This window comes from Lathyrus oleraceus, chromosome 6 (genome assembly GCF_024323335.1).
Source record: "Lathyrus oleraceus cultivar Zhongwan6 chromosome 6, CAAS_Psat_ZW6_1.0, whole genome shotgun sequence".
Taxonomy (NCBI): Eukaryota; Viridiplantae; Streptophyta; class Magnoliopsida; order Fabales; family Fabaceae; genus Lathyrus; species Lathyrus oleraceus.
Window position 1 is genome coordinate 307,462,641 of NC_066584.1, and position 72,089 is coordinate 307,534,729.

At 35.1% G+C, this 72,089-nt stretch overlaps 1 protein-coding gene and 1 long non-coding RNA gene across 2 annotated transcripts; one reads left to right on the plus strand and one right to left on the minus strand.

Moving 5' to 3' along the window:
- Window positions 1-4,300: 4,300 nt before the first annotated feature.
- Window positions 4,301-7,281, minus strand: LOC127092959 (uncharacterized). Its single transcript, XM_051031854.1, has 8 exons — window positions 7,020-7,281; window positions 6,145-6,581; window positions 5,972-6,044; window positions 5,713-5,793; window positions 5,549-5,612; window positions 5,340-5,427; window positions 5,147-5,231; window positions 4,301-4,762 (listed from the first exon to the last, which is right to left on the minus strand). Exons 1-8 carry the CDS (start codon window positions 7,098-7,100, stop codon window positions 4,730-4,732), a joined length of 942 nt encoding a protein of 313 aa, XP_050887811.1. The 5' UTR covers window positions 7,101-7,281; the 3' UTR covers window positions 4,301-4,729.
- A 24,616-nt stretch (window positions 7,282-31,897) lies between these two features.
- On the plus strand, window positions 31,898-32,542 carry LOC127092960 (uncharacterized). The gene is made up of 2 exons (XR_007792354.1): window positions 31,898-32,007; window positions 32,124-32,542. It is a non-coding gene; the product is annotated as an uncharacterized LOC127092960 (long non-coding RNA).
- Window positions 32,543-72,089: the final 39,547 nt, after the last annotated feature.

Below are 72,089 nucleotides of genomic sequence, written 5' to 3' on the forward strand. Positions count from 1 at the left end.
CCACGAGGAATCTTGAATCTCATGAGCAAAGAATGGTGAAGATGTCTATAAGCAAGATAAAAACTAATATTTATTACATGCACAATTAAGAAAATATACGAAGGGAAAAGGAAAATGGAATGACAACAATGGTAGAGATGGCTACAATAACTCAAATAGTAGAAATTACTAGCAAGTAAAGGGTTCATTGAATCGGAAACAAGTTTCAAATAAAGATGGTCATAGATGAGGTATTATCAATATAGGAAGAGGAGGAAGAAATAAGTTTGACAAAAGTAACATCCAATATTACAATTGTCAAAAATATGGCCATTTTGTTGATGAGTGTTTTGCAAGCAAGGAGAATTAAGAAGATGATGCAAAGCTTGCAAAGAAAAATGATGAAGATGTGTTGTTGATAGTGACAACAAAGGAGGAAGATAAGTATATATACCAATGATATTTGGACTCGGGATTTTCATCAGACGTGATTAATAGGAAAGACTGGTTTCTTAGCATCAGTCATTCATGAAGAATAAAATGAAGTTTGAAAATGATAGTACTTTGGCTTGTGAAGGCATTGGTGATATCTTGATCATGAGGAAATATGGTAAGAAGTCATTGATATCAAATATGATATACATTCCATGCATGAAGAACAAATTACTAAGTATTGGCAAACTGACTGGAAAGAACTATAAAGTAATGATATAGGACAATATGATGAGAGTACATGACTCACGTGGAATATTAATCTTGAAGGCACCTACGTCTCAAAATAAGACCATCAAGATTGAACTTAATTTGTTAAAGCATAAGTTCCTAGCAACTACAACTACCATGGATGAGTGGTTAGGGCATTATAGGTTTGGCCATCTCAACTTTAGATACATCAATCATCTAAAGAAGGAGAACATGGTTTCTAGTTTACCTAAAATTCAAATTCCTAGTGAAGTATATGAAGAATGTGAGCAGGCAAAGCAACATAAAAATAGTTTCAGCAATGATGCAGGAAGCAACTCTAGAGGATCTCTTGAAGTCATATACTCTGATGTGTGCAGTCTTATCCAAGTGGACTCAATTGGAAGTAATTGGTACTTTGTTACATTTATATATGATTTTAGCAAAAAAATTATGGACATATTTGATTAATAAGAAAAGTGATATGATTGATGTGTTCACTAAATTCAAATCCATGATGGAAAGGCAAAGTGGTCACAAGATCAAGATATCGAGGACCGATGGTGGAGGAGAATATGTGTCAAGTAATTTTGATGCATTGTGTGAAAAAGAAGGTATTCTTAATGAGATGGTTTCACCATAAACACCTCAACAAAGAGGGAATGCATAGAAAAATAACAAGACCATCATGAACACGGTAAAAAGTATGTTGAAGGGAAATCATCTACCTAGTGAACTATGAGGTGGGGGCGTGTCCACTGCAACATAAATCATGAAGAGATGTCCAACTAAGAGGTTCAAAGGGAACACACCAGAAAAATATTAGTCTGGTGTCAAGCCAAGCTTGAGTCACTTGAAGGTATTTGGGCCTATTGCACATAGACATGTGCATGACAAATTAAGGATAAGCTTGATGATAAATCAAGCCAAATGTTCTTGATTGGTTATCATTCAAAGGTTAAAAGTTGTTTGATCCTATGAATAGGTAAATAGTGATCAACAGAGATGTGGTCATAGATGAGCTAAAGGAATGGGATTGGAGCAATAGTTCCAAGAAGGACTATGTGAGAATCATGTATGAAGAACTAAGTGATGAAGCTAGATGCAGACCCAAGAAGGTACCAATAAGCATCAAAGAACTAGAAACATACAATCTAGAATGCAGGGTTTTATAGTCACGTCAAATGATATGGTCAATGATGAATGTGAGCTGATACACTATGCATTTTATGCAGACATTGAGTCAGTGAATGTGACTGAGGCATTAAAGGATCCTAAATGGATGAATTTTATGATAGAGGAGTTAGATTCTATAGAAGTTAACAAGACTTGGTCACTTGTTGATCTATCACATGGAAATAAGGCAATTTATGTGAAGTCTGTGTTTAAGGTGAAGTTAAGTTCTAAGGGTGAAATGATTAGACACAAACAAGACTTGTGGCCATAAGGTTTCTTCAAAGGGAAGGTATTGATTTTGATGAAGTATTTGCACTAGTTGTCAGGATTAAGACAATTGGATTAGTTATTTAGCCAATATCAATAATTGGTCCATGTGTCAGATGGATTTAAAGTGTGAATTTCTGAGTGTCTCTTAGACGAAGAAGCTTATGTGTCACAACCAGTTTGTTTTTAGAAAGAAGTCCAAGAGAAGAAGGTGCATAAACTGCATAAGACATTTTATGGACTCAAACAAGCTCCAAGAGCTTGGAATAAGAATACTGATGATTTTCTAAGAGAGGTAGGATTCATGAAGTGTGAAACTAAGAATTGTGTGTAATATACAAAAATGAGTTGATCATATTATGCCTCCATGTATATGACTTATTGATCACAGATAGTTGTAAGAACGAAATTTAAGACTTTGAGTAAGATCCGGTGAAGGGATTTGAGATGACTGATCTTGGCAACATCTCATATTCCCTTGAAATTGAGTTCTACAAATGGGGTAGAGGATTGATGATTCATCAAAGAAGATATGTTAGTGATGTAGTCAAGAGATTTGTGATGGAGCATTACAATTCTGCATCAACACCAGTTGAACAAAGGTTGCAATTGACAAAGGACTCGGATGAGGGTGACATTGATCTAACTCAATATAGAAGGTTCATTGGATCATTGAGGTGCCTTTGTCACACAAGACCTGATCTTGCATATAATGTAGGTATGGTGAGTAAGTTCATGCAAAAACCAAAATTGTCACATCTTCCCGCCACAAAGAGGATACTAAGGCATCTTAGAGGTTTATTGGATGTAATCTTATTTCCAGTAGAAATGAAGGAAGGGAATGCAAGCTTGTTGGATACATTGATTCTAGTTGGTGTGGTGACGTTGATGATAGAAAATCTACAGTAGACTATGTGTTTATGTTAGGTGGTGCATCAGTTGCTTGGAACTTAAGAAAGGAATATGTGGTGGCTTTATCATCATCTGAAGTAGAGTACATTGTATTTTCACTTTGTGCTTGTCAGGCTATATGGTTTATGAACTTCATTGATGAAATTGAAGACAAGGTTCATGGTTCTATGACTATGAAGATTGACAACATATTTGTCATTAATTTGGCCAAGAATCTTGTTGCATATGGAAAGAGTGAGCACATAGAGATGAGACGGCCTTAGGGAGCAAGTAAGCAATGGAAGTATATGATTGGAATATTGTAGAAATGAAGATCAAGTAGTTGACATCATGACTAAAGTTACGTAAGTGGAATTGTGCTTTAGAACAATGAATTAGGTGGTATGTTAATGATGTAATTCATATTGTTAGGAGGTTACTTGATGATTAAGTAACAAGTTGTTTTGTGAGGAAATTTTGTTATAACAAAATTTGTTATGTTAATTAGTGAACATAACGTTAGTTAGAGTATTTTGAAAGTTAGTTAGAGATGATGGTTAACTTGCTTAGAGTGCAAGAATGCAAGCAAGCTCATTTTAATACTCTAGCATTGTAAACACTTAAGAGTAGTGCAATCTATTTTTCTCCTTCTTTCGATCTTTAATCTCTTCTCTCAATTCTCAATAATGCAAAATATGTGAGTGAAAGAACAAAACTTGAGCAATCCATGTGTATGCTTCACTCGAGTAAAGAATGACTTTGTTCTTGTTTTGTGTTTGTTCCAACAAAATTATTTATGTTTCGATAACTTTTTTTGCAAAAATGGGTTTAACAATAATTCTAATATAAAAATCACATTTAAGTGCAACCTAGAAAAAATCACATTTAAATGCAACCTAAATATAGTAGCTTCAAATAGAAATCAAACATCTCAAAATCAATTATAAATGCTCCAAATGTGGAACCAAATATATAATGAAATTTCATTTTAAAACTTAAGTTTTTTTTCCGATACATGTCACACATTGTTAAAACCTAAGTTTTTTATTCCTGATAGATCTCACACATTGTACTTTTGAGTTACACTTTGAGATATCATATTAAGTTTTAATATAGAGATTGACTCTTACAAAACCAATTTCATAAAAAATGAGTTAAAATCTATATAGAAATTTATTAATAGAGTCACACAGGTTATATATGTGTGGAAAATATAAATTTGGTAAATTTCAGCTATAAATTAAGTAGAAACGAACTTTGCAAGAGAGAAATTTTCAGTAACAATGCAAAAAGAACAAGAGCCAACTAAATAATTATACTCTCTCAATAACTGCACTTTGGTACCAACTATACTTCAATCTCAACATTTGCATCAATGTTAATACTTCACTTCATACATGTGGCTGTGGCTATAACATTGTTCCCACTCAACTATAAACATTCATTTTGATTATTGCTAGTGAGTGGTGACACTGCTTTACCTCACCTTACATATTCTCTACCACACAACAATGTGTTCCAACCATATATCTAACTTCCACAAATCCAAATTTGGGAACAACCGAATTTTAAACATACAATCTACCGACAAAAACATGGGACATTGTTTGAAACTATATCGAATGAATCGATTGTGTAGGTGTAAACAGTCACCCTCTCGAAGCTAAACTAAATTTTAATAGTGAAATAAAAAACAGGAGAGAGCTTCTATTAGACACTGAAATAAAGATATCTCTTATCCTTGCATAGCATGTGTAAATCCCCACAACTGCACATCGAAGAAATACGCCGCCGAGTTAGTCATAAATCATTGCATTATATCATAATTAGAAATAAGCAATGGATGATATCAATGCATGGCATATTATGAACTATGGACAAACAGCTTAAAATAAGTGCTTATAGCATTAGCTATTTCTATAACAATGATAAGATAAAGTTATACTATTTTCACATAAACTAAAAGATATTCTTATAGCTATCTTAAGAGCTTATGGAGATAAGTTGAAAACAACTTAAATACATATCATATGTTGTTTTTATAAGCTCTCTCAAACTGTCACAAAAATGCTAATATTCTTAATTGGGGATGAAAGCTACTTACAAACTTATTGTATAATCTACAAAACAAAAGTTACGGTAAGAAAATTACCTCAATATTCTTCGGCTCAAACTCTGGACTATGAGCTAGACATTGGTTTCCAAATGTATCACAAGGTCCACTAGTTCCATTTAACCTATTCAACAAGGAAGACAGAATCAAGAAAAGATCCTAGAAGTGATCTTTCTGCTATGAGTTGAATGTATCGAAAGAAACTAATCAATTAGATTAGAGAAGTACTTACAGATCTCCATCTAAGCATAAAGCAAAATTACCCCCACCGCCAAGTCCAAGTAAGTCGTTCATACACATGAAGTAGTATCGGTTCGCACCTGCGCATAAATTTACAAAACCAAAACAACACAAGTTCAATGAAATTCAAAATCCAAATGATCCTTAGGTCAAACATCTTCCTACAAAAAAATATGCATTAACGCCACAAGAACCACTTACCAGTAGGTCGAAACAGCCTTGGTTCACCGTATAGAGTTGTAAAGACAAAAGTTTGGTTTGTCCCCTACAATCAAATCAAAGTAGAGAAAATGAAATCATACTTCAAGATTAAGAAGTGGCTTCTTAAGGAATCATTATTCATGATAAAAAGGAAGTTAGCATACTTGATATTTCCTCTTTGCTGAAGGTTTCAAAGGGCAATCTAGCAGCCCGCCAAACATAGCACCTTGCTTATCTCCAACAATCTATAAGTTTTATAAAAAAAAAGATAATAAATCCATTCTCAACAAAAGAATGATACATTGATATACAATCCGAAAATATCATTTGTAATCCGGAGTTCGGCCGGGAGATAAGTAAAGTTTTCGCAAAAAATTGTTCCAGCCAGGAGACATGCATTTTAGATCATTAAGACGGACATACCAGCAAACCAGGGCCAGGAAGTTCAGCGCTTTTGCGAATAAGTGTACGAAGCGATATTCCATGTTTCAACGTACTGCCCTTAATTTAAAGAAAAGAATGTTGAATCAATATTTAAATACAACAATGTAATACTCTTCCGGGCACCGACTAAAATATCTAGAGAGCAAAGTTACCTATAAAGTAAGACCCATTGACGTCCTTTTACAATATTAGGGAGGCATGATTCGAAAAATTCATGCAACTCTGGAGATATAAAAGTAGAGTCGTCTGAAAGATTGATCGGAGACCTCTTTAAATTATTTGGAGTGTGCCCATTTGCTTCTTCATAAACCTCGGAACTACAACTACTACTATTCCTTGTAGAGGTTCTGTCTTCATTGATAATTTCATCTTTCGTTAAATCTGTGCTGTTACATGCGGCGGGATCACAATCGACATATGGAACATCTTGATACTCAAAATTCTGATAATTATATCCAGAAGAAGATGAATGAGTTGCTTTATGATCATGCTGATTCTTGCTTGAGTTTGATCCATCAAAGTAGATTGATGGGATAATGTAAGATAAATAGGAAGACACAGGTTTACCCTCTTTAGGATAGGAACTAGCCTGCACACATAAAAAGAAAAATAAAGTAATTATTATTCACTACGGAAATATAATCACATTGTTTTGGCCGGTGTCGTGTTTTCGGTATCCGTGTGAACTTGTAGGCAGAGAACTATAGGCAGCTAGGTCTGATAAATCCCACCATTTATCAATGAAATGAAATAACAATTATTTTTATCATTTACAAGTGTCAAATTGTTTTCTGTGTATTTGATTAAACAACTCAAACCTCGTTTGAAAACTAATGAAAACAATGAACCCTCAGATTCAGATTTTATTTTTGCACGAATCAGATCTAACATGAACAGTGCCTAACAAGCTTTTTTTTAATATCAATCATTGGAAAAAAACAAAAAGAGCTAAAAAATCATATGAAGATTATATAAACAAGAGAGAAAAAATAAAGATTTAATTTGAAATTGAAATAGAAAAAATTACCTGAGGGGAAGAGGAGGCAGGTGAATTATTGGCAAAGAGATGCGAAAGCTTCTGTGTGACTTTATCTTTGAAAGCGTGCATTTTGAAGAGGTGATGGATGAGCTACGACGTCATCGAAGAGAAGGGTTTGATCGGAATGAGAATTGGGAAATTGAAAATATCGGTGGAGGAAGGAAGACAAGAAAAAAGCGTGAGAGGGAGGGACAACAAAACGAAGGGAGAAAGACACCAACGTAAATCATGGACAAAGATTTCATTGCGTGTCATTTTTTTTTTATATATATTTACTTATTATTCTTATGCATATTTATTTATTATGTGTCATCCTCTAACAACATCTCTAATGTGCATAGTTTAAATTCACAACTTTAAATTAAGTTTTATTTAGTTCCTCAATAGTATATTGGACAATTATGTGAGAAAGTCTAGCTCTCACAACTTTGGGTCCATAGCAAACTTTAGCCTCCTAAGCAACTTGAGAAAATTGTGATATATTTGATGTACTCAAAATATTTAAAAAATTTATAATTTTTTAACACAGTATGAAGGTATATAGAAAATAACTATGATTTATGCATACTGTTTTATAATTTTTGTAAACTTCAATCTTTTGCTTAATAAAAATAATATTATTATTGTCTATTATCGTCACAAATGACAAATCGGAGAAAATAGCAACATATAACTCTGAACGGCCTATAATTTGTGGTTAGAGAAATTGTGAGAAGAAACTATCATGGAAAAAAGAACTTGCCGCTTTCTCGTCTAATCTAGGAAATAATCAAATTCAGTCTCTTTCCGCAGTCGAGACATTTTCTAGCCCTCACGACGAATTCCAGGCACCAACGGATGCAAACGTAAATCCACTCCAAGAAAGAGACAACACAACGCCTCACGGCCTCCTTCCAAGAGCTAGACAACAAACGATGTAATAAAGAACTTGCCAAGGAACTTGCTTGTGGTGGTTAATAGACAATTTCCATCTTTGAAGTTTTGAAACCAATAACATTGAGAAGTAAAGATTGTTAGACGGTGTGGCTAGTGATCGAGAGGGGGGGTGAATAGATCACCTCTTTGAAATTTAACGGATTTGAAATTTTATCAGAGTTTTCAAAGTTGGCGGAAAAATCAGTCCCGAATCGACTTCCGTCTATTCTGAACCGCTACTAGAAAGCCGGACACACAAGTTTAATTGCTGGATTTTAATGAGAATGACAGAAACAATTCACACCAGAATTTTAACTAATTGAATGCACTTATCATTAAAGTCTATTTCCAATGAATAAAATCTAGCTAACCGTTTTGTCAAACAGTTGGTGTGTATGTGATCGATGATAAACAGCAATGGAGTTTGATTAAAAGTTTTCTTGCCACTGCTGTCTTACAACAGGAACAATCACCACACACTAACTGAAATTGCGAAAACAGTTTTAAAACGTAAAGAGGAGTAAGGTAAGAATACGATACGCAGAGATTTGGTAAGGAAGTTCCCCACGTCGTCCTCGCGTGTGGGTACGTCTCCCTCTCAATTTCAAATGAAATTGAGAACTTTGATTATCAATATTTGCCGAATCCGTTGATACAAGGTTATGATACAAAGACAGAATTCTAAACTCTAAGAACCTCTTCTTGTATGAACCTTCACTTGATCTGAGCACGATCAAGATTTTCCTGCACGAAATTGCAAACAATTCACCGGTTCCACGACCTGCTTGCGAAATCCCCCGATCTCCAAACGCAACGCTGCGGCTGAATATATTCTGCAAACGTGACTCCCAAACCCTCAAGAACACTCCAGTTCTTGAAGGACAAACCAGTAGGTTTTTCCTAGAAACCCCCTTCAATCTTCAACTCAGCTAGATCCTCGATCGTTCCACTGCAAACCACAGCTAGATCCTTGATCGTACCACTGAACGTTATCTCGATGCTTCTTTAATCTAAAGAACAAGAATGGTTATGTGTAAATGTTCTTGAAGAAAAGTGATTGAGAAGATGAAGAAGATGAAGTCTCTTTCAGGTTTCTAATTGCTCTCAAACAATTGCTCCAACACTGCTTTTGATCTTGTGTTCAATTGTTTTCCCTCAATGAATTTGTTCCTTTTGCTGCTGTCATAACCTGTCTTATATATGCAACCACAGGAACTGTTATAAAACAAAAACAGCTTTATGCATTGATACATGAGAGTATGCATCGATGCATACTGTAATATAAGTGAGTATTTGGTGAAATGAATTAATCATGTATCGATGCACAATTCGTATGTATTGATGCATGCTCCTTTTTCACTAGCATGTATCGATGCCTAATGCGTATGTATTGATACACATGCTGTTTCAATTTGTCATGTATCGATGCCTAATGCGTATGCATTGATACACAGTCTGTTTCAATTGATCATGTATCGATGCAGGGATCGTATGGATCGATACATGGAGCCTTTTGCCTTTCATGTATTGATGCATGACTCGTATGCATCGATGCATACTGAACAAAAGAAGTTTTGTGATATACCACATGCAGTATGTATCGATGCAGAGGCTTATGTGTTGATGCATACTGACATAAAATGGATTTTATGTGTTATTTTAAGAGATGTGTCAATGTAGGTCTTTTATGTAAAGTTATGCAACAATAGAATAGGATAGAAACACAATAAAAACACAAGTGTATCAAGTGATGTAATGCACAACCAACATTTGTATGATGATCACACAATTTGCTATCATTCAAAATTAATTCAAGTAAAGAATTCTCTCACAAACTCCCCCTTTTTGATGATGGGAAATTCTTGGCAGGATGTGTGATACTCCCCCTGAGTTTGTGCATATCTGCATTTTCTCCCCCTTTGTCAACATCAAAAAGAGAGAGAAACAGGTTTATCATGGTAGCATGGTGAAGCAGGTCATGGCAAAAAATTGATAAAAAGCTATCATTCACAAAGAAGGAAGCTTCAAGGTAAAGAATCATTCACAAAGAATGACGAATAAGGGTAAAAACAGTAGAGATAAACAGCAATAGAAAAGCATTTTAAAGATACGAACGAGTTTAAGAATTACATAAGCTAAACCATATTGTCGCATCCGCGAAAAACAACCGGCGGGCTAAAACAAAAAACAACACAGAGCCGCCACTGCGCGTTATTTATCCCAAAATAGGGAAAGGAAACGCTCAGAGAAACCTGGAAAGGAAATGGTCTCGCGACCAAAGAGAAAGGGTAAGGGAGTCGGTTACGCAAGGGGAAGGTATTAGCACCCCTCACGTCCGTCGTACTCGACGGGATCCACGCTCTAAAATAAAGAATAGGTTGCTAAAACATCACACACACACAAGAAACGCAGGTGGGGTTAAGAGAAAGGGGCTCGATAGGACATCGCGTCCTATGCCTACATATCTCGTCGGGAACGAGAATCAGAGCCACTGTAGTTCGGCTTACGCACGGCAAACAACACAAAACGCACAAACAGATGGCAAACATGGAGCCTGACAACCACTCGATGGAATTACGTCAGCATCCGAACCAAAACGCACACAAAAGGGCAAACGTGGAGCCCGACCGCCAATCACTTGATGGAATTACGTCGACATCCGAACCCAACACACAATCAGATAACAAGTAAACACACACAAAAAAGAAAAAGGTTGCCCGGAGTGGTCTCGCACGACCACCTGCCTACATACCTCGTCTGGAACAAGGATCAGGGCGATGTAGTTTCCCCTAAAGGGAAAGAAAATCTAGCCAGAAACCAAGGGAAGACACACTACCAGGGAGCTGTACTCGAGCCTAGTGTTGTCATGCATCATTGCCCTAAGTTCAGGTTTCTACCTACTTGCACAACTGCAAGCTACTCCTATCCAGGAAAGAAAGCAAGCATACAAGCATACAATCATACAAGCACTTCAAACAAATATTCACATAGCACACACTATAACCAATCAAGTGAGGCTCAAACAATGGGTTTGACTGCCGAAGCAAGTCATCTGTACATGGGTATTATTCGCTCTTAACCTTGCCATTACGAGGCTAAGGTGAAGCAGATGAAAAGGTGAAGTGAGGATGAGACCTCACAGCTCTTATCCCTGACCAGGGAGAGCTTCAGACAAAAGAGCGTGGGTCCAGAATGGAGGGACCCTTCTACGCTCAAAGACTCTGACTCGACTGTGCAACAGCACAAGATCTTGGGTTTGTGTCCCAATGCATCAACACACAGCCGTGTGAGCAGAGGGACGACTCACAGAATAGTGGGGGATAGATTGCATATCCCTTGGCTTCCACCAATTGCCTTGATTAAGGACTTTACCTGCTTAGGCACAATATTAAACAATCACAAACATCGCCTCTTAAGGAGGACTTCAGACAGTTTGCCCGGCCAAATAACAGACCGAGTCTCCAGACTACATGAAGAATAGAAGTCCTACCTCAAGTGGTTCAAAAACCAAGCAACAGCAAGCAAGTTCTTAAAGAACTGTAAGCAACTAAATGTACCTGAAATCAATCAAGCATCATCAGTACTCAGACAGACAATAATAAACAGCAAATGTTAATCAGTCAGACTATACAGATTAATGCACACAAAGGCAAGCTATAAGCTCAAGCTCAAGCTTCACAACCTACAAAACAAATTCATGTTAATTCAAAACATCCAACAATCTCAATTTAATTGACTTGGTTCAATCTCCTTAAGCATTATGCATTTCATCCTGAAAAATCAAGCAAATGTGAGAAACAAGACCACTAGGCCAAGCCTAGGGTCCAAAAGTGAGAAAAAATTTTAAACAGCAAGCAATCTTCAACCAAAATCAAGTTAATGCAATTCAAAAGCAAGAGCAATTGGTCCCATGCTTATATCATTCATCATATTCATTTCATGACCAAAATAAGTCAAACTAGGTCAAACACAACATCAAATGTCCAAACAGAATAACTTCAATCAAAAGCATATCAAAACAATTCCAAAAATCCTCAAATAATTCACACCTAAATAGGACATATTCAAGGTATAGCATGTCAATTTTCAGCTCAATTGGACAAAAGGAACTATGTCAATGAAAATCAAGAAAAACAGACACAATTATGTAAGCCAATTCAAGGTATCAACACATGCATTCACTTCAAAAATTCATAAGTCAATGAAAACAATTAAGAAATGAATGGGACCAAAACAGGGATGTCCTACAATGTATCTACAACCAGCATACCAAATTTCATGTTCATCTAAAACCATATGAGCATTTCACATTAAATTTACAAACATGTGTCACATGAACTTGCATAATTGACCAACAGAGATGAAAAATATCAATCAAATTGAAAATGCCATAGAAAAATCCATAAAAATTCACATAGCATCTCAACATATCCATGAACATCCATGCAAAATTTCAATTCATTTCAACAAGCATAGGCTAGGCAAATAATGTCATGAAGTTGCCCTAGTTAGGTGTGACACAAATTGTCACACCTAAGTTCAAAAAATCATATCTCACTCCACAGGTATCCAAAATTCACAAACTTTACATGTAAATCACCAGCAACATGTCTAGAATCACCACAAAAAATTTCAAGAATTTATTTTAAGGCATGAGTATTTTACAATGGAAATGGCAAAATGCACACAAAAATGACATAGGTCAAACATCCCTAAGCAAAGTCAACTTTTCATCAAGCACAATTTGCAAAATCATGTCCATAAAAAACTAGAGACAAAATGGGATCTATCAAAAAAAACCTCATATTTTTCTGATCATTAAAATATTTTTTATGAATTTTTTAAGATTTTGGTGATTTTTAAATAATTATTTAAGTGTTATATTAAATTAAATGAGTTCAGTGGCATTGTTGTAAATATGCGCGCAGGAGCCAAAACGCGCAGTTTAAATAATTGAGGTGGCAAGCGCTGGTTGGCTGGTTTTGGCGCAAAACACAAATTCGAATTGCCAGGCCAGAACAATGGATCAAACACTGTAAATTTCCAGATTTCTCATCATCTTCATCAACATTTTCCAGAAATTCGTATGAACACATGAACACTAAAACTCAACCAAAATTCACAAACGAATATGCGTTGGAACGGTCTCAATGAGAGGATCACAAATATGTCCTTGATTTCCACTAATTCTTCCTAAATCTCACGAATCGAACACTTTAGGTTTTCACATCAAAGCTTCTAATCACAATATCTTATCCTACGTTCATCCATTTCTAAAACCAATTGCATCATTGGATTCTACATCAAACAGTCTACAAAACGCATATAACCATTGATTAAATCATGAAGTTCGAAATTCAAGTACCTGGAAATGGCAGTGATGGATTTGATGTTCTTCGCGCTTGTATTACCAAAACAGATCAAGAATGATGATATGTGAGGTGCCTGGAGGTGTTAGGTTCAGCTGCAATTGCTTCTAGTGCACGAATTCTTCAATTCACCATTGATGCATCACATATGGACAGTCACAATTGGAGATGGTTTTGATGTTGAATCCACAAAACAGTTTAAGCATAAGTGGATTGGAAGAAGCAGCAACACGAAATCCTCAAATTGATGGAGAATTGAGAGAGATTTTTGGATTTTTTGCTTTTGTGTTCTTGAGGTTTTTTTGTGAATTTGGAGGGAAAAGAGAATGTGATTTTGGGAATTGTGAATTCTGTTAGAAGTTGGTTATGATTAGGAATATATACACATGATTAACCAAGCCTTAATCACCTTAATTAGCAAAATGGAATGTGATTAGCATAAGTGTCACTTTCAAAGTAAGGGCAAAATAGTACTTTCACACACAAGCCAATGACAGCTCATTGACAGCTCATACACTCTCAAAATATCTGTCATGAGCTGTTGCAACTTGTCTCATCTTCATTGGATGTGTATTTCTCATTTTCCACATGTCATGGCACTTTTATACATTTTCAAGTCCATTTCAAAAGTGAGTTCTCAAACCATGAGACCTTGACATGTTATGATGATCCAAACCATTTCCAAATAGCATTTGTGAGGTGTTGCAAAAATCCCCCTTCAAAAATTCCCATTATTTCACAAGTTGGACCATTTTGCCCCTGGATCTTTAACTATACACTTGAAATTTGACTTTTTGCATTGACCATTTTTGATGAAATCCAATTATGCACCATGAAAGTACATGTCAAATGGAGTTTGTGCATAAAAAGATCACCCAATTTGGACACTCCATGTGGAAGTTATGCCCCTCTGATTATGGGTCATTTTTGAAATTGAATGGACCATAACTTGCCAACCATACATGGGATTTTCAAGTTCTTGGACTTTTTGGAAAGGTTAGACCAATATATACAACTTTCATGTTGAACAAATTTTCATTTGAAGCTTCCTTGGACATGTAATTTTGAGGTCAAAAACTTTCCATTTTTGGAAACTTCCATTACAAGTCACTTTCTATTTTTGGCAATTTTTGTCCTGACTTGATTTTCTCCATTCTTAAGCTTTGAAATGTCAAATAACACTTGTTTCAACATGAATGAAGTGTATCCAACTCATCTCCACCTCCAAATCCATCAAATCATGTACAGTTGACCACAGTTGACCTTTTCAGCTGACAGATGAATTTGTCAATGCATTGATCAATCTGAACCCCAATCCTCTGATGAAATGGCTCAAGGGTGAAACCCTAGCCTTAATAATCTCCATAAAACCAAATAATGATCCCCATATCCATCATAGACCCCATCCCCTTGCCATGCCCTGATTGGCCCAATGCAACTGATTAGGGTTGACCAGTGGTCAAAACCCTAATCCCAAGGCATCTGATCCAACACTTGATGATGTCAAACCATGATGATGATGATGAATCATTTCAATCAATGATGAAGACCAATCTCCTTGAGAACCACAAAACCCTAATTTGAACCTCCACATCCTCAGATGATTAATGACCAGTCCAATGAACCCCTATCTTGCACACAACCTCTTATCTTCTGACCAAGACTTGTGAGGATGATTTGCACAATGTAACCACATGATATGCAATATGCAATGCCTAATGACCTAAAAATGCAATGCAATATGCTAAGCTAGTCCCAAGAGAGGAGGGCAAATTTTGAGGTGTTACACATATATTGTGCAAAAAAACTTAAGCAACAAGAAAAAATTGCATTTAATCCAAATAGCAGTCAGTATGTGTCGATGCATATGGCCATGAATCGATCCATAGCATGCAATTTTGTTTTTAAAGGGTCTATGTATCGATACAAACGACGGATGGATTGATACATCCTGAACCAGTTTTGAGAAATTTGAAATGCATAAGATATGAATCGATGCATACATGTTTGGATCGATACATACTGATGCCAAACCAGATTTTAATGAATTTTTGTGCAGTATGGATTTGCATTATGCCCAGAAGTATGTCATGATAATTATGCCCAAGTATGATTCACAAATCAGAATTTTTAATGTTAAAAAAAACTTTTGTTCTAACATACACACTCATATAATTCTAAACGAGATATAGATAGGAGTGATATTACCTCTGTTGGTGTAACCTTGTGAGGAATAAGTGTAATCTAAAACAAATCTCATCAACCAAGGTGAGGCATAATAAAAATAAGAGGAAACATGCTTATCCTTATCCAGATTTCCGTTGGTAGGCATAGGGGTGTCAATTGATTTTGAGTCATTCATTCCAAAGCGCTTGAGTAGTTCTCTGCAGTATTTTGTTTGACATACTGTTGCACCCTCATCAAGTTGCTTTATCTGCATTCCTAGGAAGTAATTCAGCTCCCCCATGAGACTCATCTCAAATTCACCCTGCATAACCCTTAGAACGAGTCATTACTCCCTTTGAAATATCTCCCAAGATGTTGTCGATAGGATGGTCTTTTGAAGATTTCCAAGCTGGTGGAAGGTTATTCACTTCAGCTGTCCTTTCTTCCTCATCTTCTTCATGACTAGTATCTTCCTCCTTCTCATGGGCAGCTGTTCTGGACTGATCAGTTTCCGAAACAGCTTCCTTGAGTATGTCTTCTGTAGATACACCTGCGTCATCAAAAGAAATACCTTTTCCGACACTTTTCGGATAAGACTCATCAACAGATACATGGACAGATTCTTCAACAGTAAGTAAACGCTTATTATATTATTTACTCTTACTCCCTTAAACACAATGTTCTGTTCAGCATGTTCAATTATGCAGCAAGTTTTTGTGAAAGAAACTTTATAACCCTTGTCACACAATTGACTTATGCTTAACAAGTTGTGTTTAAGCCCCTCTACTAAATGGACATCAGACATAGTAGTGGTAGAGGGATTACCTACACTACCTTTACCGAGTATAGCTCCTTTGTTATTGTCTCCATAAGTAACATATCCCTTCTTCTTTGCTTTGAAGTCTATGAAAAGCGATATGTCACCGGTCATGTGCCTTGAGCAGCCGCTGTCAAGAAACCATCTTCTATCTACGGAAGCAAGGCACTCATCCTACAATATCAAAAGAGAGAAGTTGGTACCCAATTTTCATTGGGTCCGAGTGGGTAAGTGCTAACATGGTTGCCTTTTGGCTTCCATTGATAAATACCTTTAGGAACAAGAAATCTCCTAAACTTGCATTTCTCAATGGTATGGCCAGCACGACAACAATAATGACATAAACCATGATGATGCGTTTGTTTATTCTTGTTCATTAAATCCTTTGGAATAAAAGAGTATTTTGCATATGGAGGATTTAATGACTTCTTAAACAACCTAGAGTCAACGGCATAAGTAACCTTAGGTTGTAAAGCTTTTTCTAATTTGACCTTGAGAGTGTTTACCTCTTTTTGCCAAATATGACAAGCGTCACAATACCTAACTTTACTACATCCATCAATGTCAATATATTTTGAATTTTCTGCAATACTAGCTTTTAATGATTCTAAGGCATTTTCAGCTTTGTATACTTTACCTTCCAGAAAGGAAAAAATTTGTTTATCGGAAGATAATCTTTTAAAAGCATCTACAGCTTCGTTATGCAGTTTTTCAAAAGCTATTTTCAGTTCAGCAAAAGTCATAGAAGAGAAATTATTATAATAGGCTTGTTTTACCTTTTTATCATTGATTTTCTTCTTGTGGTAGGACAGATTTTTGGTGTGAGCTGTAAGGCACAGATTTGCGGTTTCATCACTATCACTTGAACTTTGTGTGCTTGATGAATCACTATCACTTTCCCATGCAATGTAAGCTCTTCTTTGTTTGTTGTACCCTTTTGGTGGAGCTTTGCCTTGATCCTTATACTTCATAGGACAATCTGTTTTATAATGTCCAGATTTACCACAATTAAAACAAGATCCTCTTCCTCTACTCTTCTTATTCTCTTCCTGTTTTGAATCTGTAGATTGTCTTCGAAACTTCATGAGATTTTTATCGGAATGCTTGACTCCGTTCTTTCGAATGAATCTATTATATCTCCTTACAAAATGTCTCATTTCCTCATCATCTGAATCTTTGTCACTACTAGAATCATTGTCACTTTGCTCTTTTCGTGAGGACTTAGAGCTAGAGGCCACAAGAGCTATTGGCTTCTTCTCTCCCTCTTTGTCTCTTTTCTTCTCCTTTTCCTTCTTACTTTTGTTCTCATATTTTTCAAGACTTTCCAATGCTTGCTGATGTTCTTCCAGCTTTCCAAACAGAGTTGTAATCGTAAGTGTCGTTAGATCGTTGGCTTCCTTAATAGTTGTTACTTTAGGTAGCCATTCCATGCTAAGACACCTCAGAATTTTATTAGTAGCAATTTCATTGGAAACAGGTTTTCCAAATGCATTCAACCTATTAGTGAGATGAGTGAATCTCTTTTGCATGTCGGAGATAGATTCTCCTTGTTTCATGCGAAAGAGCTCAAACTCTTGATTAAGTGTGTTAATGCGGGACTGTTTTACTTCGGTCGTACCCTCATGGGCAACTTCTAAAGCATCCCACATTTCTTTAGCTGTCGTGCAATGGGATACTCGATAATACTCATCAACACCAAGTGCTGAAATTAGTATATTTCGAGCTTTCCAATCACACGACCACTTTTTCTCATCTTTCTCATTCCAATCAGCTTCTGGTTTAGGAACTATGACGCCAGCCGCATTTGTCATTGTAATTTGAAAAGGACCATTTTCAATGGCAGCCCATACTAGCCTATTCACAGAATTTATATGAACTCGCATGCAGTCTTTCCAGTAGCCGTAATTTTCACCGTTGAAAATAGGCGCTCTATTATACGCCCCCTTTGGTTCAGAATCCATACTGTTACAGGCAGCCACAAAGCACCAGCGAACCGGCGCTCTGATACCACTTGTTAGACGGTGTGGCTAGTGATCGAGAGGGGGGGGGGGGTGAATAGATCACCTCTTTGAAATTTAACGGATTTGAAATTTTATCAGAGTTTTCAAAGTTGGCGGAAAAATCAGTCCCGAATCGACTTCCGTCTATTCTGAACCGCTATTAGAAAGCCGGACACACAAGTTTAATTGCTGGATTTTAATGAGAATGACAGAAACAATTCACACCAGAATTTTAACTAATTGAATGCACTTATCATTAAAGTCTATTTCCAATGAATAAAATCTAGCTAACCGTTTTGTCAAACAGTTGGTGTGTATGTGATCGATGATAAACAACAATGGAGTTTGATTAAAAGTTTTCTTGCCACTGCTGTCTTACAACAGGAACAATCACCACACACTAACTGAAATTGCGAAAACAGTTTTAAAACGTAAAGAGGAGTAAGGTAAGAATACGATACGCAGAGATTTGGTAAGGAAGTTCCCCACGTCGTCCTCGCGTGTGGGTACGTCTCCCTCTCAATTTCAAATGAAATTGAGAACTTTGATTATCAATATTTGCCGAATCCGTTGATACAAGGTTATAATACAAAGACAGAATTCTAAACTCTAAGAACCTCTTCTTGTATGAACCTTCACTTGATCTGAGCACGATCAAGATTTTCCTGCACGAAATTGCAAACAATTCACCGGTTCCACGACCTGCTTGCGAAATCCCCCGATCTCCAAACGCAACGCTGCGGCTGAATATGTTCTGCAAACGTGACTCCCAAACCCTCAAGAACACTCCAGTTCTTGAAGGACAAACCAGTAGGTTTTTCCTAGAAACCCCCTTCAATCTTCAACTCAGCTAGATCCTCGATCGTTCCACTGCAAACCACAGCTAGATCCTTGATCGTACCACTGAACGTTATCTCGATGCTTCTTTAATCCAAAGAACAAGAATGGTTATGTGTAAATGTTCTTGAAGAAAAGTGATTGAGAAGATGAAAAAGATGAAGTCTCTTTCAGGTTTCTAATTGCTCTCAAACAATTGCTCCAACACTGCTTTTGATCTTGTGTTCAATTGTTTTCCCTCAATGAATTCGTTCCTTTTGCTGCTGTCATAACCTGTCTTATATATGCAACCACAGGAACTGTTATAAAACAAAAACAGCTTTATGCATTGATACATGAGAGTATGCATCGATGCATACTGTAATATAAGTGAGTATTTGGTGAAATGAATTAATCATGTATCGATGCACAATTCGTATGTATTGATGCATGCTCCTTTTTCACTAGCATGTATCGATGCCTAATGCGTATGTATTGATACACAGGCTGTTTCAATTTGTCATGTATCGATGCCTAATGCGTATGCATTGATACACAGTCTGTTTCAATTGATCATGTATCGATGCAGGGATCGTATGGATCGATACATGGAGCCTTTTGCCTTTCATGTATTGATGCATGACTCGTATGCATCGATGCATACTGAACAAAAGAAGTTTTGTGATATACCACATGCAGTATGTATCGATGCAGAGGCTTATGTGTTGATGCATACTGACATAAAATGGATTTTATGTGTTATTTTAAGAGATGTGTCAATGTAGGTCTTTTATGTAAAGTTATGCAACAATAGAATAGGATAGAAACACAATAAAAACACAAGTGTATCAAGTGATGTAATGCACAACCAACATTTGTATGATGATCACACAATTTGCTATCATTCAAAATTAATTCAAGTAAAGAATTCTCTCACAAAGATTACAACCATTTCCAAACTCTCATGCTCCAAGTTGTAGTCATAAACCATAGTGAAAATTACTCCATGCACTAAAGGACACATGGTTACCGAAGGCGCAAAATCCGATCACCATTGTCTAGCAAGCGTTCTCCATCTGAGTTAAAACGAGAAGATGATCGACCATGGCACTATGGTCGTCGTCGTCAGAGAACTTCTCTATATTCATCCTTTACTGGTTCAGAAGGGGATTAAGACATCTCCTTCTAAAACTCCTTCAATAAAAGAATCAATGAATACCCCATCAAGTGAGAACCTCAAAAATCAAAATAGGAATGAGGATGTATAACAAAACAACAGATTCTAACGAACATGTGGAATTGGTCGACGTTCTTTTGAATTTCAAAGGAGCAAGAGGCCTTGAAAAAATGCAAGTTTTTTGTTCTCACTCTAAAAGCATAGACTATTTCTAGGTTTAGAAGGTTGAGGAATGAGATAGTTGATTCCTAGGTCGAACTTCATAAACATTTTTTCAATTCATGAAAACTTCCAAAGGTAGATTCATGTGGAAAGATTGAGATCCATCATACATGAAAAAGACGAGCCACTTTTATCTTATATTAAGAGGTTCAATGGAAAAGAGATACTATCCAAGAGCACCAATGATGAAATGAAGAAATACTTGCTAAGTCTTGGACTCTATAGTGTTATATTTGCAAAATATCTAGCAAGGGTTGGAATTGTGCTTCCCCCAAGAAAGGCGACAACCATATCTCGCCTTCAAGAAGGTATCACCTCACCCCCAATAATATCCCCTCTTCCAGACATAAGAAATATGGGGAAAACGTTTCTTGGGCAAAGAGAAGTCAAGGTCAATAGTTGGTTCACGTCTCCCTAGAAAATATGGATTAAACGGTATTGTCATTGACTAAATGGGCAGTGACCCTTCCGAAGAAAAACCTAGGCCTAAAAGTCCTTTATAAATACTTATCCCTTAATGAGAGAAAGGACAAATCATAACATACGCGTAACACCCAAAGCATAACACTAATATACAAAACCTTTCACCTCACGTTAGCAGATCCTCTACAACAATCGTAGCATCATCCTACAAGGCTTCTTTCCGTCGTGACAAATCTTAATCATCATAAATTGTTGTAAACCTATTAAGGCCTTTCAGTATCCCCTACCTTTGTAGGTATATCATGCACACTTGTACTTTTTGACCACTATAGTGGCACCCACTGTGGGGCTCTAGTAAAACTAACCTGGATCACACCTCTTTCATTATCATTCTTTCCATCTTTCCTCTGATTATGGTCGATAAAACTCTATGCTCTAATACAAACACCATAATCGTGGGTTTTGTTGGTGGAGGTAGTTTCAGCTCCTCTCGAATATCTTCTAACAAGTCAAGCATAAGTGATTAAGCGGATAAATATGCAAACCTAAGTTTATGAATGAAGGAGAATACCTTGAGCAACTGGATCATTCGTTTCGTACCCAAGGATACTCTAGACAAGTTAAGGAATGTTCCACTTTCATCATTCTTTGTTACTTAAGGCTCATGGCGTGTAACTCTTATCATGATTGACAAGTACTGAAGGAGATTTTGATTGATGACCTTGTAGTGCAAAGTTGATTGTGAAGAGAGACTTGATAATCATTTGTTTCAAATTATGCTAAAGTCTTGAATACATGTGAATACGATGAGCAACTGGGTCATTCATCCCGTGCCTAAAGATATTCAGAATTAGTTAAGGAATTCTCCAATCTCACTCCTTCTCTATTGCTTAAGGCTCATGACACACAACTCGAATCATGATTGACATGTGTTGACATTTGTTGTGCTTGATAAATAGTCCACTTTGTCTGCAATGTGAAGACCTTATACTGATTTGAAGTCTTGAACTCTTGATCTTGCATCTTGAGGTCTTGAGCTCTTGTGGTCTAGTACAACTTGAACATACGGGACTTGCCATATCAAGTGATCAAGGGTCTTTTGATCACTTGAACAGGTTTGGGGAATTGAGCACAGTGCAAAGGATTTGGTTTATCAAAGTAAACTTTGATCAACACATAATCAGTGGAAAAAAGTTGATTGAATTATATACAACCTAAAGGGTTAATTAGTCAAACTAAACTAACTCATTATATACAGCCCTAAACTAGGGGAACATACAAGAGATTATAATTAGTTCAAAAGATCATACCCTCAATGGTGTTTAAAGTAAAAAGAAATAAAATCAATCATGAACAATTAAATGGGAATGACTCTAATCACATGATCATGGCAAAAGAGATGGCATACAAGACATACATCAAATTGAAATGACATTTTCAATTTACAAGACAACCACAAAACAATGGACCATTAAAATGGAATTAAACGTAGGTCAAAAGTTAATTTAACATGGATTATGGATTAATTTGACAAGTATAAATCAACATGTATTCACTCAAATCATATGAACATGAAAGTTAGATCAATCATGTAAAAATGAACCAAATCACCAATTAGATTAATCATACAAAAATGAGAAAATGTCTTATTTAATATGAATTAAAATTCAACAAAAATTCTAAGTGGAATTAACACCTAATGTCAAATTATATCATGTTACTTCATGGTAAAAACAATCACAATCATAGTAAAACATGGTACAAAAATGGTGCAAAGTTAATATGAAATTAATAAAATAAAATTAAAAAAAGAACTAAAAAGGGGGTCAGAAATGCCACCAGGGTGCCATTATCATATTTGGCGCATAGGCCCAGAAGTGAGGCCCAATTCAGTTACACATAGAGGCAGGGTGTGCATGAGAATCAATGTTATGCTAAGTAATTCTGACCATAGCCCAACACAGACATGGCCCAACGCACAAATCAGCATATGCACAAATAGATAAGGACAAATTGACATGGCCATGTGAGTGACAATGATGTGGACCAACATGTGAATCAACAATTAATAGACATGTGAGTTAAAGCAATTTAAATGCATTTCAGTGACCATTAAAACACACATGGTAAAAACGAAATAAAAATGAAAAAATCTCAGGACGAACATTTAAACACGCGTATCTCTTTCATCTCTTAGTCCGTTCTACTATTACTCCCTCTGTCGTGCCGGAGGCTGTCCTCGGCGGCAAAGGCGCTTAAAAAAAAAAGTAACATCTCACTCGAAATTCGACGTTGATCACGAAAACAGCGGTGGATTATCTCAATTCTTCAAGAATGAAGCGAATTGAAGAAGAAATTATATGAGCCCTAACTCGAAATTGTTAAATTAAATGACGTGCAATCGTGGATTCAAGCTCAAATCATGGGGTAATGATGTCAAGGGAGTCTACTATGTAATGGTAACGAAATTCACGATAAACAGAGAAAAAATGTCCTACCTCCGAAATAGAGATTTGTTCTGGCAAGTTGATCAAAGAAGATGAATACACAGCTGGAAATCACTTGAAATGCGGGTAATTTCAAGATCTTGATTGCTTCTTCAATATACACTTCTTCTTCTACACCTTTCTATGAATTGGGAATGAATATGTGAGTGATGAAAAGAGTGGTTTAACTCACTCTTATTGAAGCTTCGATGTGAAGCTTCAGAGGATTGATTCATATAACACTAAAAATAACACTAAAGAGATTAAAAATGGTGGTAAAAGGAAACTCGGCTTATTAAGTTGGGTAAGCATCACCTGGTTATTCAGACTAACGGTGATTGAGCCCCAACATCGATAAAAAAAGTGCAATAATAAATAAACACACATTTCTGTGTACTTTCATATGCAATAAAAAAGGTAACTAGTTTGCATATGTGTTGTAAATATCTAAATAAAAGTCCTCGATCGATCTTGCATGCAAGTGATGATGATTATTTTTCTAAATGCCTTACACGGGAAGCGTCCCCCCCCATGTGTCAGTTAACGTTACTCGTGTTGGGCCCAGTTCCAACTGTGAATTTCTGGAATTTTGTAACAGCTCTCTGACTTTTGGTGTTCCAAACCGGTCCATTGAAGTCCTTAAAGCTTCCTACAATTACTAGCTTGAATTGAATTCTCTTGATTGTGAATTTGTCTATAAATAAGATTGAAAATAATTGGATTGGAGAACTTACCTTACTACAATTTCTCTTATTTCTAGTTTTAAGTTCTAAGTTTTGTTGTAATTTTTCAGAACACTTTTCTCTGTCTCAAGTAATATTGCTTTCTTTTAGGTTTACCCTTTCCATATTTATTTCCTTCACTTTATTTGTTCGATTTTGCATGTCATGTCTATTTCTTATTTATTTGCAATCAACCTCTCCATGTGTGCGCAGTCCATTAGGGAAAATGGGTTGTGAGACCCATCTCATGACTAACCTCAGTTGAATTATTTGTGCATGAAAAATGCAAAAATAAGAGTAAAATATTATTTTAGAATCCAAACGCTTAAATATATTTGTGTCAATCGCGAAAGCAAAGGTAACTCAAATACCAATCATGTACTAAGAGGTAATGATTCAGTAATCGATAGAGGATTGCTAAATAACCGAGTTCAAGGTGTCACTGACAACGCGTCTCAATTTCAATTGAGAAATCTGAATATATGTGCCAAAAAAGTGTCTAGTGCGCACGCTACGAAAGTGGGTGTAGTATAATTTTATCTACTTTTCTATAAATAGCTTTGTTTTCTCATATTAAATTTTTGAGAATCAAATAGGTATGTCATAATAGATAATCATGTACCTTATATCCTGCTTTTTATTCTGTTAAATTTATTCACTTGCACTGAATCTCGAATTATTTCGATCGCCTTAGCCACACATCATTAGACTAAAAATCGATAGTCAAACGTATCTCCCTTTGGTTCAATGTATATTGTACTACTTCCGTTGTCGTGAACTTGTGTCTTTCATCATAATGCATCTTATTATCCCATACCCTTGTAGAGATGCCATGCACACCTGTATTTTTTGACTAGTACAAACTTCAACGGGGGTCAGAATTTGCTAAGAGTATTGTAATCATGACCCATAAAACCTTCAACATCTTACTAGCAAGGGCCAATAATTATATACAATATAAGGAAAATATGGCTTTCAATAAGGAAATTTATAGTGGTGTGTTTAAGAAACTAAAAATAAGCATAAAGGGAAATGAAGAAACCAATAAAGGAAACGAGAAGAGAGGCGAAGCTAGGAACGATTCATGGACCAACCGATAAGGCAAAGAAACACCACCATCCAGATATAGAGATTACACTCTGTTGAATGCAAAGTGTGTGAGACATGTGACTCCATACAAAAGAGGTGAGGTGAATTGCAGGGGTTTGATAAATGGTAGTTTTAAAACTTATTATTTACATTTACAGAGTTTTAAAACATTTTCGATATAAGTGTTAGAATAAAAGTAGTAGATAGATAAAAATAGTTTACTAAATTATAATTAAAGATATTAGGATAAGAATGTGACACTATAAATTATAGAGGTTCCAATCGATTAGGTGATCAAATCTTCAGAGATATTGAGAAATTTTCATCAATGCGTTGATTTGATTAAATTGGAGGCGAAGATTCAGTCAGATTTGATTTGAATTTTGAGGCGCCAAGTTGCTCCAATCAATCGGCTTGAAGCTCCAATCAATTTGGCTTATGTAAATCAACCTCTTTAGATCTTTTTTGGCCTTGTGCTGGATCTACTTTGGTTTTCTCACTTTTTGCACCCATGTCCAGCTTATTTGCACCTCTTTCTAGAAACCAATGGAAAACTTGTGTACTTGGTGAGAAAAATAATTTTAATTGATAATTAAAAGTTAAACAGACTATTTTAAAGGATTAATCATAGTTTATGATTGTTCAAACTTTAGAACAATTTACTACCTTGGTTACCAAGTAATCTTGATAAAATCTCCCTCTTTCAAGGAAATTCCAACACAATGTGGCATATCCTTCTCTATGGATCGTCCGATACTAGCGTTGATAAAAGTATTAGATAAATATGTTCACCATATAATTTTCTTCTCAACCTTCTATGAGGTTAGCCGGTCATCAAGGATCAAAGATGTTAAGATCATTCTGATCAAAAAAACTTTGCTTTGATCACCATCGTCGAAATACGCCATCAACGATTATTCTTATATCAGAGACTTTAAATCCAAAACTTGTTGTATAATCAAGAGTATACTCTTTGCTTTGCATAACTTCATTTAATATGTGTTAAGACGTCAAGCTGCAAAGCATCCCTGCAAAACATACTAGGGTTTCACCTTTAGTACGTAAATTCTTTTGGGTCCCGATGCATTAGTGCTTCTAGAAGGTCTAAGGTTACTACTTTTAGACCTTTTAAATTTATCAAAACAAAGGGCTCCAAGTGGCCAAATCTATTACAATGTGAGCATTTATAAACATGTTGGCTCATTTTCTTCTTATTTACTTCTTTATTATGTGATCTATTGGGTTTAAAACCTAATCCATTTTTATTTAAGGAAGACCTTTGACCTGATAAGAACAAGTCGAGGTTTTCTTTTTCCTTTGTAAATTTACTTAGGGTTTCATGTAAATATATCATAAGTCTCACATGTTACAATTGAGTTTCAAATGTTAGCAATTTCGAACTTAAGGGCTTCATTACTATTCTCCATAAATTTAATATAGTCCTTAAGGTCTAGGTTATGCTTTTTGATCTTATTATTTTCTTCAATAGTTTATCACTTAACTTAACTAACTTCTTGTAGGATAACTTTGTTAGCTCATGGTCATCTTCCTCGTGAGATAATTTCAAGAAGGCTTCGTCTTCTTTGTTGAAAAAAGATTCTTCTGAAGGTTGACTCTTCTTCATTTTTATGGGTTTTATTTTCAATTACTTGAAGATTCTACTAGATGAGGCTTTTTCTTCCTGGTATCCTCTAACAGACGAAGTTCCTTCATTGGATGTTGAACCCTCTAAAGATTGTTCAATTACTTAGTATGATCTTTTGAAGGAGATCACATGAATTGTTTTGTAGGACTTTGATAAAGTTGTTGAGGATTCTTTCAGATTTGAACTTATGCTTTCATCTTTAAATAATTGAACTAATGCATTCAAATTTTCTATAATTTCATTCTTCTTTGATTTTTCATGAGATTCATAAACACTCTCATCTCTTGATTTAAGAATTGGATCAAATTTCTTATTCCAATTCTTGACTCTTAGATATTTGTTAGTAACAACTGTTAAACTCCAATGTTTCTAAATTTTGAAAAACATTTATGAATGAAACATTAATCTTTTTTGCCTCGTGTGTTCATTTGCTCTTGTTTAATACTCGAAAAAACTCGATATATCATTTCAAGAGTATCTCACATTTCCTTGAAGGATTTACAATTATAAACATATAAGAGTTTACTTTAATCTAAGGAAATTACTAGAAAATTCTTTGTTTTGAAACAAATTTCAAACTTTCTCTTTTCCTCTATTATCCAAAGGAAATCAGATTTATCTACTACTTCTCCATTTATTTGGTGAATAGTGATAAACAAACCGTCGATTATTGTTTTCCACAATTCTAAATCAATACTTTGAATAAATTTTTTAAATATTTCTTTCCATAGTTCAAACCTAACACCATTAAATAATGGAAGTGTGTTTAGGAAAGTTCTCTTGCTAGAAAAAGTCTTTGAAGTATCTTCCTTTTGTAACGATTAGTCTTTGAATAGGAGTTAAACTCTGATTTCACTTGTTGGACATGTGAATTTACACACAAAAATGGGGTGGATTGTGGGAGTTTGAAAAATAGTAGTTTAAAAACTTATTGTTTTTATTTTTAGAGTTTAAAAACATTTTCGATAAAAGTATTTAAATAAAAGCAGCGGGGAGATGAATATATTAACTAAATTGCAGAAATTAAGGAGATAAGGGTAAGAAAATAACACCAGAAATTATAGAGGTTCAGTCTAAATGAAGTGACTTAATCCTCTTCCCTAATATTTCATCTTGAAAGTATCCAATAATACTTATAAGTAGAGGTGTTTGCGGCGTGGTTTGGATCGGTTTTGAGGTGAAAATTCATATGATACAAAGATAAATTTATTCGCGATTCGATTCTATTTTGAATGATTTATTTAAAAAATATGATCCGGTCCAATCCAATTTCATGCGGTTTAATTTGGATCGATTTTTGGATATCCAAATTACAAAATATATTTTTTGTTAAAATTATAAAAATGTTGATAAATAATAGATTTGATATAATATATAACATATAATATATTAAAAATTAATAATACAAAATGAGAATGATCGATTATGGTTGAAACCAATGTTTTAAAAACCGGACCGGAGATCAAACTATTGAAAATTGCGGTTTAAGGCTCAATTGGTTAGACATACGGTCGAACCGTTGATTAAATAAACTAATAATAAAAAACTAAATTTCATAGACATGTCACACATAATCATACATTCACAACTTAATAAAATAAATATTTCAAAAACTCATTACAAACTTAATACAATAATATTGATAATATATATAATAACATAAGATAATTCTACACTTCATATTTCAACATTCATTAAAGAATAATTTGGCCAAATTAAAGAACTACAATAAAATAAGTTAAACTAATTCAAACCAAAATTAAAATAATAGAATATAATAACAAAAATAAATTTCAAATAATTAAGAATACCTAAATTAAATAAGATTGAATACCAAAAATAAATAATACAATATAAAATATTTTAAAAATGGTTAATTTGATGCATTTTTTTAACCGAACGATTTTACAAAATCGACTCTGGTTCTTTGGTTCAAATGGTTTTGGACGGTTCAATCCGATTTTTCCAATTTTACTCCGGTTTTGACTCACTAACGGTTTTGAAAGGTTGATCCAATCGGATTCGTCTCCAGTTCCCGGTCCAACCGGTTCGGTACAATTTTTAAAACATTGGTTGAAACAAATGAAATAAGAAAAATAAATAAGTTAAAATAAACTAATAAATAGTATTGAAAAAAATAAATATCATAGATTAACATGATATATCATATTAATAAAAAATAATAAGTATACAAATATTTAACTACAGTTCGGTTTGGTTTGGATCAGTTTTGAAAAATCAATCCAAAATTTGATCTGAACCAAGCGATTTTCCCAAAATGACATCCAAACACATCCAATAATATTCGATTTTTGCGGTTTTCATTTTTTTTTATCGATTTGTGGATTTTATATGGCTCGGTTTGGATTTGAACTCCCCTACTTATAAGTTTTTAGTAGGTTGAACTTACAAACCCCCTTATATAAGAAAAATGAAGTTTTAGGTTAACTTTCAACCAAACATAAAAAAAATAAAGGGAAGCGGTTAGTCTTCCTTTCAAACACAAAATTAAAGCGAATAGTCCCTAAGATAAACTGAGATTTACTACAAACTTATCTCGAACCAAATTTAAAGTTTTTAGTTGGTTATCCTCCAAACCGAACCGGGATTTTACACGGGCTGACCATGAACCCAATTGAGATTTTACACTAGGCTAATCTCCAACCATATCGAGGTTGTACATGGGATGACCACGAACCAAATTGAGATTTTGCACCAGTATGATCTCGAACCAAGTGGAACTTTTACACGGGTTGAGCTCATGAACCAAACCAGAGACTTAATACCAAATCCCCAAACCAAGATTTTAATGGGTTTAACTTTGAACCCAAACAAACACTCCCTTAAATGAAATAATTTAACCCAGATAAAAAATAAATCTTGGTGAATTTATAATATCACCCTTTTTCAGAATACAAAACCTCACCTAAACATAGATAAACTTTCTCGAAGTGCTATGGATAAATTAAAATGAGAGAAAGTAGAAAATATTTAAGAGAGAGAGAGAGAGAGAGAGAGAGAGAGAAATCCACAACTATAAATAATATATTTCATGACAAAGATTTCACCTCATCCAACAAAAAAACTGAGGTATAATGCCAAGGCGCGCCATGTTTTATTTATTTATTAAATAAATTCCACATATTCCCTCGATTTCTAAATATAACCGAGGGGGAAAATAATCCAGGACATGCTTTGAATTCTAGCAAATGCACTTTATATTTTTATTTCTTTAAAAATGGTGTCTTTTTTATTTTATTTTAACTAATGATATATTCCTTCGATTTCCTTTAATAACCGAGGGATTAGATAACTCGATGCTACTATAAAAGTACCTGCTAATAAGATTTTATCCTAAACCTAACTTATATGTAGTGTCGCTACGCAAAAAATACAGAGTCTCCATCGGTTTTTATTTATTCCAAAAGAAAGGGAAAATGTTGAGAAAACCTCAAAAGAATGGTAATCGCAACCACAAACAGGTTTTGAAGCCGGTTATGCAAGGGGGAGATATTAGCACCCCTCACATTCATGGTACTCCATGGGAACCATCTAAGATGTCTACGCTTGAATGAGTATCGTTATCTTAATACTTACTTGCTAAAGACTTACAGAATGGAGGTGGATTTTAAATTAGAGTGTTCGCCAAGGATTTGGGATCTCGTGCCTACGTATGCCCACTTGTTGAAGTGAGAAATCAGAGCTCTGTAGTTCGTGGGTACAAAATGTTTGTTTGTTTTGTTGGTTTTATACCTTGAAAAGGGTTTTCGAAGTGATGCCCTAAGGCTCAAACAAAAGGTTTAATGAGTTGATGTTGTTTTATGTTTTGAAGAAAGATTGTTCTTTACTTCGGATTACACTAAAGACTATGGATAAATGTGAGTATCTCGAACTACCAATCCAAGCGTCTTGTGTCCAAAATACTCAGGATGAGTATAGGAAAGCTTCATTCTTATCTTTTCTCTACCATTTAAGGCTCGTGGCATACAATCCTAACCGTATTTTATTATGTTTTTCAACTTGATTTGAGAAAAGACTACTTGACATTGGATCAAGGGTTTGTTTATTGATTATAAAATGGTGAACGATCCTATGGTCTAATGACTAGCTAACCAGCAATAACAAGATAAAGGAAAGCGAGTAAAAAGTACATCAAAAAGGGGGAGGGGGATACATGGAAAATACAGGGGACTTGTGCGAGAAATAAATGGTCTCGTTGTAAGGTAGCCCCAAGAGAAAGCTTTGTATGTGCATTGTTTCCTAAGCTAGAAAGCGCATAATGATATTACAAACATAAATTCCTTTCTTCTTAGAGGATGATGCCATGAATGCTCCCTAGTAAAAAAAGATTACAAAGTCCAATATACTTCAAATCATACTTAGGTCGATCAATGGTCCAAGGTCCAATGAAAAAATCTTAAAAGAGTCCTCTATGTCTACATAGTCCATAGTCCATAATTACATGCTTAGGTCTTAATCAAGTCCTTTTTATGTCTTCTCCATTTTTTATCATGTTTAGTTCATTTTATGTTGAATATCAAGATGAAGGTGAAGAATGACAATGATGAATGTACAATATGATATAAAGCAAGGTAAATAAATGACAAGAAATTAAATGTTAGAAGTTAGGTGCGTAAAATATAAAAGTTAGGAATTAGAATGCGAAAATATAAACGTTAGGAGTTATATGTTAGATGTTAGAAATTAGGATTAATCGAAATTGAAAGAATATAAGAGAATTAAAATCAATACTAGAATTAAATCTAAAAACAAATAACTCTAAAACAATATCTAAAATTAAATCCACAATATTCTAATATCATCTAAGATATTCGAAAACAAGATTCAAATCAATTCTAAAACTAAATCTACAATTTAAATCAAACAATATTCTAAAATATTAAAAAAAAAAACAATTTTCAAAATTAATATCTAGAATAATATCCAAAAACAATATTCAAAATCAATCATTAAATCTACAATTAAAATCTAAAATTAATATCAAATCAATATTCTAAAGTTAACCTAATTTAATATTCTAAAATTGATCAATCTCCTAACAAGTGAAAGGAAACGGGAAGGGAGAATAAGTGATACGAGTTAAGGCAATTACTCTGAATCGCAACCAGGTACGAACTCGAATCTCCTTCTCTTTCCCAGATGCTTCGCGTTTCTTCTCGTTATCGTTGCATTATGATTTTGGTGCGTGTGTGATGAATTGTTTTCGAATGATTACAATTTGCAGGTTCGGTGAGCGTTGGTCGTCGATTTGCAACAATAGCTCTGAATTGGTATTGCCTCTTCTGCGTTTATGATGAATGAACCAAGAAAACATTCAACTTGCAGAATTCGGAAATGGAAGGATGAAGGTGGATGCACGAGAAACTGTTATGCCGATGATGGTGCGATTTGGCTATGATCTGGGAAAAGAGGAGCGAAGCCTTTATTTTGCAGAAAGAGAGGGAAGAGAAGCTGGTGAAAGTTAGTTAGAGGCGCGGGAAGAAGAAGAAAGTGGAAGATTCAAGAAGAAAAAGAAAGAGGGAAGAAGAAATTCTGGAAAATTTGGAGAAGAAGGTTCCACTGTTCAATCTTGTATTTATAGAGTTGTGTAATTGAATTGGGATGATAGTTATAATTTTTTTCTGCATTGCGTTTTTGGATTGATTTTCCGTTGCATTCTCAGTTGCCTTCTCAATTGCCGTTTCCGCGTTTTTAATTGTTGTGCTATGCCTGCCGCTTGTTGTTTAGTTTTCCATGTTGGCGTTTTTGTTTTGGTGCTCGCGTTTTGAATTACTTGTGTTTTGTTAGATTTGTTATTCACTGCATTTGTATTACTTTATAGATTTTTAAAATAAAAGTTAAATTTTTTTTAATATCCAACGTCTATAATTAACTGATGGTATAAATTTTTTTTACACTGACAATTTATTTCAATTAATCTCTTTTTGTATTACATGCTGCGTTTTGGCTTGCTTACATTATGCTTCATTTGCTCATGTTATGCTGCGTTGCCGTTTTGAATTGTTGCTGCGACTTGCGTTTCGTGTTGCTGTTGTTCATGTTTTTTCGTCGTTTTGGATGAGTCATGTACCCTGCTGCGTTTGGCTATGCATTTTGCACCTGCATTTGCATATGGATAATGGATGTGTGGTTTACTGGTAATTGGATATTGGAATGATAATTAGACAAACGGATAATTGAATGGATCAGTGGATAATTGGAGTTGGTTGTTAAAAATGGATAGTAGATAATTGGAGTTGGTTGTTAAAAATGGATAATGGATATTTGTGGTTTAATGGGCCAAGCTTATGGGTTTGGTGGATTGTATTGCCAATGTTGATTTTTTTGTTATAAAAAAAGATGGTGAATGGGCTAATTTTTAAATGAACAAATATGGCCCAATTTGATATGATATGAAATGAATTTCTAAGATTGAATTGAAAATTCTAAAGTCAATTTGACAAAAAGATTATATGACTTCTAAAATGAATTTGACAAAAAATGATGAAATGGTTTTCTAAAATTAATCTAAATCAATTTGAATCTCCAAAATTAATTTGAAAAAATGATGAAATAATTATGGACATTTATGCTAAATGGGATGATCAAGTATGGTTCCACATGAAAATTCAAACAGACTCAAATCAAAATTCGAACACATATCAAGAACCATATATCATGCAATGGATGACACAACCAATGAATCCAAGACTATTATAATATGCATCACATTGATGAATGACCTTGACTGAAAATGGACCATGGCCAAAGAAAATGAATGGAAGTATGAATGCGCTAATGAATTAATGCATCAAGACACATGAAATTAAGAATCAAATGGATGACTTTGAAATGAACGTGGATCCAAGAGCAAAGTGAGGTATGAAACCCAATGAGCACCTGGTTAACAAGATGTGTGCTAAACCTCAAAGATCAAGACATGATTATGCTTGATCAAATGCCTCAAGATGAATGATTTACCATGCAAGTGAAATTGTCCACCAATGTTATAAACCAAGAGATTAGGATTTGATGGCTTGATCCACCTCAAATTGTTGATGAACCCTAGTATCCACTAGGTATAAGCCCAAAGCCATGAATTCAAGTCACATGTCTTCTTGTGTTGAACCATGCTTATGCAAATGAAATGAATGCTTATGATGATACGCAAATGATTAGGGTAATGACCTATATGAATATTGTAAAGGGTAGGGTGAATTTTAGGGTATGACATGTAGCCACTTCAAACTTGTATGTATCATTCTTTGGGATGTATTGCAAGATAAAAAAAAATCTTTAATGTTCTTATATCTCGAACAAAACATTTTTTCTGCTCTTACAATCTACCTCAAATAATGGTGTTGATGTTATTGTTGTATTTTTGAAATAACTTTTCTATGTTGTCAATCAAAGAAAATACTCCATAATTTATTACTTTTCTCTGTTAACAACATTGAGAAATTTATTCCTAAACATTTTCCATAAAAATATTTGGTCAAAATAATAAAATCTTTGAACAAATCTTTGGGATGGATTGCAATTGCAGAAAAATAAAACTCTCATGGTTGGAAGAGATAACTTACCAGAAATTGGATGCATGCAATCCATTGAACATGAAAAGGATGAACACAAAATTTATACAACAAAATCTGGATAACATCAAAGACATGTTGTTCTCCAAGAATAATTGTCAAAATCTTGATTTGTTTAAATAATATATTTGAGTATTTTGTGTAAACAATATAATTTTTTTTACAGAAACTGGAAGGTATGTGGCGTTTAGAATGAAATATATTTTATTATATTTTTTATTTAAAAAGAAACATATTTTACATCGGTTTTGAGTAATAATCGATGAGAAATATAAGTGTGTTTAATGAACTTTTTCATCGCCTTAAACAAATCTTTGTCGTCCAAGACACCATCATTAATGTTCCGCGTGAAACCTAAAAGAAATTATAAAAGTATTTTGAATATTAAAAATTCACAATGAAACATTAGACATGAAAACTTTGAAACTTAAAGAAGCTTGAAAAATTTCTCTATGATGGATTGCAAGAGTAGAAAATTAGTTGTGTTCAAGGTTTTTATTTTTAAATAATCATATAAATGAATATTTATTTTATTTTTTAAACATTTTTTTGTTTTATATAAAAAACAAATGCATGATATATCCAACATTTGATCTTCCCCAAGATTCAATGAAACGATGGTCCATCATTTGTTCTTCCCATGAAACGAGGATCCATCATTTGTTCTTCTCTAAGATATTCAACATATGTTCTTCACTGACAGTGATGACGATGAATCGGATTTAAAACTTGTTATATATTTTTACTTTAATATTCTATGTAAACAATCTAATATTTTGTGTTAACAATGTAGTTTGTAAACAAATTAATTTATTAATATTTTGTATAAACAATGTAATGAGTATTTTAAAAAAAAATTATCTTTCTCCTCATTTTTTACCATAAACCGAGAGGTATGTGACGCTAGTTTTGAAAATATAAAAAAAAACTATTGTCGAGATCAAACAAATGATCATTTCAAATTTTCCCTCGGTTATTCTAAAATCGATGGGTATAGTGGAGAGTTTTCATGACGCCTTTCGTTACAACACCTTTGTGTTATACGGTGAACTGACTTTTGTGTTTTTGCTTCGGAAAGCAAATGTCGCGGATAGCAAGAGTCGCCACCGACTTTTCTTTTATCCAATAAGGAAAGGCGGAAAAGAACAGGAAAAACCTTGATTAGATTTTGGGTTCGGGAGGTACATTATACAAAGGGAAGGTGTTAGCACCCTTTGTATCCATGGTTATCCATGGGCTCTTAATTGCTTAACTCACTTATGTTTTCCTTGTTTGAGAAAGTGTTTGGGAAACTATTTTGAAAGGAGAATTTAACTTTGTAATGATTCTTATATGAATGTATACAAAGTGTTTATCTCGTTTGATTTTGAAAGGTGTTTAGAAAAATATAACTCTGCAATGATTCCGGTATGAATGTATACCAAGTGGTGATTTTCTACAAAAGACGTTTTTGAAATATATGAGATGTGAAAAGTATTTTAAGATATGAGCAAGCATTTAAGAGTTATACCTAACAAAGGTTTTTATAGGTATTTCCTATCCTTAGGAGGGTAAAATTGTCCTTACTATTGAGAAGTAAGTAGTCTTATCCTTTGGATGTAAAGGGACATCATAGGGTCGTCGATCGGTCATTGAAGGCAACATTTGTAAGGATACCTTAGCATTCGAAGGGACGATCATCATTTAACCGCAGGCTACCACGCAGGGTCATCGAGGGACAAAGTCATGTATTCGAAGGCAACATTCGAGGGACTATGATGATTTAACCGAAGGGTCTTTGCTAAGGGTATCCTTACATTCGCGGGACATGGCCGTAATATCGTAAGGCAACAAAGAGAGGGCCCAGATCATATGTTCGAAGGAAATGTAATCAGTCAAGTAATTAAAATAAATCTTCACAAGGGTATCCCACAAATAAAGTGGAATACCTAACAAACTGTCTCTTCAGGAGTATGTGAACCCTCACAAAAATTCAACAAACGGGTTAGAATACTAAGCTAGGGTGCGATCAATAGTTGCACCGAACAAAGGAATCGCAGCAGTAATAATGTCAGGCAAATAATACATAGCTATGATAGAACATGTCAGATAAGCACAGAACAGAACGGAAAAAAATCAGCGACTATCATGTTCGCTACTGCCTCGCCTAGCGGAGGCTTGGCGAACACTCGCTACATGTTCGCTTAGCGATGTGCTAGCGAACGGCTGCGGGTTTTGAGTTTAATAACAGTACGATTTCAGTAAGCTCCAAACCCTATGGCATCCATTACAGAAATTACATGGTTAAACATTCAAGACATCCATGCATACTTAAATTCACATGCAAAACCTAAGATACATTTATAAATTCAATCATAATGCCACATGTAAATTGGGAGCATAAAGCGGTAGTGGTAGTGCAAACCTGTTTGCAATTGAATTGCAATGTTGAATTGGCAAATCACTCTTAGGGTTGGTGTCGGATTGAGTTGGACGGAGATGACCTTTGTGCAGATGAGTTTCCTTCAGGGTTTCCTTTAGGGTTGTTCTGAATTCTCTTGGTTAGCCTCCAGGGTTTTTCCGGTTGCCTCTGTTAGGGTTTGCTTGTTCCCTCTCTCTCCCTCGTCTCTGTTATGAATGAGGTCTTGGTATTTATAATAGTTTTTGTGACCTAATGGGCTCAGAATGAAGCCCAAAATTTCTGGTATTCGCAAGCTTCGCTAGGCGAGTGGTGCAGCGAAGAGTTCGCTGGGCGAAGGCTTTTGCTCGCCTAGCGAGCAAGCCAGTCATTTTCTGGATTTGGCCACCTGTGTGCTGGGTCTTTGTTCCTTTAAGATCAATGTCTTGAAAAATGAGTTTGAGTGCCTTGAAAAATGTCTTGCAAGATTAACGGGCAAATTTTGGGGTATGACACTCTATAACTGAGGTTAAATCAACTTCCCAGTCGAGATTAAATGTGTTTTTTTGAAGTAGTGATCATGTTTCCTGTCATTAAGACACTCTCACATCTGTTTATGGACAACATTTGCACTAACCCAATCAATTGGGTATATGTGCCAATCAATTGAAAAGTTTAAGAACTTGTCCTAAACTTCCTGATTCATCTGGCAGGGTTTTAAAACATCTTATGTTGTTTTCTTAAAAGAAATAGAGGCTTGGAACATGTTTTAGTGTGTGTATGTGTGATTTTTCCATACAACTTTACGGAAAAGTCATTATTTTTTCACAAAACACATATCAGTCAAATGTGATTGGACGAACTTTCACACTTCCTCTCTTTAATAATTTAAAACTTCAAAATTTTACAAATAAACCCTTCATATAAACACTTGCTTGAATATTTTTGAAATGAGGCTTAAACATCTTCACATCGAATGTCATTATTAAAGACCGTCAAGGCAACAATAGGATTTAAAAGACAAAATTGAGCCACTGAGTTCTTGAAGGCCAGTATGCTCGCAGTGGAAGCTGCCATCTCAAATTCAGAGCACAACCTACAAAGCTAGTTAGCTTAGAGCTCAGATCAGAAATTATCCTTTCATTCGGAAGACAAGCCTCCCAATGGACTCTCGTTAATTCCATATTATCCAAGGTCAGCGAAGCATCTTGATCTTTCAACCCTTTAAATATGTGTTGGCCATAATTATTGAAAATACAATAAAGAAAGAGTGTAACTCTTAAGAGAAATTACACAATGAATTTATATTGGTTCACTAAAACAGTCACTTCATCCATCAGAGTAATGTGAGATTTCTTTATTGAAACTTAAAAGTTTTTTTTTTCTTATGTGCACATTTTCAACTATTTATTTTTTTAGTCTTAGCAAACTTACAACGTTGATTAATATAGCTTTAGTATGCTTACAAAATCATAAACAAGTTTTGGATCAACTTGAGTATAATTTCCTTTGCTTAATGAAAATATATTAAAAACACACTATTGTTAAGCACACCCTTGACATTTAGATCAATTATGGTTCTCATTTGATGTTAAATTGATTGATACCAGGTGTATTTAAGTGAGTTAAATAGCTTGAATCACAAGCTAGTTTTTATCACAAAACGTACTACCTCCTCGGCATATTGATATAGTGTCAATTTTTCTCCATTCCCTTCTAGCTTCCATCTTTTTTTAATGGAGCTTGCAGAAGCTACTTTATTAACCCTTTCTTTTATATACTTGACGGCAATGATTGTATGATGTATGGTTTGCTTTAGATGTTATTTTTGGTTAAAGCTAATAATTCCAATTGTGTTTGTGTTTGTGTTTGATTCTGACATGTTGTTTTACTGTATGTTTTTGTTGTCCAGTGAGTTAATGAAGTGCTTTATGCGCCATTTGATGATAAATTTTCATCATGTGTTTTTGTTTGTAGATCCCTACATGAAGTCCACTACTTCTATCTACTTTTACCGGGGATGCACATGTTGCAACATATCAATTTGATGTGTGTTCGATTACTGAAAAATATTTGCTTATGGAAGGACACATTTGCAATGCATGTGTTAGAAAAGCTTGCTCAGATGGCTTTTGTATGCAAAAGTTATGCCTCACAATAAAGCATATCAGACAGTGTTCAAAATGCAATGAAAAGAACATATTGATTTATTGATCTAGATCGCTCTAGTGAGGTATTTATTATTAGCTCACTAATTACTGACGAAAATGTATGTGCTGAGATGAATTTTTTTCAATGTTTATTGACAAAATGATATCATTAGTGAAGGAATTGGATCCTCTTCAATTTTTTCTCTCATGCTCTCTCTCATGTGCAATTATCTACTGTTGGATTAATCTAATAGTACAAAAATAACAAAGAGAAAAATATCATTTAAAGAAGAGAGAAATATATATGTTTTAATTTTTTTTATATATAACTAGAGAATATAAAACACTATCAAAAAGACTACAACACTCATGTAATTTGTTGCTACATATATTATTTTTTTCTTCATTTTAATATCTTTTATTAAATAAATTTTATTATTTGGTAATAATTAAAATATTTGTATATATATTTAATCAATAATTAAATTAATTAAACTAATTTTTATATTTAATAAAAATGAGAATAATCAAAATAATAATTATTTATTTTAAAAATCATAGGATAAATGTGTGTAAGGAACTATTTTTTTTGTTAGTTATTAAAGAAATCTATCTTTATTATTATGGGTTTCATTTTATTTCACCGTATGAGTTGTATGATTAAATGATTTCTTTAATAACTAAAAAAAAATGTTAAAAATTTGAAGTGTGAAAAATAACTCATTTTTTCCACTGTAGTAGTTGATATATTGTAAATTTTTGTTTTATTTTTATGCTGACAATATGAAATAAAGACATTAATTTTATTCTTTAACCATAAATATATATTTTAAATATAATTTTTATAATATTATCATTATTTTTATTTGTATTTAGAAAATAGAAAAATAGGTAAATTAACTAATTAAATTAATGAAAAATAGTTTTTTCAATATATAAATTATACTCTTTAACATCTATCTTAGTACATATTTTCAAAAAAATAATATTTAAACAAGAAAGTATGATAAATTGTAATTGGTTTATAATTATTATTATTTTTTAATTTGGCAATATTATAAAATATTAAATTTAATTATTTTTTACTTACACACATTTATCCTATGATTTTTAAAATGAATAATTATTATTTTGATTATTCTCATTTTTATTAAATATAAAAATTAGTTTAATTAATTTAATTAATTGATTAAATATATATACAAATATTTTAATTATTACCAAATAATAAAATTTATTTAATAAAAAATATTAAAATGAAGAAAAAAGTAATGTATGTAGCAACAAATTATATGAGTGTTGTGGTTTTTTTATAGTATTTTGTATTCTCTAGTTATATATAAAGAAAATTAAAGAAAATTAAAACTGATATATTTCTCTCTCTTCTTTAAATTATATTTTTTTCTTTGTTATTTTTTTACTATTAGATTAATCCAACAGTAGATAATTGCACATGAGAGAGAGCATGACAGAAAAAATTGGAGAGAATCCAATTCCTAAATTGATGATTGGATATGCTTGATTATGTGATTGTGTCACTGAAAATAGGTATGAATCATTCTATTAGTAAATACATGAAATTATACCATTGATTAATGTATGAAGATTTGATCATGAGTATGAGATTTTGTGAGATTGATGATTTAAATATATGATAAATTCCCATGAACCATGATTGATATAAGTTTTGTAATGTGTTTGATTGTTGTGATAACATAGTGTACTATTAAATTCATGTAAGGGGATAAGTGAATATGGAAAATCGGTTGGGCTAATGTATGAATGATAAGGGATGAAGAGGGTGAATAGTATGTGTGAAACTGAGTTTTTTTGGGGAAAATTAGCAGTGACAATCGATTGTCACCCCATGACAATTGATTGCACGTGTTAAATTTTTTAGGAAAAAAAACATGTCAATCGATTGCATGGCCTTTTAAAGCGATTTTGAGAAAGTCTGAATGTGATTGAATTTGGTGATAATAGATTATCATCCCATGAAAATCGATTGTTGTAGGCCAATTTTTGAAAAATTCTGTTTTGAACCATTGTCCGACGGTTTTGGCCGTAACTTTAATTTTGTAGGTCCAAATGAGGTGTCATTTGAAGTGTTGGAGAGCTAACGTGCATGGCTATCTCATGATAGTACTTGGTGAAATAATTAATCTGTAGTCGTGTGTTCATTGTAGGAATGTATGTGATGACATGTATGATTAGTGAGTGAATCATTATGTTTACCTAATGGCGAGTTGATGTTATAATGATTTAACATGATTGAATGTTGTGTGAATATGCATTTGATGAGGTGTTGTTGTTTTGGTGTGGTTTATCATTTATTGTAGCATTGATAAATTGTTGTGTATTGAGGATATTGTTATGTATATTTGTGGTGATTGAATGATGATCATTTTTGTGATAGTTTGGTGATAATGCATGTTGTTAAAAGGTATGCATCATGGTGTACATGTTTCGGTTCAGTTTTTGTGTGCTCTGGTCCTATAATGGGGATTCAAGAGCCAGTAGCTGATTCCATATGGGAATCAATGAAGCTTTATTTATGGTGGTAGTACCGATTGTGTGCTCTGGTCCTATGGGGGAGATTCAGGAGCGAGAAGGACTTGTGTTGTCCATAATGGCACTAAGTACATAAGTGTCATGTTGTGTCGTGAGCCATATTTCATATACATATTTGTGCATGTTGTTATAAATGGGTGTGAGACTATTCTGTTGTTGATTGTGTATCGAATGTGTGTTATGTTGTATCCTCCCTACCTTAGCATTCTTTATATTGTTTATAATAAATGTTGTTTCTCACCCTCTTTGCTTCATGTTTTCCACCATGGACATCTTGCAGATACTCAAGAGTGGTCATTGTTGTTGTGTGTGGAATGTGACTTGTTGGAGCTACTTTTCTCTTTTATTTACCGCTTTATAATACGTACATTAGTGGTTTTTAGTGCTCTGATCATGTAACATCGGAGACAGGAGTTTGTTATGTTTCATGTTGATGTTGATTTTGTTGCTTTGGAGTTTACTAGTTTGTTTATGAAGTTGCTATGAAATGTTTTTCCGCTACGTAGTTTCAATTGATTTGATATATTTTCGAAGGATTGTCGTGGTGACTTCTTAAGTTGTCGTGTAAATCTTTTTAAATAAGTTTTGGGGTTTAAGGTGTTACAATAACCACAATCATAAAGCATATGCACATAGATCAAATTAAAGCGGACATCTGGAGCATGTTTGACATCTCTAAGAAACAACTGCATTCCTATATTGGTTTGCAAGCAAACATCACCAACACCAATCACCTTAGATATACCATCATTACCTATCTTCAACACTCCAAAATCACTAGAAGTGTAAGATGTGAAGAAATCCTTCATTTGTGTAACATGCAATTTAGCATTCCTGTCAACTATCCACATGCTCTCATCGGATACAAGATTAACAGATTTGTGATCACGAAGAATAACAAGATCATCACTAGTAGTAGTAGTAGTAACACGATCTTCATCATGATCTTCATGGTCTCTTTGTTTAGGCTTACCATTGTTGCCTTTGTTATCTCTTTTCCACTATTGGATCATCATGAGGAGTATTCACATTGGGTCAAGAGCAACACACAAGTGAGAGAGATATCACATATTCACCAAAAACCTTAAGGTGATAGGTGTATGAGTCATCTCACTTATAAAGTGCTCAACCTACATTTTTCTAAAAAATATAGGACTTAGAATTTACACTTGTTTCTCAACACAATGAACTCGTCAAAGGAAAGAAATAATTCAATATTATACATGACATTACATCATCTGACAATGATGATATTTTTATTCAACGTTAAGTGAGAAACCAAAACAAGAAAAAAAAAGTAATAGATAAGAGAGATGCTAAAGTAACTTTAACTTAAGCATATTTCATAAATAATTTTTGTCAACATTTATATTTTAATTTAACTACTTCATCAAATACATTTGTAGTGTCTTCTTTTTAATTAATAAATTTTAAATTCAATATATTATATAAAATCAAATACAAGTCCATGTCACGCGCAGGTTACAATTTAATTTTTAACTCAGTTAATAGCTGCGTAAGCACGTGAAGTAAAAACATAAGTCATATTATATAAGGGAAAATGAAAGTATGTTAGTTGTTTTAAGAATATAAGGTACCATTACCATATAAGTAATAATTATTGAATTTTCCATTAAGAAAGTTTGAGATTTCCTTGAATTTGAATTAGTGAGTAGTATACTAGGCAATTATGCCTTGCAAACCGTTGCGCCACGTCACTGCTGAAAATGAGTTTAAGTTTGTTTTCAAAAACCTTTAATGGAAAATCGTTGTATAATGTATTAATATGATTTTCACTTAGCTTTTCCATCCAATCTTTGTAATCTCTATGGCAGGTCTAGTCGTGTGTTAAAACAACCTATGAAGAGTTTAGTAAATGAGTTTCTCATGATTAAGATAAGTAAACAACATAAGAATAAATACTGAATAAAAGGTTTTGTTTATAATTTAATCTTGAATAACCATATTAAGATATAGTTGGCCATTCCACTCTTTCACGGTCCACAATTAACAATTTTGATTGACATTTTTAAATTTGGTTGCCTTTCTGCAAATCTTTGATTAAAATAGCCAAACTTAAACATCTTTATTTCACAAAAGAATCATGAACATTCATGATATAAGTGACCAAAACTTAAATTCAAATTTCACTGAAGTGAATCCTCAATAGATAAAGTTCAAGAGAGCAAAACAAATGTGTAAACAAATATTTTTCAGAGGTGAACACTTGGATAAAGATGGCAACAAAAATGTTGAGATAATGGTGGTACTTGGAGCGTTTGAGTTGCTCTAATACCTGTTGATGATTAAGTAAAAGGATAGTAAGGAGAGAGAGGAGAAACCGAGGAAGAATATGAGCATGTCAAAGTCTCAGGAGGGAAAGAGTGAAGGTGAGAGTGGTAAAGTGTTTGTTTTGTGAAATAAAGGAAATGTTAAATTGAAGTGAGAGGGAGAAATTTCAGAGCCACGTGTCAACAACGGGAAGACTCTAAAGTGCTATTTATTTCTTCATTTGTGAAATACTACTACTTTCTACTTTTGTGTGTAAATAATTGGAACATGGAAGGGCAATTAAGGTGCTGTGTAATGATCTTTTCATCTTAGTTATAAAATTTAGGTTTAATTCCTTTTTTAGTCTTTTACTTTAATTTATTATTTCGATTTAGTCTCTTAATACAAAAACGTTACGTTATAGTTTCTTCAAACACTTTCATTTATCTACAAAGTCTCTTATGTTAAATTCTATAGGAAAAACATTAATAAACGCCTACGTGACAGTTGTGCAGTATATATAAAATATAACATGATATATTGTTTTTGTTTTTCTAATTATTAATGAAGTTTTTTTAATTTAAGATGAAAATCTTTTTCAACTTTAGAAAGATCATTTCTCAACTCTTCACCTACCAACGAAAGCACATTTGTCTCTCGAAACTCTTCATTTTTGAACCCTAGCTCACTGTTTTACTCTATCATAGGGGTTATATAAGGTTTGAGAAGTAGACCCTGATTTTTGGAGTTATTTTAAGGTTATTAGTGGTTTAAAGAATTTAGGATACCCAAAAGTGGAGAGTTTTTGGTATTATGATCCAATGAATACTAATGAGTTAGGTTTGTTGAAAGATGATGGAGGAACAAATAGAATGAAAATCACAACACTGATTAATGGGAATCTGCATTTATATGTCATGCATCCAGTTTATGGGGAAAAGTCAGTACTCTCTCTAAAAAACAATGTAGGACCCGATGGAAATGATGAAGAATGTGAGGTAAGAGATAAGGAAGGTTTAGAGGATTTGAATAGTTTAGTAGATGGCAATTTGGATGATTTGAATAATGATGTAAAAGGTACTTTTGATGATTTGGGTACTTTTGAATATTTGAATCATCTAAGTGACAAGTTTGATGAAGGAGGGACCACTGGTGTAGAAGATACAAATGTAGTTGACCAAGAATATTTATGCGAGGATGTTAATTTGGATGGGACCATTGAGGGAATTGACCAAAAAGATCCATGTGAGGATGTTAATTTGGATAGGACCATTGTGTTTGAGGATGCAATAATGGATATTACTTTGGAGGGGGTCACTGATGATATGGTATGTGATCAAGAAGCTGATGTATTGGATGACACACCTTATCTGGTACGTGTTCAAAAGGATTCAGTACCTGACGAACTAATTTGGTAACCAGGAAGAAGATGAGGGGTTGGATGTGAACTTTGAAGATGGTGGTGGTAGTGAAGATGACGGTGCTTTGAATGTGAACTTTGAAGATTCAGATGAGGATGTTATAGGAATTGGTGAAGAAGTTGTAATTGATAATAAGGATGGCAAAGGAAAGGGGAAGTGCAAAGGCAAAGGGAAAAGTAAAGGAAAGGCGAAAAGCAAAGGAAAGGGAAAGGGGAAAGGCAAAGGAAAAGGTAAAAGGAAGTGGAAAGCCAATCTTTGGAGACCAAGGAAACAAAGAAGGGTGGAAGAATCAGTTGAAGGTAATGGTTCAGTTGATGATGTGAATGATGGTAAGGTTCCAAAGGAAGCTTTAGAGGTTTGGGTGACATTGGGGAATGTGATAGTGATGAGTTACCTCAAGAGTATGATAGTAAAGATGAAGAGGTTTTAAAAGATTATTTTGAAATATTCAAGCTTCCAAAAACAGTGGAGGATTACAAGTGGGAATTAAGGACTTATTTGGCTACTAAGGAAAACTTTAAAGAGGTAATTAGAACATATGCCGTTCATTCTGGTAGAAACCTGGAATTTAAGAAAAATGATAACTAGAGGATGAGAGTGATATGTAAGATGGGTTGTCCATGGGAGTCATATTGTGCAAAATTACAACATGAAGAGACTTGGCAGTTGAGGAAAATAGTGAACAAGCACACATGCAGCAGGGATTATAAGGTTAGATTCCTTAATTCCAAATTGTTGGGAAAAAAGATTCCAAATAGTTGCTACCAGAGGTTGACCAAAGGTTTTGTGTTAGGTCCTCATACTTGTGTACGTCATATTTGATATGTGATATTTGGATACTTAATATAAGTCATATTTGATATGTGATATTTAGATACTTGATATTTTTGTTAGGCATTTATACATAAATTTCAGAAAGAAGTTTTCAGGTGTTAAACTAAAGGAACTGATGTGGAAGGATGCTACTGCTACTCATGTAAATTCTTGGGAAAAAATAATGTGTGAAATGAGAAGTGTTAATGAAGAGGAATTCAAGCACCTTTGGAAGATTCCACCAAGGTTCTGGAGCAAAGCAAGGTTTAGAACTAGTCCAAAGTGTGATGCTTTGGTGAACAACATGTCAGAGGAATTCAAATCAGTATATGTAGCTGCAAGAGTAAGCCTATTGTGACTATGATTGAATAAATAAGAGTGTACCTGATGCAAATGTGGGAGTCCAACAGATAGAAGATGTCAAAATTTGATGGTAACATTCTACCAAATATCAAAAAGAAACTGGAAAAGGATTAACAAAGAACAAATAATTGGATTGTTGGGTAATGATTCATACTTCTGTTTGAGACATTAACATATGACTTGATATAGGACTAGTTCATACTTGTTTGAGACATTAACATATGACTTGATATAACATTGATTCATACTTGTTTTCTGCATTTGTAACAGGCGTGCAGGTGAATTTGACTACAAGGTTAGGCATATATCATTCAATGAAGAAAAGTTTATTGTTAATCTTTCAAAACATGAATGTTCATGTAGAAGGTGGATGCTTATAGGGTTGCCATTCTGTCATGCAATTTCATGCATGAAAGATCATTAGTTACAAGTTAATGATTTTGTGAATGATTGTTACAAAAAGGAGTGTTATGAGGTTTGAACTACACCAGTGCTATATCCAGTTAATGGGGAATCTCTATGGACAAAAATAGATTATGTTGATCTACAACCACCATCCATAAAAAGGAAACTTGGTAGACCCAAGAATAAAAGGAATAAGGGGTTGGAGAACAAGTGAGAAATTAGTCACAGCTCAAACGAGCAAAATTTGGTATCAAATACAGTCAGTGTTATAAGGATGGTCACAATAAGGCCACATGCAAGTTGCCTACAACTTTAACTCAGCCAACACTGCCTGCTTTCAACTCAGCCAACACCAGCTACTATTTTAACTTAGCCAACACCAGCAGCTACTTCAACTCAGCCAACACTACATACTGCTTCAACACAACCAACGCTACCTGTTGCTTCAACTCAGCCAACACCAATTGCAACTTCAACTCAACAACCACCCAAAAAGAAAATGAGACTTAAAAAAGGCCTAAAACTTATTATGAGTCAACCCTAATAGTTATGCTTCATTTTTTTGATGTGTACTAGTTATGCCACTTTTGTCTATCATATGGCTTACAATGCCTATTTTGTAGTTTATGACTTATAATGACAATTTTGGTAACTTATGACTTATAATGCCACTACCGTGTAACATATGGCTTACAATGCCTCTTTTGTAGTTTATGACTTATGATTTATAATGCCACTTTTGTTATGGTTATGGCTTATTATTGAAATGATATTGAATGTTATGGTTATGTTACACAGTTCCAAATTATATGCAGTTATGTTCTGATATGTCCATGGGACACAAATTGGAATTACAAATAACATTTCAATAATAACATCGTGAGAATACGTTTCACTCATAACAATGTTGATTGCACTAATAACATCATGACAAATACATTTCACTCATAAACTCATTACACAAAAGTACACTTATAAACCAAAGGCACCCAAAATACATAACAATGTTGACATATACATTTCATGATAGATACATTTCACATATGACAAATACAATACACTCATGATAGATAAAATCCCAACCTAAAATTCATTGTTACAAAAACAACATTCAACACTAAGCTCAAAATTTCAATCACAATTGACATTTTCAACCATCCTCTAGTGTGGATAACCTGGATCTTCAATTTATAATTTTTCTTCTTTTGCCTTTGAATCTTCAAGTTTTCATCAACAATTTTGTCATCTAACCACTTGAAAAAATTACAACCCTTATTCATATGATTTCTGCAATTTCTACAACCCTAAAATTTACATTATTCATGTCACCCACAATACGAAAGACACATTCATCTTGGCAATAACACTCCCTCCTCTTATTTATACAAATAATTGATCCAGATGTTCCAATGGAAGCACTGCTTCACAAATTTGACATTGGAGAATACTAAAACCCTAAAAATGCAACTTTAAGATCCAGAGAGATGAAATGCAACTTGAAAACAAACTTGATTATAACACAATTGCAAACGCGGGAAAGAAAAAACCCATAAAAAGATGAGATTGAGACTAGAATCGGCTTGAATCAAAGACACTGCAAAACTTTCTGCAAACGGGTTTTGATTTGATGAATGAAAAAGTAAACATATTTGATACAAGTGAAAACCTTAAATAATAGTATTTTTATCCTTTTGTCGAGTCATTCTGTGGTGCATTGCTTAGTTGTCATGTCTCGTTAGCAAGTCTTAACGTTTTCTCAACAAATTTAATGGAAGAGATCAATAATGCTAATGAAACTAATTTTAAGAGACCAAACTGTAACATTTTTTTATTAAGGGACTAAAGTGAAACTTAAAATTAACTTAAGGGATCTGTTGACTAATTATGTTTAAAATTTGTTAACCAAGATTTTCCAATCTATTAACCAACTTTATTTTCAATACTTAAGACTAATTTTTTTTATGTGCATATTAACCAAATTATGAATGATATTGTCCATCATTTTACACACCATTTAACCAAAATTGATTTAACAAGTTAGATTTTATTTTTTGATGTCATGTCATCTAATAAACAAAATATAAATTGTATTAACTAGTATTTTATACTCAATTAATCAACTTTACTTTATGATTCAAGACTACTTTTTGATGTCAGGATATATATCAATCAAATTATCAATTGTATTAACAATATTTTTACACATCATTAATCAAATTAGTATGTGTGTGAGATTGAAAAGTAAAAATTATAAAGTCGTTAATTACCATATTTGTGATATGGTTTAAATGTCAAATATCAATATCAAAATAACATTACTGTTTTGAAAAAATCAAAAATAATTTGAATTTGTTTTTGAATATAAATATTTAAATATTACATTAGAATATTCAATATATTTAAAATATGAATTTGATTAAAATTAATAATTAACTAAATTTAGATAAGATATATTAATTTGAGCACCTTTAAATGAGTACGTGAGATGCCAATGCGGTGCTAGTAGCATCATAGTCATCATGGGTGATGCTAAAAGAAATTCGAAGCTAAAGCAATATTATCTTGTAATGGTAATCGTCAAATATGCTTAAAAAAAATGGAATATACAATAATATTCACAAATTTCAAAAATGCATCTTCCTACGCACTCCAACTCAATACATTTCTGAATAAGATCTTGAAGTCATGTAAAAAATTATGGAAATGCATCTCTGTGTAATTTACGGAGATACATATTTGGACGTTGTTTGTTCGAAAACGCGCCAGAACTCTTTCTCCTTCCTCACTTATAAAAAAACACTTTGGTTTCTCAAACTCTCTCAGCTCACTTTCTCTCAAAATCAATCAATCAACTTTAAAGTTTCTCCATTCAACAGCAAGTCCATCAAAGAGTTCACATTCTCTTAAAATAATTCAACCAACTTCAAAGTTTGTAAGTTTTTTTCTTTTTTCTAAGTTTTTTTGAGTTTTTGTATAAGTTTGTAGAAATTGATGACTAAGTAATGAAATAGATAATTTATTCATGTTAGGTAAATGAGGAACGTGTTAGATGGGTAGTTTTATTGATCAATGCATTATTTCTTTTTCTATTTTGGGGGATTGCATTTCTGCCATTGATGGTGAAGTGAGTTGTAGAAAAATTCGGAGATGCATCTCCGGAATTTTCCAAAGTTTTGATTCCCAGAAACTGGAAATGCAACTCCGGAGTTTTTCAATGCATTTTTTTTACAATTTTTGCTTGAACTCATTGTGTTTCATATGTATAAGTGTAATGCTTGTGTGATTTACTTACCGAGATTATGGCTAATAGGAAAGACTGATTGAGGCACAACATGATTGCACGACATGCATCGGTTTAGAGGGGAAATAACCAACCATTACAGGCTCATGTTACCTCTAGCTTGGTTGATGCAGAGGTGTCAGCTTCTGGGGCTCATGTATATCTACCTTCTTCTTCTTATAAGAGACGGATGTCACCTACACATGTATCTCTGTCTCCATCTTTCTATAGGTGATACGTTTCACCTATCAAGGCACCCGAGGTAGTAGACATACCTGATTCACCGGAGGTACCCCAGGCACGTGAGGCAGTAGAGGCACCCCAGTCACCGTTGGGGTTTGGAGGAGGCTCGTCAGACGCATCATTGTTGCCTTTTTACCTAGGCCATACTGTCAGACATGTCTTGGACAGAGAGGTAAATTTTAGTTGGATTCATTCTTTTTAAATCTTGTTTGTTATAATATTAAAAGTTTCTGACGATGATTTATTTTTATGCATTATTGTGATGCTCTAAAATTCATCAACCATGGGTGGAAGATTACTAGCTTGCTGCAGCCTAATGAGCAATGATTTTAGGATGTTTTGTGGCTATCTGGAATGAGATACTTGTGCAAGACCGATTATTTTGTTGTTAACCATGGTATGTTGTATGCGTTTGTCGAGCGAATCTATGAGTATAACTAGGGGCGCTTGTTTGGTCTAGTCGTACTCCAAGTTATCCAAACGTTGTATGTGGAAGACCAAACAGGTGACAGGCAGCCTCACATTATTGAAGATAATATTTCTTGGTCTTTTAGTGTTTGTGTGTCATTTTTATAACACTTTTACAATGCCATTACTAATGATAAATTTGTTCAAACATTTTTTAGGCTTGGATCCTCCATCACTTCCCATCATATATGGTTGGTCGTGTCTTTCGACATACACTTGGGATATGCCACATGCTTCTGCATTCGTCCTGCTCAGAGAAAACCATGCGACAAAGCCATATCGAGTGTATCTTGATCGCTTGGTAGCATAGAACCTACACTTCCATTCTTACGTCGCTCACCATGAGACGTGTCCCTTAGAGGACATTTGCTTATACTCTGGATAGCTGGCTTGCGATTGACGTCTAACGTATCCTCATCTGCCTGAGCGTGTCATGCAACAATTTGGCTAGATGTAGTATACTCCCATAGACCATTTTGTGTCAGCTCCTCCCACTATGACACATATTGATATGGATGTTATGTTTGATGATTATCTTAATCATCTTGAACTGGAGGAGGCCCAGAGTACCATAACTCCTAGCGACTAGATCTACGGAGAAGGTTACATTCGGTGGTTCTTCAAGATGTCACATCCTTATATGATATAAGATGTACACGAAGATCCACTGATGCCAACTCATCGGAAAATACTAAAGGAGAAGCAGGATATGATAGATCATGTTGTTAATGTGTTGCCTAGATGTCGTTGTATCATGGAGATTGGGTAGACAAATATTAACAGATGACTTTGAGGCAGAGACGTTGTAGATGCCAGGATGGCGGAGGCACATAAGGCACTGCAATACGGAGATGCATCTTCGGGATAATTTATGGCAAAAAAACGATGCTTCAGTGAGGGATGTATGGTGTGTATAGTGAATTAGTTTGAAGATGCATCTCCATATTAAATTTTAAGAAATATAGTGTGTGTGGTTCAACTTTAAAATTTTGAATGAAGCAAATGATGCGTCCGAAGATACATCTCTAAAATTTGAAGGATAATCTTGATTTCCATAAAATATTTTTCACCGACACTAATCTACTAATTATCACTTGATAGAATTATGCGGCATACAATATATATATATTATATATATATATATATATATATATATATAATATTATATATATATATATATATATATAATATTATATATATATATATATATATATATATATATATATATATAATTTAATTGTACTATTTATAAATTATGAGTTGTATTGCCAGCATATATAATGGAATATGAACGAGCATATGCAATGTTGGATCTTTGGCTCTTTTCATTCATAATAATTGGGAACCAGCAAACGAGTGAGTATACTTTTGAGCTCATGAAGAAAAAATAATGACATGATGAATAAAAATATAAGAATAACAAATAAATAAATAAAGAGAAATGATAACGAATGTTCTCGATTGATTAAGAAATTAAAATAATAAATTGAATAAGAGATTAAAACAATATATTTTTATAAATACATGTGTATTCAATGCACTGAAAACATAAATAATCAATTTTAAAAAAAAATATTATATATATTCAATAAAATGAATCTATTATATATTTTTTTATTTATTTAAAATTATTAGCATGCCCATAGATAAAAAAAGAGCTTGAGAACTAGCCGGAAATTAATAAACAACTTGATTCCCATGTCTTCTAACAAATTCACTACAAGGTTGAGACCACTAACGAAAACATTGTTTATAATTTAGTATAATACTAACTCCTAAGTTTATAGTACAACGTAAGTATAAGGGGAAAATGGCAGCAACAACGAGTGGTGATTATCAAGAAGCAAATAGATAAACAAGGATCTCTTAAAATTTATAAATTGTGGCTTTTGATGAAAGTAGAATGTAAATATTGATGGTGTTAAGAGTTCCGGGACAGAGATAAATAAATTATTTTAAGATTTAATCTATGGGTATTCGGTTTCACATATAATTAATTTGATGTTTCTAAAAAAATGAAAAAAAAAATAATATATATATATATATATATATATATATATAATATATATATATATATATATATATATATATATATATATAATAGACAATAATATAATTTACATTTATGATTTATTGAATATCAATAAATACTAATACATAGCTTATAATCTTTTTGAACTTGTTATACTTTCCCTCCTATCGGAAATATGGCTATACAATAGGTAATAATATAATTCACATTTATGACTAATTGAATATCAATCAACACTAATTGATTGATAACGGATTCTCAATACTCTCATTCAAGTCGGATAGTATATATTGTATGATCTGAGTTTCTTACAAATATAATTCACTCGAGAATCATTGAGAAACATGACAAACATATGGGTCAATTGATCTTCAGATTTAACAATTTTTTTAGTTATAAACAATAGATAATAATATAATTTATATTTATGACTAATTGAATATCGATAACAGATTCTCAATAGATGAAAATAAATATTTCCACCTTCTTCGTATGAGAATAAACTATGAAAATTATGAAAGTTATTCAAGTTATTTCAGTTTAAAAAACAACTATTTTTTAAAATAATTGTTTCCCAACTTGGTAACAAATATGATAATAACTAGTTTTTACATTTATAAACTTGAAACATCAGCGTTCTTAATTGAAATTGATTTTTTATCAATGTTTTTAATGATTAAAGGATTAGATTAAAAAAGATAAATTAAAAAAATTAAAAAAACATATATATGAGATGATGTAAGGGATGAGACGACAACTTGCTCTTGAATCCTTTTTTATCCTAGGTTTTGTTTAGGAATTTGGAGGAAAGGAGGATGACTTTAAAATAGAGAAGAATTGAGTGAAACTAATATATTGGAGAATTAAGGTGGGGGAGAGTTTTGCAAGATTTATTTTTGTTTAAATATAATTTATATTGTTATAATATTTCAAGAATTAGAAAATGTTAAATATATATATATATATATATAATATATATATATATATATATATATATATAATATATATATATATATATATATATATATATATATATATATAGATAGATAGATAGATAGATAAATATTTATATATTATTTATTTATTTATTTATTTATTTATTTTTAAATTCGTTTTTTGAAGTCCTCTCTTCCCCTCCTCTCCAAATTTTCAAGAAAAATCTAAGGGTATGTTTGAATTGGTGTTATCTGATGAAATAAAATGGATGGTAAATGATCAAATTTCATTGTTTGAATTTACAATAATGAATTGAACAGAATGGAGCGTGATGAAACTTATTCCATCACATTTCATCTAATTCTCAATTTTTTGTTCAATCCAATTTGAGATGTATGTAATGGAATGAAACATTATTAATTTTAAATTTATTTCTATGGCTATTTGCTAACTGTAGATATTTAAACAATTAAGTTATCAAGAGCGTTGCAGTTTAAGCTCTTATCCCCAAGCTTAGGTGATAACTAACCCGTTATTTGATGAAATTTCTTTTTAAGTGATAACTTTATTACAATTTACTCGTATGATTGATCAGAAGGTAAAAGGAATTAAAAACGAGTAGAAATAAGTCATACTAAAAGTAAATAATTAGTCATTACAAATATTAATTCATGAATATAAAATGCTCATTCTTGTCACTATGGAGTTTAGCTACCATGACTTGAACATAAGAAAACGTAAAAGTAACTAACATTACACAATAATCACTGTCATGCCCCAATTTTGGTCCTGAATTTTTTTCTTTTTTTCATTTTTATTTGGCACTTGGTCTAAAGTTCATTTGCATACATTCATGACCAAAGGCAACCATCCATTCCCAAATCCATATTTTTTGATAAACATTGGTCATTATTTAGTTTTTCTTTATCATGGTGTTTTGATTATGAAATGGAATCTAAATATTTGACTCTTTTTTTATTTTTTCAATTTTAATTTCAAATTAAGTCTAATTCCAAATTTCAATTTAATCTTAATTGTGTTTTTACTAATGATTCAAATTCTAATTGATTTTTAATTTCCAAATAAATGTTAGAATTTGACATCAAAGTAATTTTAACAAATTATAGATTAATTTGGTTTTAATTGGTTTTATTTGGCTTTTTTGATTTTTGATTGACATTTAGATTAGTCTTGGATTATTTCTAAGAAAAAATCCAAATCCATTTTATAACCAAAACACCCATTTCATAAACCAAGGTCTCACCATTCTTGTTCTTTACAATCACTTCAATCAAGTTCAAACTATAACCATAACCTTACCATTCATTCAAACTTTCAAACCTTCATTCAATATATCCAATTCCACTCAATACAATTCAATGAACATTCATTACATAATCCCAAGTCACAGTTACATGTGGGATCCTATTACATAAACCATTTCAACTCACATGTTCAAAACCACTGCTCAATTCCAAAGTTACAAACAATTTCACAAATATTACATAAACCATTCAAATTTTCACTCACTTTCAGTTACATATAATCTAACCATTTTACAAAAAAAAAACATTCCAACAATGAAACATCCTAAGGTGGAGCAGTACGTCTAAGTGTTTTGACAGATTCAGCACCTTCTCCTACATATTTGATTGCTTCTTCAAAATTCTGCCAAGATGATATGATGTGGTGGGTTCTTCTTGTAGTCTCAACAAGGTAGCCGACCTCTCAGCATTAGCCCAACAACAGCATGATGATGATCCATCATCCAACAAAAAACCTGCAAATAGCAAGGAAAAATGCAAGTGACACAGAAAATTACTACTACAATAACCACTTTGTTGTCCTTCATGATCTTCTAAGAGAGTTTGGAATTTATCAAAGCACACATGGACCTATTGGACAAAGAAAAAGACTTCTTATTGACGTAAATGAAAACAAACGTAGTTGGTTGCTAGGGGAGAAGCAGAAAGGCACAATGACTCGAATATTGTCCAAATGTTTTAAATGATTGGTCCCAAGTGCAGCCAGCTCAGGTTGAGGTTCTGATTTTAAATCTTCAAACCTGCAACACAAGGACAGTTACCACCCATGAAAAATGATAGAAGTCTACTACAAATCAATAACTTGTCTGAAACATACATGAGCTTCTTGTCTCGGTGAATCAACAATTCGGAACCATGTTAACCGTGACATGAACTCAACAAAACAAGAGCAAACCATGACCTACACTTATTCCAATACAATGAAACCAAAGTCAAAATGAGGTGCAACATAAACCAAAGAAACATGAATTGTCAAGCACACCAAGTCAGAAATGCATAGGTGAACCAATACCATATGAATTCATGTGTACATGAGCAATATGATATTCATGATGTAGATGCTATAATGCATAAGCAAAAACACAGGAACAATGCACATAAGTTCAGACCTGCAGGAATTGCATGAAACAATCCAAGGCATCCAACATGTTGCATCACCAAGACAACCATGCCAATGAATGTGCACTTGCAGCATAGCAGGACATAACAACCGTCAACATTCATCAAGCGACATTCCATGCCCAAGTGAAACAATTGGAGTAGACCTGCAGAACATATGATACATACTACATCAGAATCACAAACCATTTCACATATTGACCTGCTACAATAAGGCTGCAATCATCATGCACATTCAACAAGTCAGAGTTCAAAAACATCAAATCCATTTTCGTAAACCTGCAAACATTAACGCACTGAAACAAGTCTCCCAGATGGCATGAACAGCTGCAATGCTGGTGCCTAAACTTCAAGGGCCGTGTTACAGTGGCTTCGGTTAAGAACTTCCAACTTGTGGCTGCTGTTGAGCCATGTCATAATGTTTCTGCCGCAGAGCAAAAAAAAAAAAAGGTTATCTTGCAGTTTGGAAAACTAGCTTTTTAGTATGCTTAGCGCAAAACGCTTGCCATGAGACGTCTAAGGATATGCCAATGAATCCTATAGTCAGCAAAAAAAAACCCAAAGACAAAGCTGATCCATCGGATAAAAAGTTGTCAAAGATTAGTCAAGAAGCTGTTTTATCCACCGACTTGAAGAAATCTGATGGAACTTCAATTACTTTGAAGAAGCTTTTGCTCCAAATTTCACTGCAGTAACACAAAATAATTACTAAGTGTTAAAATTAGAAAAATCCCAAAATGGAATAGAGACAAAAATGAAGAAGAAAACACGAGTTCAGAATATCATTTTCAAGTTTAGCATCAAACAGGGCAATTCGATTCTGAGTACATCCAAAGTAGTTTGCAGAGATACTCTTCTGGAACACCAAAGACACCAATTGAAACCCTAATTTACAGAACATAAATAGGAGAGAGCGAATCAGTGTAGAGGAACGAAAAACCTAGGAGTCGACCACCAAAAGAAAAAACCCTAATCTAAAAATAACAGATATGATAAACCCCAAAGGAACGAACCTGGTTGCAATCGACGGCGGAGAACTTTGAAACCAAACGAAGAGAGCCCATTGCAAGCTCGCTGCCACCGTCGAATCACCGCCAAAGGTGAGCTTTCACATTGGATTTTTCCTTTTAAATCTCTTTTTCTTCCGCCTTTGGGTGGGAGATATCGATTGAGAGAGAGAAGTAAGGTTGAGAGAGCAATTTCAGAAGCGAGGTTGAGAGAACAATTTTTGATGTTGAGAGCGTGAGAGAGAAGTGAGATTGAGGAAGGCGTTTGAGAGATTGAAAGAGGCGAGTGAGGAGGATGAGAAGTTCTTTCTCGTTACTGTTTCCTTCTACCTTTTATTCATTTATTTTTATTTCTTTTACAAAACATGCTTTAAACCAAAATTTAATCAACGGTTTTTAGTCTTCCTCTGCTTTATTAAAAAGGTGTACATTAATGCTTATTTTTGATTCCCAGTCCTTTTCTCTTTTAATTTTTGGTTTCTCCACCATTTATTTGGTAGTCCAACAGATTTATTTTTTTATTAGTTTTTTATTTTAATTCAAATTTTTAATCTATCTTGGTTTATATATCCAAGTTGTTGTTGTAAATAATAACTAGTCATGAATGGCCTAGTGGAGAGAGGGTAGTTTCTAGGTCTTTAGTGGAGTGGGTTCAATACCTACATATGTAGCATTTTTTTCTTTTAGCATTTTATTTCTTTTAGCATTTTTTTTATGTTTATGTTTTTATTATACTCATAGTTTCATTATTGTTTAATAACACCAATTTGTTTTCTTTTAATTTCATCATCCATTCAAAACCATTTTAAACTATTAAAATCACACTTTTCTCGATTCAATGTCGAGCCCATTTTCATACCCTTGTAAGTCGATTGCTTTTAAGCATTGCCATCAACCTCACATAGCTTACTCTTGGGCTTTCTTACAATGAGCCGGTTCTCTTGCACTTACACTCATACTTTGCATTATTTGTTGTTTGGGCCCGATTTAATTATTTCATGATTTTTGAATTCCCATTTTAACAAGATGTACCCCACTCCCCCGATGTGTAATAATTTTGTACTGTTTTATTTCTTTATTTTGTTTGACTGTTTAGTTAGATACTAACACAAGAGTAAAATCAACAATTTCAAAAAAAATCAAAAAATAATGACTCGATCCAACGTCGAGTATTTTCTCAATAAACAAATCAATTCATTTCTCCCTCCTATTCTATTCCTTTTCTTTCAAACTTTCATCAAACGCTTGGTTCAACGTCAAGCCATTTTTCCTAATAAAAACTCAAAAAATATTAATTCATAGTTAAGACCTTTTCAATAAGATGGAAGTGGAACGTGGTGTATACCGCGCACTCCTAAGACTAGGATTCGAGATGTATATCTCGCCAATCCTAGCTCTCGCCATCATCCAAATTCACCCACTCTGTTTTCTCTCAAACACTCATTCAAATTTCTCTTAAACGTCCATCGATACTTGATCTAGTGTCAAGACATTTTTCACAACAAAACTCAAAATACCTAATTCTTATTTAATACTTTCTCAATAAAGGTGGAAATGGAACATGGTGTATACCATGCACTCCTGAGGTTAAGATTCGAGACGTATGCCTCGCCAATCTTAACTCTCACCATCGTCTAAAATTGTCAATGCGGTTTCTTCAAACCCTTTCTCAATCAAATTCCAAAATACTTAATTCCTATCTTAAACTCTTTCAATAAAGATGGAAATGGAACATGGTGTATACCATGCACTCCTGAGGCTAGGATTCGAGATGTATATCTCGCTCATCCAAGTTCTCGCCATCACTCAAAATACATCCAACCAATCAAACTCTTTTTCGCCGCCGTGCGATTAATCAAAAACCTTTTTCATAAACGAAAGGTATCTTGTCTTAAGTGACATAAAACAATGTTTCGACCACGATTGTTGAGTAGAGATAAGTGACGCTTTTCCGAATGTAGATTTATAAATCCGTTCGATGTGTGGTATGCGTCCACTCCTCATCTGTTTTGGGTAAAACAATGTTTTCATCGATTAATACAGTATAGCTTTCGCTAAAATCGACCAACAAACAAACATTTTTCTACCCAGAACTACGTAAGCCTTGACTTCTATTTTGAGATACGTAGGAGCAGGATTTTCAAATCTTGTCAGGCCCACTAATAAAAAACTTAGGTTTAGTCCTTCGTCAAAAAATCCAAAAACATTTCTTCTCTCTTCTATTCTTTCTTTCCCACCTAATAATTTGAAAAGCCTAACATTTCAAACTAACATTAACGCACACAACTGACCTAATGGTTCCCATTGAGTACAACGGACGTGAGGGGTGCTAATACCTTCCCCTTGCGTAATCGACTCCCGAACCCTGATATTGGTTGCGATGACCATATCTTATCCTTTCATTTGTCTTGGGTTTTATCGATATTTCCCCTTTCCTTTTTAGGAATAAATAAAGTTCGGTGGCGACTCTGTTCAGTCCATCATTGCGAGCGTGCGATCGCGCTTCGCTTTGAAGTCGTATCCCCATTTTTTGAGGTGCGACAGATGGCGACTCTGCTGGGGAAGACATGCAATCCCTAAGTGAGTCAAGCCTAGTTAGGACGTTTGTGCGCCTCTGTTTGTTTAATTGTGTGGCTTTTCCCTTATTTGTTGCTTTTTAATATCTTTATTATTATATTGATATTTCTGTTATATATTAGTTCCACTGTGTTGGGCACTTGGATCTTGATTGCAATCATGTGGGAAAGACTCTACACCCGAGTCTAGAGTGAAAAAACAACATAAGATAGGATGATGGTTGAGTAGTACGGACTCCCGAGGTGGATACTTCGTAAGAGTCGGTACGAGAACCTCACTTAGAGTAGATTCTCTTGCAAAATTGTCGCCCGAGGTGTATACCTCGTAAGCTTTGATGCTTCAAAGGGGTCCATGACTCTAAGAATCTTTTAGAACATTGAAACTTTGGCCAACTAGAAATGATGGTTGCGTAGTATGGATTCCCGAGGTGAATACTTCAAAAGAATCGATACGAGAACCTCGCTCAGAATAGATTCCCTAGATGGAGTTGACGATCGGAAAGTATTTTCCGTAAGCGTCAAACAGTCTTTTGAATCCATGACTCTGGGTACCCTGTCTAGAACCCAGTCGATGCTGTCGTATCGCGCGAAAAACCGGCGGGAAAAGAAAGAAACAACAGAGCCGCCACCGTGCGTTATTTATCCCAAAAGAGGGAAAGGAAACGCTCGAAGTAAACCTAGGAAAGAACATGGTCTCGCGACCAAAGAGAATGGGTTCGGGAGTCGGTTATGCGAAGGGAAGGTATTAGGCCCCCTACGCATCCGTAGTACTCTACGGGATCCACGCACAATAGAAAGGATAAATTGGTTGCTAAACACTGCTCAAACACACACACACTGGCTGAAAAGAGACAAAAGAAACTGACTGAAACTGACTCGGCAGGATGTCGCATCCTGGGCCTACTTAGTCTATCAGGCATAGACATCAGAGTCGAAGTAGTTCGGACTGGGGAAACGACACATGCTCGCTAGGATATCGCATCCTATGCATACGTATCTTCTCGGACGAGAGAAGAATCAGAGCATTCGTAGCTCGGCTGACACGCACACGAACAAACACAAACACAGGCAAACGTGGAGCCTGAATGCCAATCACTGGACTTACATCAGCATCCGAACCAAAACACACACAGGAAACCAACTGCCAATCGCTGGACTTATGTCGGACTCCAACCAGAACACACACGAGGGTGGTTAAGACACAAAGGGTTGAAAAAGAAAAAGGGCGAACAAACAGACTAAAAGGGAGACTAGAGCTCGAGCCTAATAGTTGCCAAACACACACAAAAAAGAAAAAAGGGCGCCCGGAGAGATCAGCTCAATCTCCTGCCTATATACTTCATCTGGTATGAAGATCAGGGCGATGTAGTTCCCCTACGCAGGGACAAAGGTTCTAGTCTAACCAGATAACAGAGGGAGACACAACTCTAGGGAGATTACGACTCGAGCCTAGATGTTGTCATGCAAAAGTCAACCCTAAGTCAAGGTTTCTAGCTAAATGGCACAAGGGCCAACCTATCCTAAACAAGACTTGCACAGGAAGCAAGGGTCTCGATTGCAACTAGGGCAAGAGAAAGGGGAGGTCTCAATCGCAACGAGGGCGAGAGAAAGGAGAGATCTCAATCACACAGGGGTGAGAGAAAAGAGTTAGTGTTAGTGGTGAGTCAAACTCGACAAGACATCGCATCTCGTGCCTACGTATCTCACCTGAACGTGAGAATCAGAGTTGCCGTAGTTCGGCTACGGAGGGAAAAAGGACTCGATTGCAACTAGGGCAAGAGAAAGGGAAAGCCTCGATCGCAACGAGGGCGAGAGAAAAGGATTAGTGTTAGTTGTTAGTCAAACTCGGCAAGACATCGCGTCTCGTGCCTACGTATCTCATCTGAACATGAGAATCAGAGTTGCCGTAGTTCGGCAAAACAGTTCTAAGCATGGCTCACACAGGGAGTAAGCCACACAGACCTGACTTGCACAGGAAGCAAGTCAAGCACAACCTACCTTGCACAAGGGCAAGTCTAAGCTACACCTAAAGAGGCAAAGCAAACAGACAATCACAGGAAGCACACTCTATATGCATACAAGAGGCTCACACAAGGGTTAGGCACTAGGGCCAACTGGAATAGGGTAAGTGGTTGCTCTTAACCTTGCCATTGAGAGGCTAAGGTGAAGCAGATGAAAGGAGATGAGGGGTGTGCCTCATTGCTTCTATCCCTGGACTGGGAGAGCATTTTGACAAGAATGTGTGGGTTCAGAAAGTGGGAACCCTTCTACACATTTGATACTGACTCAACGGTGCAATTGCACAAGATCTTGGGTTTTTATCTGAAATGCATCAACACAGTAGTGTGAGCAAGACAGAAGACACACTGAATAGCAGGGGATAGATTGCATATCCCTTGGTTCTGCCAATTGCCTCTTCACTTAGGAGGTCTTTGACTCTGTACAAGGACAAATTAAACATACACAAGCATCGCCTCTTAAGGAGGACTTCAGACAGTTTGCCCGGCCAAGTAACAGGCCGGGTCTCCAGACTACATGAAGTAACAGAGATTATACCTCAAGCAAGTTGCTAAAAAGCAAAGCAAAGCAAGTTCAGAGAACTTAAGCAACTAAAGTACCTGAAAAAAGTCAAACTAATCAGTAAACAGTCCAACAGTTTAAAGCAAAAGGAATTGGTACACAACAGTCAAAACCAATAACCAACTGTGCCAAGCACAAGACTCAAGCACATGAGTCAAGCCACCTACAAAACAAGGGTTAGCTCAATGACATATAACCAAGCTCAACCAAATTAAAGTGATCTCAATGGTCATTTAGTGCCCAACCTGAAAACACAAACTCAACAGTAAGTAACTGGACCAATAGGGCAAGCCTAGGGTCAAAAGTGAATGAAAAAGTCAAAACAGCAAACCATATTCAATCAAAATCAAATTCAATTAATCAAGAAGTAATTCCAATTGGGTTCACATGCATATCAATCACTACCATCATTTCATGAACATTTGAAATCAAAGTAAGGCAAATGAAGGCTCAAAGAAGTCAACAGAATAACTTGCATCAAAAGTCAACCCAAACAATCTCAAAAATCATCAAATAAATCACATTCAATCCTAGCATCTAGCATGGCAAGCATGTCAAATTTCATGGCATTTGGATGAGAGGAAGGCAGTCAATGAAAATCAAGAAGTCAAACCAAATTTAAGCATGCACAATGAAGGTCAACAAACATGAGTCAACTTCAAAAAATCATAACAAAATGAAAACAGATGAGAAATGAATTAAATTAACACCAATGCAAAGCTCAAGATGTCTAGTTATCACATATGAAATTTCATGATCATATGATAAGGCATGAGGATTTCCCAAAGGATTTGGCAACATGTAGCACAAAAAGTCAACATTTGACTAGGCAGGGAAGAAAAATCTCAAATAAATGGAAAACAGCACAATTAAATCCAGGAAAAATCACACATGAACTAGACATGAATGGGAGGGATCATGCAAAATTTGGGGTCATCTGGATGAAAGGAAACATGTCAATCAAAATTGGGAAAATGCACATCATTGGTGTGACACAAGTTGTCACACCCTAGTTCAAAAATTCATATCCAGCAAACCACATAGGATAAATGCATAAACTCTACATGGAAACAAAGGTGAATGTGTCTAGTTTTACCACAAAAAATTTCAGAACCAATGGATGCATCATCATTATTTCACAATTGTTTTGGCAACATGTATCATTTTTGGTCTCATTTCACAAACCCTAGAGCCAATTAAAATCCAATGATCATAAAAATTATTAAAAATCATGGTAAAATACTAGACATCCAACAGGTCACAATGCAAAAAATCCCATGATTTTTGGAGTTGAGATGAATTAGAAATGAATTGTTGAAGATGAGTAACAAATTGGATGAAACATGAACAAATAACATGGAATAACAAAGTCAACCGAGTTGACCAGTGGCACGGTCGTAAATATGTGCCTCATTTAACAAAACGCACCGTTTTGAACCATGGCCACGAAATGTTTTAATTGGCTGATGGCCAATGGAACAGTAATAGGGCCAATCAGTGTTCATATTCTGGGCAGGCTAGGGTTTAGAAGCTGCAATGTTGTTCATCATTTTCAACCATCACACATGAACGACAAACATACCAGAATCAGCAATTAAACATGGCCATGAAACACTATCATCATGCAACATCAGCTAACAACAAACCAAGAAAAAGATTCATGCGAATTTACTGGACAGACAAGGGTTTAAACAACAGGGTATCATCATCATCAACATTCATACATGGAAAAAAAACAAATTGCCCAGAAATCGAAAGTGACCATATCAATAGAGCAAACAAACTTCAAACAACACAAATCCATAAGCCAAATGCACTGAAACACTTTACACAGCATGCATCAAACAAAAATCATCATGAGCAGAAAAGTTCAAACCCATATATCTCATGCATTTCTCAATGGTTTTAAGTGATTCAAGTTGTAATGGACTCAGCAAAGCAAACTCTATCTAACACATGGCATGGATTAGAGAAAAGGGATAGTTGAAATCTTACTTGGCTGTGAAGAAAATCGTGAAACAGTGATGGTTTGGATGTTTCCAGCTCAAACAGAGATCCACAATGCTTGATAATGATGGATGGTTGGAGAAGCTCAGCTCAAAACCATCAAATCCAGCTCAAATCGAATTTCACCATGAATATGGCTTCATGTAGCAGCAACAAGAAACAAGGTTACAGCAAGGAAATAGGGCTTCAAGCCAGTTCAAAATTGTTGGTAAATGATGAGAACACAAAGCCAACTCGAGGGTTTTTGAAGATTTTAGCAGAAATCCCAATCAAGCAAAAATGCAAGAAGGAGAAAATGAAAGTGTTCTGATGTTTGCAGCTGCTAGCTAGGGTTCTGAATGGCCAGAAAATTGACTTAAATATCACTGTTTAAGGTTGCTTAATGAAATGTTAATTCTACTTTGCTTAAATGAACCAAAATGCATATTTGCTAATCTTGCACATGTGGAAGTGGAGGTGTGAAGGCTGCACGAATTGGGCCTTAGTCATGCTGCAAATGACCCTTGTATTTGCTGTTTGTTGTTTGCTCATGAAGTGCTGAACTTGTTCTACTTAAATGAACCAAAATGCATCACTTGCCAATTGTGAACCAAAGGTGCATATGGAGGTGGTATGATGGAATGCTGCTCGAATTTGGGCTTGGAACATCTTGCCAATAACATATTAAACACATCCCAATTGGCCAAATGGTGTGAAAAACCTTAATTCAAAAAGTCAATGGTTGGTCAAACTTGAAATGAATAAAGTCAAGGCCAAAAATGCCATTTTGATTGGCAAGGTTTTGGAGGATGAAATTTATATTTTTGGAAAGAGGAGGAAAAATGTGGTTTGTAGGAAAAAACCCACCAAATTTGGCCAAATGGTTTGAGAGATATGGCCTTTTGAAGTTCAAGAAAATGTGAAAATGATTTGACCATATCTTGCAAACCATTCATGGGATTTTGGTGTTCTTGGACTTTTTGAAAATGGGAGAACAAGATCTTCAACTTTCATGTTGGGCAAAAATTCATTTGAAGCTTGTATCATGATGCAAGTTGAGGATCAAGAAGTTTCCATTTTTGGCAGTTAAAATTACAGGTCCACTTTCTATTTTTGGAAATTTTCTGATTGGCTTCAAATTCTTCATTGATATTGATTGCCATGACACATGAGGCCTATTAGGACATGAATAAGCTCTCTCAAACCATTTCCATCCATCAAAACCAAAGAATCAACCACAGTTGACCAACTTTGACTTTTCTAGGGTTTTGGATGACTGAAGCACTTCTGATGAATTCCAAACCCTAATTCCTTGAGACCTTGACTTCAAATGATGTCCCAAGTTGTATGGACTCTTGATTATTGATCATGGTGCCCAAATTCTGCAAGAATGGCCACCACCCACTGCAATGACTGACTTTGACTGATCAGTTTGACCTAATTTCTGACTTGCTTGCTCTTGAGGCAACTGAGGACAATGCAAATGCTATGCAATGTATCATGATATGCTATGACCTAATATGAGATGGTATGCACAATGATAGGTGCAAATTTGAGGTGCTACAGCTGCCCCTATTCAATCAGCTGGGAACCCGAACGGATGATAGCAATGGCTGTCAGACTTTCAGGGTAAACAGGGATTGAATACCAAAGAACCGTAGAAATTTGCACCGACTAGATATGATACAAAGAGAACCACGTCATTTACCGATGACAACTGCATGACAGCTTCATAAAAGCAAAACCATTTACCGATGGTTGAAGAACTGGAACCTTGATATTTACCGATATCAACTTCAGCACGACCATTTACCGATGGCGGCTGGGGAAAACAAACTTCTGAAAAACAAAACCATTTACCGATGGTTAAAACTTGATATTTACCGATATCAACTTCAGCAAGACCATTTACCGATGGTTGCTGGGAAATAATTTGATGTAGGAAGGAAGCAAGACCATTTACCGATGGTGGCTTCAAAGCAAACCTGATATTTACCGATATCAAGGCCATTTACCGATGGCTGCTGCAACTGGGAATTCGATATTTACCGATATCGAAGAAAACTGGGCCATTTACCGATGGCATCTCCGCTTGGGGAGGAACAAAATCTTTGTGGTGATACCAGACAAGACGTTTACCGACGACTTCTGGGGATTCTGATTTTATTAACAAGAGAACAAAGAATGACCAGACATTTACCGATGACTGGGGTGAGACTCGATGTTTACCGACATCGAAAGATGATGTTTACCGACATCCAAAAGAATGACCAGACATTTACCGATGACTGGGGATGAGAAATTTATTGGTGAGAGACAAACAAATATTTGCAACTGAAAACCAGGTAGGACATTTACAGATGACTCTACTGGGGATTTCTAGCTGGGGATCTATCAGACATTTACTGATGACTGAAAGAAAGACTCGATGTTTACCGACACCGAAGCAATGGCGTTTACCGACACCAAAAAATGACCAGACATTTACCGATGACTGGGTGAGACTCGATGTTTACCGACACCGAAACAATGGCGTTTACCGACACCAAAAAAAAAAGACCAGACATTTACCGATGACTGGGTGAGACTCGATGTTTACCGACACCGAAGCAATGGCGTTTACCGACACCAAACAATAAAACACACGCGGGTGCTGACATGACACTTACTGGTATCACAAGATCAAAACTGGGATATGTTAAGGCAAGACTGATCACTTGCTAGGGGTCTCACTGGGGAGAAACAATTTTCTGTCACCATCGGGTGAGGAAATAAACCTCTGTGGGGATAATCAATTCTGAATGCTGTCGAAGCAACTGTAGCTGACTTGCTGTGCTGATGTTGAACAAAATAATCCGCCTCTGTCGGGGGATACGGTCTGATGTGGTTTTGAACACATGAATGCATATGTTTGAATTTTTCTATGGCGTAATGCTCCATATGGGATGGAAATGCTACGCAGTTTGAGGATGCAATGATTACTATATGCAATGCAATATGATAAAAACTCTGCGGGAAAGATACACAGGACGACTGTGTTGAGGAATCTTCAAGATAAATCCACTGGGGGAAAACGAACTTCTGGGGAACCAACAATACAAATCCACTAGGGGAAGACAAGGCAACTCGCTGGGGAGTAAAAGCAACTCTGCTAGGGGAAAACAAAGGTAAACTGCTGAAGATAGCCCAATCAATCCACAAAAATTCCGCTTGGGGAAATGAAAGCTCCGCTGGGGGAAACGAAAGCTCCGCTGGGGGGAAACTAAACCAGGCCACTCTCTGGGGGTAAGGCTCATACAAACCTCAGATAAAATAGGCCCTGCTTTGGGGAATAACCATTACTCTGCCGGGGACAACCCACAATGTTCACAAGTAGAAAATACTCAGCTGGGGATGTAGGTATCGACCTGTTATGATAACTCGTCCAATCCACTGGTGGGATGAACTCTGTTGGAGAAATATTTCATGAAACCCGCTCCACTCGGGGATCAAGGTCATGACAGCGAGCAAACAGGAAGGGACACCAGGGATACCGGGTTGTAGGTATGAAACGGGTGGCCGACCAAAGCGTGAATTGGTTTGAATGCCATAAGTACATCGACCTGATCGTCGGAAACTTCTTCGGTCTGAATACCGGAAAATTGGCCTGAGTGCCATGAGTACATCGACCTGATCGTCGGAAACTCCTTCGGTCTGAATACCGGAAAATTGGCCTGAGTGCCATGAGTACATCGACCTGATCGTCGGAAACTCCTTCGGTCTGAATACCGGAAAACATAAGTGCATCGACCTGATCGTCGGAAACTTCTTCGGTCTGAATACCGGCAAAGTTGGCCTGAGTGCCAAAGCGTGAATTGGTTTGTATTCCCAAAACACTCAACATCCTGAAGAGGGCTAGAAAAGCAGTCTTGTTAAAGGATGGGCATTCGATTTCACCAGAAATACGAATCTTACTCGGCTGGGGAGGACGACTTCGACCCAAGAGCGCATGAGACATATTATCTATAGCCGTCAGAACGTAGATAATGACCTCGCATGGAAGATTATCCATAACCGGGTTGTAGGTTGTTAAATGAGTAATCGACCGAAAACATCCTGAAGAGAGCAAAGGCAAACTTGTTAAAGGATGAACATTCGATTCCACAAGGAATACGAATCTTACTCTGCTGGTGATAACAATCGAAAGATTGACCAAAGAGCGCATGAGATATATTATCTATAGCCGTCAGAACGTAGATAATAACCTCGCATGGAAGATTATCCATAACCGGGTAGCAGGTTGTTAAATGAGTAATCGACCGAAAACATCCTGAAGAGAGCAAAGGCAAACTTGTTAAAGGATGAACATTCGATTCCACAAGGAATACGAATCTTACTCTGCTGGTGATAACAATCGAAAGATTGACCAAAGAGCGCATGAGATATATTATCTATAGCCGTCAGAACGTAGATAATAACCTCGCATGGAAGATTATCCATAACCGGGTAGCAGGTTGTTAAATGAATAATCGACCGAAAAGAAAGGCATCAGGGTACCAGGACTAGGTATGCAAAAGATGACCAATCAAAAGAGGATAAAGTTGCTTACTCGGAGCAAGTATCCAAAAGGAAGGGGAAGACCCACTGGGGACAATACTGCTTGATCAAGGCAAGTATCCAAAGGGGAAAGAACATCAATACCGCAAAGCGGATACTGATAACTGCAAAGAGGGGATTACATCTACCGGTTAGTAGGCAGAAAACCACGGAAAAGTAACCAGTCATCATCGGGATGAGCACAAAGGGTTAACTCCAACAAGGGGAGGAATGTGGGATTTTACAACTACCAGCTAGTGGGTAGAAAACCACAAAGATAGGACTTACAGCTACCGGTTTGTAGGTAGAGGCCAATGGAAAGGTAACCAGTCATCATCGGGATGAGCACAAAGGGTTAACTCCAACAAGGGGAGGAATGTGGGATTTTACAACTACCAGCTTGTGGGTAGAAAACCACAAAGATAGGACTTACAACTACCGGTTTGTAGGTAGAGGCCAATGGAAAGGTAACCAGTCATCATCGGGATGAGCACAAAGGGTTAACTCCACCAAGAGGAGAACGTGGGATTTTACAACTACCAGCTAGTGGGTAGAAAACCACAAAGAATAGGACTTACAGCTACCGGTTTGTAGGTAGAGGCCAACAAACAGAATGAACCACAAAGGTTACCTCTGCTAGGGGATGAAAGTGAGAAAAAGGATTTACAACTACCGGGTAGTGGGTAGAAGATCGTAAAGAAAGGACTTACAGCTACCGGTTCGTAGGTAGAAGCCAAAAATTCCGCTGAGGGTGAAATGAATGAGTGCCGGTTAGTAAGCGACTATTCATTTATGCCCCAGGGAAGCACAAGAGACAGTCAACGGGTAGCCATTTAGGATCGATCCAAAAGGGCAGACTGAAACAAGACTCATCCTAATGAGGAAAGAACTCAATAGGGAAAACCCATCCCGATGTGTGTTGGGAGGGAACGGAAACAACCGTCATCCACGAGGATGTATCTCAGTGGGGAAATGGCAGGAAAGGAAAGACACTTTCTGCTTAAGGGGTAGACTCTACATGGAGAGATCGGACATACCCATATCTGCTTAAGGAAAATCTACTGGAGAGATTTATATTATCGAATAGCAGGAGGTAACAATCTACAGATACCCGGCAACAGCTGCAACATGAGTATCCAAATGTTATGATTATGCATGTATGCATTCTACCTAAAATGTATGATGAATGCTGACAAACAGACATGCTCAACACGCAGGTCCAGGAATCAATCATCCGGAGAGAAAACCGAAGTCACCAGAGCAAAGAAAATCCACTGGGGACTGGGATATCAGGGAACACTTATCCTGCAGGGGAGGAAGAGCCATAAGAGGCTTCCGGAGGGATCGTCAGTCACAACTGGAGAACAGAGTTCAACATACAGGCGTACGCGCCACAACCACTCGCTGAAAAATCACAGGCCCCAAGGGGCAACCAGATCTCTGATGAGAAATACAAAGGCATTGACAAAGCTCCTCGTGCAAACAACTCCGCTGAGGGATCTATCTGAGGGAATGCCGGATTACGGGGATGTCGACCCTCCGAATACTGAATCTTCAAAGAAAAGCACCCATGCCGGTGGAGAGGAAGACTGCCCTACTGGAGAGGCGAAAGTTAAAGTCTTCAGTAAACACTCTGCTCGGGGAACTGCCCCACAAAAGTATTTCAACAGCAACTTTGCTGGGAATGCCCCACGGTAGGGCTAACAGGGATTTGGAGGAAGAAACTGTACTGCCGTGAACATGAAGATGAACAACTTCAAACAACACTGCATCGGGCAACTTCACTGAGGAGAGACCATACGAGGTTCTGCAGGACAAAGATACAGTCATGCTCGAGATACGAACAATTGTCTTACCTGTTGGTAATCATACCACCCCCGGGAGAGCACTGTGGGTCTCCTAAGTATCCTTCCATCATCGTGAATGTTCACTTTGTTTAAGAACAAAAATTTTGAAAAAATTTGTTTATTTTGAAAACAATGATACTTTATCAATTAAAACATGCAAAACATTTGTTGAGTTGAAACAAATAAGAGTGCAAATAATTGGGTAAAAGCTCAAATAGATGTAATGGAATGGTAGTCTGCAAATGGCGAGACTCCATAGATTTGTACAAGTTTGAAATCGGTGATATATATTGGAGAGGGCTACATTGAACATAATGACCTTTCCTCTACCATTCTGAATTTTCGATGTATTCAAAGCTTCAGTCGATGACGAATCGAGAATTCCTGACGGATGACAGATATAGAGCACAGTCTTGTCAAGATGCAGTTACTTGTCAAATCCCTAATTTTTGCCTAGATTGCCCCAGTGTGAGGTGCTCAATCTAGCGGGATGCAAATTCTTTTTTCAATGTCTCTAACTTTTGCCTGGATCGCCCTTTCGGGTTTTCAATCCACCGAGACGCTCCTTTTTGCCTAAGTCGCCCTTTGGGGTGTTCGACTTAGCGAGTTATTCTGCTTTTTGTTTTAGGCGAAGTATTTCTTGACTGCATCAGAATTCACAGGACGAGTGAACTTCTTTATCCATTGTAGTAAGTGTTAGAACACTGCCTGAAAAGGCTCTCATTCATAGCTTGGAGTCCACTTGCCCCTGGACTTGGGCACGAAAGGCAAGACTTTCTTGAGCACAAGGTCCCTCGGAACACACGAGGCTTGACCTTCTTATCGAATGCTTTTTCACTCTCTGCTGATATGACTGACCATGACACATGGCAGTTGATCTCTTTGATCGATCGAATTCAGCATCGGTCAACTTGGGACTTCGAGGGTGCTATTTTTTGTTTCTTTTTTTCTTTTGATTTTGCTTTTGATTTTGCTTTCTTTTGATTTCTTTTGATTTCTTTTTTTTCTTGGATTTTGCACCCTCCTCTTTTTTCTTCTTTTTTTTCTTCTTTTCTTTTTTTGATAATGCCCCAGTTGGCTGTTCTGCTGATTCTCGAGATGCAGCTGAGTGATCTTCTTTCTTGCTCAAGAAGTCGGGAAATCTCATCAGGAATCCCTTCAATCATCATCTTCTTCCGCTTCGAATACAGGGAATTCAAAATTGGGAGATGACGTCCGATCACTATGTTCAATGGGTTTAAGAAACAACCTGCATAATGATTTTGACATGAAAA

Excerpts from the sequence above, each read along its gene's own strand:
- LOC127092959 (XM_051031854.1), bottom strand. The coding sequence starts at position 7,100 with ATGCACGCTTTCAAAGATAAAGTCACACAGAAGCTTTCGCATCTCTTT. Across the intron at positions 6,045-6,144 it reads CAATGGGTCTTACTTTATAG|TACGTTGAAACATGGAATAT; the intron begins GTAACTTTGCTC and ends AATTAAGGGCAG. Across the intron at positions 5,794-5,971 it reads TTCCTGGCCCTGGTTTGCTG|ATTGTTGGAGATAAGCAAGG; the intron begins GTATGTCCGTCT and ends TAAAACTTATAG.